Source organism: Quercus robur, chromosome 4, assembly GCF_932294415.1.
Source record: "Quercus robur chromosome 4, dhQueRobu3.1, whole genome shotgun sequence".
In the NCBI taxonomy this organism is placed as follows: Eukaryota; Viridiplantae; Streptophyta; class Magnoliopsida; order Fagales; family Fagaceae; genus Quercus; species Quercus robur.
The window spans coordinates 407910-462984 of NC_065537.1; the positions used below are offsets into that span (position 1 = coordinate 407910).

The window sequence follows — 55075 nt, forward strand, 5'->3', positions numbered from 1 at the left end:
ATTATTTATAAGGGATGAGTGTAATAGATCGGTGAAGAATCAAGCTTCAAAAGATGAATCAGTGCAGTTCATGAGTAGCTCGCAAGAAGCAACCCGCAAAAAGGCCACGTGTGAAGCACATAACTGGACGCCAGGCTGTTAAGTTCGCGAGTGTTTCGTGAGAAAGGTCATCCCGCAAAGTACCCACGAAAAATTCTATTTGGCAAAAAGTGAAGTTGCTTTACCAAATTCTTTACCTACACTATAAATACTCTCATTACCCACAAATTGTATAGAGTACTTTTTAGGAGAGAAAACCCTAGCAAATACACTTGAGAGTTAGAGATTGTTATACCCATAATCATCTACACATTTCCTTGTGGTTTTCCTCAACTCTTACCTCTCCATCTCTAGATCCTTGAGAGGTTGTCAGCCTAAATACTTACCGCAACCCATTCTAAGTCTTAAGTGAGATTTTGGTGTTATTGGGAAGTATTGGAAGAAGTCATTCGTTGGCAGATGCAATCCAGCTGAATTGTAGGATCTGGAAAGCAAGAGAAAATGACTCCGAGATGTCCGTTAGTAGTAGGAGCTTGGAGAGCTCAAGTACATGGGGTAGACTAAGCTTAAAGGGTCTTTTGTTATTCATGTACTCCAACTTTATTCTCTAGTAGATCAATTTCGACTTGGAGGGTCGCGGAGAGGTTTTTCACCGAGTTCTTTAGTTTACTCTTTGATAACACGTCTTGGTGTTATCTTGTGTTTACATCTCTTTTCCCTACTCTTTAAGCTTTCATTTTATTATTGATAATGGATAAATATGGCTTAGGATAGTGTTATTGGTTCATTGCACACATTCACTCTTGTTCTGCACTTTGTTTAAGTTAGAATAAAAGCAATCTAGATGTAATTTTTAATTGGGGGTCTAAACAAGATCTTGTATTTTAGCACAAATCTGAGCTTTCAATTGGTATCAGAGCGGGTACACTTGTCGGATTTCAATATCCTTGTGTGATCTTAGATCCCTTTTTGCTATGGATAATGGATATGGCAATGGAAAAGGCTAACATGAATTATGGTTCATGTGTTTATGATAACGACTCTATGAGCATCTTTGGAGATTGTCCTCGTAATGAGCTCTTAGAGTTATTAAAGTCTAAGAAACATGTTAGAATGTTCATACACATGTTGAAATGTCTAAAGCATAGAAATCATGAGCTTCATAATAGCTTGTATGAGTCTAATTCCTTAATTGCAAAGTATAAGAGGAGGAATAGACATTTGTGTAATAAGCTTGATAGTCTAAAAAGAAAGCTTCACTCATCCAAGAAAAATGTAAAGGAAGATGAGTCTTGCTTTGAAAAATAAGAATGTTTGTCACATGCTTGTCTTTTTGTTCATACTGCATTGAAAGTGTTTAATTTGTGTTTGTGGTATCTTGACAGTGGGTGCTTAAGGCATATGACCGGTGATAAATCTCTTTTTAAAAGCCTCAAAGAAAAGGATGATGGTTATGTGACATTTGGGGATGGTAGTCACTCACAAGTCCTTGGAAAGGGAACTATTGACATTCCGGGACTTTCATTGTTGACCGATGTTTTGCACATCAAAGAGCTAAAGGCAAACTTGTTAAGCATCACCCAAATCTGTGATGAAGATTTTTTGGTCCAAGTTTTCAAGAAAGGGTTTCTAATTCTCAGTGAAGAAGGTGTGCAAGTATTGAAGAGACTTAGGACCACCGACAATTGCTATGGCGTGGTTCCCAAGCCGAATGTATCATGCTAGAGTGCTCAAGTTAATTTGTTGGAGCTATGACACCAACGTTTTGGACATGCCAATTACAAACGAGTGGCCAAATTTTCAAAACTTGAAGCTGTGATTGGTTTGCCAAAATTTGGAAAGATCAAGAAAAATGTTTGTGGCCCATGTCAATTGGGAAAACAAACTAAATCAACCCATTCCAAAGTAAATGTTATTGCTACATCTCGACCATTGGAGTTGCTTCATGTTGATCTAATGGGTCCAACAAGAATAGAAAGCATGGGTGGAAAAAGGTACCTCATGGTTGTAGTTGATGATTTCTCAAGATACTCTTGAGTGGAATTCCTTGAAGAAAAGTCGGAAGCATGCAGAAAGATGGAAAAACTTTGCAAAAAGCTTCCAAATGAAAAGGGAGTTCCTATCGTCAAAATAAGAAGTGATCATGGGAAGAAATTTGAGAATGCAAAATTTGAAACATTTTGCAATTAGCATGGAATTAAAAAGGAATTCTCAGCCCCAAAGCTCCACAACAAAATGGGGTTGTTGAAAGGAAAAACCGTGTGATACAAGAGATAGCAAGAGTAAGGCTACTTAACAAGGATATTCCACAAAAAATTTGGGCTAAAGCAGTGAATACTTCATGCCACATTAGCAATAGAATCTTCTTCCGAGCAGGAACAAATAAAACGTCATATGAGATATGAAAGGAAAAGAAGCCAATACTTCCAGGTTTTTGGTAGTAAATGCTTCATTCTCAATGATAGGGAAAATCTTGGGAAGTTTGATGCCAAGAGTGACGAAGGGATTTTCCTAGGGTACTCCGTGAACAGCTGAGCTTATAGAGTTTACAACAAGCATACAAAGATGGTCATGGAGTCAATAAATGTGGTTATAGATGATACCATTCCAAAAAAGAGTGTTGATGAAGATGGAGAAGCTCCAAGCCTTAAGAAGAATGATGATGACGGTAACTTTTCACAAAGCAATGATGTTGGAAGACAATCACCAGAAAAGGAAACTAATCCTATCACATTAAGAAGGGAAACTAGATCAACCCGAGGGTCATCAAGCCTACTCACTCCTCCAGAAGTCCAGCCTCCAATCTCTCATGATGATGAGCCTTCCACTTCAAAGAAACCATCGTTAAGAGTGAGTCTAAATCATCCCAAAAGCAATATAATTAGAGTTTTGGATGAGAGCCTTTGTTTGAGAAGGGGACCTAGCTATAGTGTGAATCATGTGACGTATCATTGCTATCTTGCTCAATTTGAACCAAAAAAGGTGGAAGAAGTCTTGAAAGATGAAAATTGGGTAGAATCCATGCACCAAGAATTACATTAATTTGTTAGAAATGATGTATGGGAATTGGTTCTAAGACCAAAAGACACTCATGTAATTGGTACCAAGTGGATCTTCAAGAACAAGATCGATGAGGATGGTGAGGTTGTGCGAAACAAATCTAGATTGGTGGCTCAAGATTATACTCAAGTTAAAGGTGTAGACTTTGATGAGTCATTTGCTCCAGTAGCAAGACTTGAGTCAATCCAGATTCTTCTCTCCGTAGCATATATTATGAATTTCAAGCTTTATCAAATGGATGTGAAGAATGCATTTTTGAATGGGCTTCTACAAGAAGTATTTGTTGAGCAACCAATGGGATTTCAAGATCCACATTTTCCGGACCATGTTCTACGATTGAAGAAAGCATTATATGGGTTGAAGCAAGCACCAAGGGCATGGTATGATCATTTTACATAATATCTTTTGGATCATGGTTTCAAAAGAGGTCAAGTTGACTGAACACTTTTCGTCAAACAAGATGAGAAATCTCTCTTTGTAGCTCAAGTGTATGTGGATGACATTGTGTTTGGTTCATCAATTGATGCTCTTACTCAAGAATTTTCAGAAGAAATGAAGAAGGAATTCAAAATGAGCATGGTGGGGGAGCTAAACTACTTCCTTGGTCTTCAAGTGAAACAAAGAAAAGATGAGATCTTCATATCTCAAGAGAAGTATGCCAAAAATCTCGTGAAGAGATTTGGTTTAGACTCCAAGAAACATGCATCTACTCCAATGAGTTCCTTGATCAAACTGAGCTTCAATCCAGTCGGTATGGAAGTAGATCAAACCCTTTACAAGAGTATTATTGGCAGTCTCCTATATCTCACTGCAAGTAGGCCGGACATATCCTTCAGTGTTGGGATATGTGCTCGTTTTTAAGCAGCTCCCAAAGAGTCCCATATGACAACAATTAAAAGAATCATTTATCATGTCAATGGAACATCCGACTATGGGATTTGGTACTCAAGAGACTCAAATGAATGCCTAGCCGGATACTAGGACTCTAATTAGGTCGGGTGTGTTGATGATAGAAAGAGCACCTCAGGAGGATGTTTCTACCCCAGAAACAATTTGGTGTCATGAATGAGCAAGAAACAAAATTTAGTGTCTTTATCAACTACTGAAGCAGAATATATTGCAACGGGTAGTTGTGCTCAACTCTTATGAATGAAAAAACTTCTTCATGATTATAGGATCATTCAAGGCACCATGTGCATTTTCTTTAACAATACAAGTGTCATTAATCTATTCAAGAACCCTGTCCAACACTCAAAGTCAAAGCATATCGAAATTCGATATCATTTATTCGAGACTTGGTGGGAGAGAAAGTTGTATGTCTAGAATCTATCAACATCGACAATCAAAAGGTTGACATTTTCACTAAACCACTTGATGGTTCTTGGTTTGAATCCCTTCATAAGACCATCAGTGTCGGTATCATCCCTTGACTTATTTCTCTAGTGTGACCCTCATTTGATCATTGGTGCATTCATGTAGAAAGGGGCTCACATGTCATCATGTTTCTTTTATAGGTTTTTGTTGTGTTCACCTTGCTTTTGTTGATCTTACTTTATTGCTTTGCTTTTGAGTGTGTTGAAAATTTTAAAAACTCATAAAAGTAAAAAATCTCAAAAAGTTTAATCGCTTGTATTGTGTATATCACATCACATGTTGAGTTTGGCCTAGTACCTCCGTACTAATGGAATAGTGCATTTACGAGCTTAGCTTGTTATGTATGCACATTTTTTTGAGTGTGAACAACATCTAGAAATCTATGTTTAATTTTTGTAAATAGATCTTCAAGCTTGTCATGAATGATTAGTTAATAGTCTTATTTGATCTTGATACATGCATAGACTTGTGCCTATATATCTCCTCACATTTACTTGTCTAGTCAAAAAGCTCTAAAAACGTCATAATCTCTAAAAAGAGAAAGAGCTGAAAAAGTCTTGCTTCGAAAACTAGTTTGACTAGGAAAATGTGAGCAAATATGTATTTGAAATGTATGGTGCCAAAGATAAAGGCTATTCGTCAAAGAAATATCAAAACTTTCATGGCAGCACTTCTCAAAAATTGAGTTGTATTGATCAAAAGTATGAAAAATGGAAGCCAAATGAAAAGCTTTCAATCAAATGTAAACACTTTGATGAGGGGTCATATATGTTCATTTCTACTAGTGAGATAGGTCACTTGACTTCTTGCTAGTTGTGTATGACTTGATCATTGAAGTTTCATACTAGACTATGGACTAGTTCATACTTGATCCACACACACAACACACAAGTCTAATGTTCAATGAATGTCTATTTTATTTATGTGATTGTATATGTTCAAATGTGATGTATGTGTACTCAATTATATGTGGACTAAACCAAAAAGATTTTTTTTATCATTTTATATGTATTTAGAAGTGTTTTTTCATCACTCTTTGTTTTTAACTTTTGTACTTACTTTGTTTTTCAATGTTTCAAGCTAGTTTTTGTGTTGAAAAACAGGGGGTCAGAGTCTTTTCGCAAGTGGTTTGCAAGTAGTTCGCGACTTGGCTGCAAGTCGTAAAACTAAAAAATACATTTTCTGCATTTTTGGTCATTAGACAAAGACTTTCGCGAGTAGCTCGCGAGTTCGCAACTCGTAAAATTCCCAGATCAGCTATTACATGGGTATTTCGTGAGTTTTTGGTCCAAAACTCCTCACATGTCTCTATTATGACTATCCTCTCCAAACCCTATTTTTCAAAGCTTCAACATTAAAACCCAACTAATTTTAATTGTTTTACACTCTATAAACATCTCTAAGGTAATCTTTAACACTTTTAATTGATTTTGATCCTTAGATTATATTTTTTGGGGGTTTTATGTTCATAGTTGAGATTTTCTCAAATTAGGGTTGGAAAACTTAATTTTTATCAATCTTTTTTATTGGTTTTTGTTTTAAATGATGATTTGCTTTGGATGTTGGACCCTTGTGATAAAAATAACATGTATTTAAGTAAGATTTTTATATGTTCATGCATTGTTTAACATACATGTGTAGTGTGTACACTCTAAGTGTTTGATAAAATGTCTCTATGGTATTTTTTCACTCTTTTGGACTCTGATGAGTACCAATTTTGGGGAATTACTATGATTATGCATTTTTATCATGTTTTGATAATTGGTTGTGTGTTTTACACACTTTACCCCGTGAGCGTCTGCTCATGCATTGGTCATACATCTCACATGCACACTAGATGCATCATTGATGCACACATTCTATCACTTGACATGTTTTGCATTCACTCATGCTAGTTAAGTCTTTTTAGACCTTTCAGCACATATAACATGTTCTTGTGTCTATGTCATGCCTTGGTCTATATCTTGTTTCATCATCCTTAGCATGTCATGTTTTCTTTATGCTTTGTAACATTTTGTTTTTAAGATGTTTTATCTTTTGTTTGAGTTTTATTTTCCCATTCATCTTGTACCCCTCATACATCTTATCCTTGTTCATATCTTCTTTTCTTTCCTTCATTCCTCTTGATTCATTTGTCTATTCTTGACAAAAGGGGGGAGAGTATACTAAAGAGTATACTGGAGTGTATCGTCATTTCTATATGACTCTTGTGCACATTCTTAGGGAGAGAAATTCTATCTCGTGCACATTCGTAGGGGAAGAAATTCCATAGGGGAGATGCATATACCAAGGGGGTGAAGACATTTCTTTTCAAGAAAATCTTGTTTTTGTTTTGTTTTACTCTATGTTTGTTTTCTTGTTTTGCTATATGGTGCCTTGAGTTACATTTAGTGTCTATGCTTTGTGGCTCTTATCGCATTGTGTTTTTATGTTGGACATGCAATTCAATTTAGCATTGCTCTTACTTGCATTGCATGTCCGAATGATCATTTACTAGTTAAATGCTCATTGTGGTCATTTTCTAATAAATGTTCATGTTTGATCAAGTTATGCCTTATGTCTTATATCTCTATTGGTATCATAATCGTTTTTTACTGGTTCTTTATACATGCCTTGTGTTCTACTTGTCTCATGCTTAATGAAGTTTATTTGTTATGTGCAAGTGTTTCAGGATACAGGTGTATATGGTTCAAGTGCTTCACAGCTTTTAGATATAGGTGTGAGTGAGTTTTGCCTATGTTCCCAAACTCATGTTTAAGTCTAAAGCCTGTTTAGGGGTTTTGTCACGAAATAGCCAAAGGGGGAGATTGTAAAATTTACAACTAGCTTATGTTGGCTTTAATTCCATGTCAAATTTTATTGTAATTTCTTCAATTATTTTCCCTGTATATATGTGGGTTTATTTGTAAGGTATGAGTATGAGAGATCAGTGAAGAATCAAGCTTCAAAAGATGAATCAATGCAATTCGCGAGTAGCTTGTGAGAAGCAACCCGCAAAAAGGCCACGTGTGAAGCACATGACTGGAAGCTAAAGAGTCACGCTAGGCTGTCTAGTTCGCGAGTGTTTCGCGAGAAGGGCCATCCCGTGAAATACCCGCGAAACATTATGTTTGGCAAAAAGTGAAGTTGCTTTACGAAATCCTTTACCCACACTATAAATACCCTCATTACCCACGAATTGTAAGGAGTGCTTTTCAGAGAGAAAACCCTAGCAAATATACTTGAGAGTTAGAGATTGTTATACTCACAATCATCTACACATTTCCTTATGGTTTTCCTTAACTCCTATCTCTCCATCTCTAGATCCTTGAGAGGTTGTTAGCCCAAACACTTACCACACCCATTCTAAGTGTCAAGTGATATTTTGGTGCTATTGGGAAGTATTGGAAGGAACCGTTCATTGGTAGATGCAATCGGACTGAATTGTGGGATCCGAAAAGTTAGAGAAGACAAAACTCCGAGAAGTCCATTGATAGCAGAAGCTTGGAGGGCTCAAGTACATGGGATAGACTTGGCTTGGAGGGTCTTTTGTTATTCATGTACTCCAATTTTATTCTCTAGTGGATCGATTTCGACTTGGAGGGTCACAGATAGGTTTTTCACCGAGTTCTTCGGTATCCTCTTCGATAACATGCCTTGGTGTTATCTTGTGTTTGCATCTCTCTTCTCTACTCTTTAAGCTTTCATTTTATTGTTGATAATGGATGAATATGGCTTAGGGTAGTATTATCGATTCATTGCGCACATTTACTCTTATTTCACATTTTATTTAAGTTAGAGTAAAAGGAATTTAGATGTAATTTTTAATTAGAGGTTTGAACAAGCTCTTGTGTTTTAGTAAAAATCCGAGCTTTCAGCTATGATTTTCATGGTTAACACTTTGGGACAAATCAATCAGTTGGTTTTTAACTTCCAAGAGAGGACTAGACAAAAAAGAAAGAAATAAAATAGAAGAAGCGCTAAATTAATAGTGGGTAATGTGGAAACATTGGCCAATTGTGCTATTGGGCAGATGAGGAGTTAGAATCCAAATGCAAAACGTTTCAGCTTTCATGTAAAGCGGATTGAATAGACTAAAATTAACCGAAGTGGGCCCAACAGGCCAAACTTGTCGAAGGGGATTAAATTGGTTTAAATGGACCAAAATTGACTAAAATAGATTGAAGTTGACCAAAATATAATGCGGCCTAACATAAGCGTAACAATAATGTCTATTATACTTAAGCTTTTAGACGCTTCGGCTTAGATACTACAGCACATAAATATTATGTGACATTAAGGGGGTGTTTGATAGGGAAGTTTGAATAATGTTGTTTGAGTGTTTTTAATATACGTGTGGATGAAAAAGTACGTGAAAATATATATAACTGTATTTAAAATACTCAAAAAATTGCTCAAAATAGGCTACCAAATGGGTCCTAAGTTCCCTTCATCTTGTTTTTTTGCATTTAGGCAGTAGCAGCCGTGTATAACAGCAGTTATGGATAGGGCTTTTGTGTTGGGAATGTTCAAGTATGTAAAGGATAACAAACTCTACTGCCGTGTCTTGTTCTTTGTTGAGTGACTGTATCTCGAGTCGACACTCGACATCCTAATAACTCCTAGTAAATACACAAATCAATGTCAGGATATGTATTGGGTTTGAGGGGTTTTCAGCCTCTTCACCCAATCATCAATATCAGCCTCAGCCAAGGAAAGGGAAATGGGTCAAGCTTCTCTTTACTCACCAACTCCAACTATGTCTTTTCCAATTCCATTTCGAAACAACTAGTATTATCATTATGGAGCTCTACAACTATAACTACAACATCATCATCATGTACTCCAAAACTAAAGACCCAAGCAACAAAGTCCCAGGCTGGTTCTTCTTCTTCATGGCCCCAACAACAAAGTCAAAAACAAGAAGAAGAAGAAGAAGAAGAAGAAGAAGAGTTTCAATTAGTGACAGCAATAAGAAGCCAATTCAACGACATTTTAATTGTCGATTCTCCAAATTCTAGGATGCTGCTTCTCGACGCTACTCGTAAGCTCTCTCATAATAAAAGTCTAGTTATTAAAACAACTTCACTCACCCCTACTTTTTGAGTTCACTTCTGACCCAGTTGTCTTTCTGTGTTTTCTTTATGTTGATGCATGCAGATAATGTTCATAGCATTCTTTACAAGGACCAGAAATGGACTGGTTCCTATTGGGTATGTCAAGCTTTTCTCTTTCTTTATTGTTTCCTTTATTTGCTTGTATATGATAATTGAACCAGATAATTGCTACCAATTAAGCATATTAATTTAATGAATTATGCAAATTATTAGATTGTGTCCTACTTTTGGTTTTATTGTTGACAAAAATATTCATGATATTCCTTTTTCTGAGCTCGGTATTGAAGTGGTATTTAGTGGTCATAACTCATAAGCCTCTTACATATAGCAGGCAGTGTGAGAGTACTAATGTCAATAAGTTGGATATGCATATTTTTTCTTTCAATCAATTTCCTATGTACTCTTGGCATCTTAAGCAATGAGTATAATTGTTGTTTAGTAGTGTGCTGATGAGGTTATTGTTTATCCTTTTTTTTTTTCTTTTTTTTTTTTTTCTCATTTTGTAATAAAATATCTTCACCTTTTGTCTTTCAAATTTGATATATGGGCTTTGCCAATTGTTTCCCCAATGTTGTATCATAATCTCACAATTGAACAAAAATTCTAGTTTGAATAGTAGAGGGGAAAGTAGTTCTTAGTACCATCTGGTGAAGAGCACAATTGAACATTATAATTCTCTTGCACTAGAGTACCTTTTGTGGTAGATTTTGTCTTTTGTCTTATCTCTCATAACCTGTTTGGTCTCAATACTTTTATTTGAAATATATTTGTCTCAAGAGTGATGAGCTGGATCCTAAGGCTTTCACTGGATTTTCTTGAGGCTTCAGCAAGAGGGAGAGGATGAATAGGATTGAAATCTGCTTTAAGATAACTTTTGGCTTCATTGATGTAATTTTTCTTGAGCATGTCTACTACTAATCAGATCTCATGTCTCTTCTAGGCTTCTAGCAAATTGGTACTTGAGAAGGTGGAAGGGAGTGGACAATGTACTTGTTTCTGTTGTTTTTTGACTTTCCAACTAGAAATTCACCTAATTTTTTGCCAATAATGCTATTAAGCATGTTGGCATATTCACAAGTGAGTGATGTGGTTGTTAAAGTAGTAAAGTCTCATATTGGATAATAATGACAAGAGTGAGTAGTTAATAACATAATTGGGTCCATTGGCTATAGCTTTTGGGTCAAGCGGTGCCCCGATATATTATATTAACTCCTCTATTGGAATCTTCCCAAGGTGTTATCTGCCCAACAAAGTAGATAGGAGTGTACACTAAATAATAACCAGAAACTAGTCAACTACTGTCACCGGGCAACCATGCTTAGTTGTCTGCACAAAGATAGATCCCCTTTCAGTTGATACAATATCTCATGAAGGTCATGAAGAGTGGGTGAAAAGAGAATTGTGTAAATTTCATCCTTCAAACTTACTAATAAATAAAAAGGGGGAAAAAGAGTATAGGATGTGAGAGAGAGAATCCATAATGACTAATTAATTATCTTAAGTTATAGAGTTCCTACTACTTATGTTTCCTCTTGACACCACATGCTCTGATTCCTGCTTTCCATGTCCTGAAGTTTTCCTGTTATTGTATGATGTGGCAGAGTCTTAACTTTGCCATGTAGACGATAAGTGACTGGTTCATTTACATGGTTTTCTTCCTTAGCTGATGTGTTTTCCTTGGGAAGTTGAGGAAAAAAAAAAGCTTTTTTCTAGTGTTTGATGCCACTCCATGCATCCTTTGGAGTAGCCTCAAAATTTCAAGAAGAATATTGTATTTTATGATCTTTGTGATCTATTCATCTGATAAGACGCTAAGAATTCTCATAACAAAAAAAATGTACGATAAGCTTTTTACAAATTTTTAGAGGGCAATGGATTTTTATTTTTTTTTAATGACATGGAACCTCACCAAGGCGGCCCCATCCCTATGAGTAATTCACAGATACACGACTCCACCCACCAGAAAAAAAATATTATATTATGCTACCAGTCTCAGCTGTCCATTCGATGTTAAAAATCGTTCAAATGTTTAATTTTATGTTAAGGTTATCACTACCTGATTATTTTTCTCAAATTCTTTGTACTTGGAGAAATAAAGAATACAGCCATGAGGAAGTTACATCCTGCTCGTTTACCCTCACTCTCTGTGCAAACATTTATGTGTGCTTTTGTGTGTGTGCGCATGTCTTTTAATTGAAAAATAAAATTCCTTTCCATTGATGGGTTCTTTGAATGTGTTGCATTATTCAGGATGAGTTTGCTAGCTTGCCGGCTATTGTCCCAAAAGGTCCCATTGCTATCTTTGGTTTGGTAACTCTTTGGAATAATGTGGATATCTTCTTTGAGATTATTGTAATATATATATATATATATCTTTCTGAACCAAACTTGTTATTTCATGAATGAAATATTATTCTAATTGTGTCAGGGTGGGGGAACTACTGCTCGTCTAATGCTTGACTTGTGGCCATCATTGCAACTTGAAGGCTGGGAGATTGATGAAATTGTAGGGTACACTAAGTATCTTGTCCAATAGATTTATAAAAATATATATTTTTTAAAATAATGGTTTCCATCATAATTTGCTTTCTTCCTAGTAAATTATTTTTTTGTCTTTGATTGTGCTGTGGTAGTTATTGTTTTTGTAGTAATTTTCTGTAGGATGTAGAGATGTTGGATTTTTTAATTAACAAAGAAATATGGGACACTGTTGGTTTTGCAATTACTAACTATCAGTAATGCACTTCAAAATTTTGAGATCCCAAATACCAGTCAACTTAATAGTTTAAATTTCTTAAGGCTATATATATTATAAAGATCTGGGACCAACTTCAAGCTCAAAGATCCCAGAAATTACATTGATCAACTAATCTTTTAAAGGAATCCCACAAAAAACCTCTCACAATGTGCTAGTTATACCACCCAGAAATTCTGATTTGAGAAGCATTGGCCTGGATTCTCTTAAAATGTCAATATCTTAATAAAGTGCATCCACTGACATACACCATATATCTATGAACCTCTAAAACTTATTGGTCTCTTGATCTATTGTCATATGAAAAGCTCAAGAAGGTATTAGTACTAAGAGGGAATCACCTAGTTCTTCCTACTATGGTATTTCTTTAAAATAATGAAATGAACAATACATCATAGAACTTCTCTCACGAATATATGCAGTGTTGACTGTTTATGCACACTGTTTGAAGCTGCTTCTGTATTGTTAGAAGTATTAGGATTCCCAATAACTTAAACTTTTGGAACAATCAGTAATTTAAAATGGTATCAAAGCAAAAGGTTCTAAGTTCGATCATTGTCCTCTCTACTCTACCTCCCATTTAAATTCTCACGTGTTGGGCTTGACCTATTAAAAGGTATTTTGAGCCCGAACGTGAGGGAGACTGTTAAAAATATGTGGTTAAATGATTAAATTTACCATATCTCATAGCTTAAGCTTTTGGGACAATCAATAATTTAACATGTATTATTGCAACTTCACTATTTCATAGTCTATTGCAGTAATGTCTAAAAAGTAAGAAAAAAGATTAATGAGCCTATTTCAATTAGCAATCTTAATTTGAAAGTTATATTCCATGGGAATTTATTTATCATAGGATATGAAAACACATTGTGCAGCAACATTGAGATTTTATAGGGCCCTCTATTTATTGCTAAGCACTTAGTAAAGGTGCAAGTATAATATCAGCTATTATATTGCAATTATGAAGCACAGTAGTGGTGGAAGGAAAGTTATAATCATTTCAGAGGCTTATAATGGTTTTGATTTTCTAGTTTTCTATCAGCCTTGAAGAAACTTTTTTCTCCTAGCTACAGGATCAAATAGGAGCACTATATGCTGCTTTCCTACTAAGTAACATGGTTTAAAAAACATATTAGCAATAATACTTACATTGGATGTTATTACAGTGGTTTTAATCCAATTGTTTTCTTACACTGATAGCATATCTGCATTAGTTAAATGCTTGAAAGCTTTTGGTTCCCGGGTTGACTGCATCCATAGCTCATAATTTTTCTATTCTAGTTGATTGAGAAATCGAGAGAATATCTTGGGCTTTCAGATCTTGAGAAACACACTGTAGCTGGTGGCATTCTTAATGTTCATATTGGGGATGCCCTTTCACAGTCAGTTAATGCTTCTGGAGGGTTTGCTGGTGAGATTCCTTTCTGCATTGCTTTTGTATTACCTATTTCATCTCCTTCTGTTTCTTTTTAGGACTTTTTGGATGGTTTAAATTTCGGAACTAGATTTATGTTTTGGGGTACTTCTGGATGGGTTGTGGGTCTTGTTAGTCTCTTGGTGGACTTCTCTACTTATCTTTTAAAAAAAAAATTAAACAAAAAAGGTGAAGCATGATTATTGTTTCAATTCTTATAGTTTTTGTCATCTAATTTCATTGCACTTCAATCTCTAGGAAATGCCTCCTTTTACTAACTCATTTCTTCCTTTTCACAAGGATGGCTTTTAGTTGTACTTCGCTCCCCTTTGTCTCACTAAGTTGTGCTTGAAATGATATCAGGCATTGTCGTTGACTTGTTTTCTGGTGGAAAAGTATTGCCGCAGTTGCAAGAGGTTTGTGTCTCACTTTTTTATATGAAGGGTTGGGACTTGGCTTTTGACATAATGACATGGTGCCATGGTCTTTGATATTTCCTGTTCAAAAGTTCTCCAACACAGTACAAGTGCTGTTTTAAATTTAAATTTGTTAAAAGTTTCAATCATCTCTTCAATTGTTAATGCACTTCACTGTAATCATCTTGTCCTTTGAGCCAAGGTTCTACACACTCTCTGCTGTCATCCACAAACACTGCTTGACTATTTCTTTGTTGATTTTTCCTTGCTTTCTGATTTTTGGCAGGTTCAAACCTGGTTAGAATTGAATGATAGATTGATGCCAAATGGTCGTCTCATGGTGAACTGCGGTGGCATTGATGAAGCAGCTGATGTGATTGATGGAGTGGTTCATCCGAAAAATTCTTCAATTGATGGTACCTGGGTGCAAAATTTTACTATCAAGGCTCTATCCAAAGCATTTCCTGGAAAAGTAGGGATTCTTTCATGAAAATATTATGTTCATTTGTGAACCAACATGGCTGCATCATTTTCAAGAAATACATAGTAGTATTACAAAATAAATCCAAAAGGATGAGCGACTTTTACAGAGCATTGAAGAGAAAGTTCAGAAAGGAATTTAGGATATGTTTAGTTGTCCAGTGTTATTCAATTTCAATGGTTCCAATCATATTTTGCAAACACATAAAATGCCCCTGTTACAGATTTTTTTTTTTTTTTTCCAACTGTTGCACTTAGTGATGGTTGAAAGTTGAAACTCTTAAACCTTTCATAAAATTGTATGCAAAACACAATAAAACATTTTAATTTCAATGGACATTCAAACAGGCCCTTTGCTGCCTGGCCAATTTAGTGTTAAGAAATGGTAGAAAAGGTAATCTTTGAGGGTTGAAAATCTTAATCCTTTCATAAAATTGTATGCAAAACACAATAAAACATTTTAATTTTCTTTGGACACTCAAACAGGCCCTTTGCTTCGGGGCCAAGAAATAAAAGAAAAGGTGATCTTTGTTTTAGTGACCGTAGATATGACTCTTAGACTCTAATTGTGGACCATCTTATGCATTGTTTGATAATAGCATAATTTCACTTAAGAAGCTAATAATAGGTTGATACTTGATTAGAACAGTAGAGAATCTATAGAGAATGGAGAATCAATGGTTAGCTGATGGCTAGTAATTATCAAAACTGAACCTTTGGTGGTTTGCTTGATGACTGTTAAGGGTGGATCAGAGATGATACTCAGTATAATTTTTGTCTCATTAACGATGGTAATGGAGTGGATTTAGTGATAAAAATGATGCAGGACAGAAGAATAGGATTCTTGAAGACACCTTAAGTAATTTAGACTAATAGGACTCAGGACTTCTCAAACAAGAATATCAAGCTTCAATGGGCTAGGCATGTGGACAGGGACAGACATAATAAGATTTTTGTAGGATTCTTCATTACTCATAATTCTCATATCATATTGTTGAAGTTATGAATTTAATCCAATTGTGACAGAGGAGTAATGCTTGCAGCTTCTTGCTCAAGCTGGTGTCAGTGAGACATTCCTAGCTTGCATAGTCTGACTAATCATCCAATAGATTGTAAACATTGATTATAAAGGAGCATGTATTAAATTATGATGCGCTTTTCCTTTTCTGTAAGTTTTGAGTTTCTTGTTATTATTGTCCAGTGCCCCTAAGACAGAAGAAAACTAACAGTTTGAAATTTGAATGACAGTTAAGCTGGAAGAGAAAGCCAAACAGTGAAGGTGAAAATTATCTTGCACTCACAGGACCTTTGCCAGATTTGATTTCATGGTCTGCCATAGTCCCAGATCCACTGAGGACAGCAGTAAAGCAATGGAAGCCTTGTGGAACCTTTTCATGAAAGCCTGCATTGAAACCTCCTTGTGCTGTTTTTGGAGTCATTTCACTAAACCACAATGAATTATGTGCCATAAAAGAGAGTTGTGTGTTCTGAGGTTCTATCCAGTGGTTATACTGTTTTCTTTCTATACCCACCCTCTGCTTAAAAGTCCACTGTTCCAGTTATTAAGGAGATGAATTTTAAATGCAATAAGTAGTTGGTTGTAGCTCAATATGTTGCCAAAGTGCTATGTTGTAATTTACTTTTCTAATACAGAGGATCACAGCTAGGGTTATTAAACCCAGCTGGTCGGTTAGACTGGTAACCTTGTGACCTAGCACATTGACCGGTTTGGGTCATCAATTGGATAGGATGTGCACAAGACCCGGTCAAAACTTGTAAAACCTAGCGGGTTTTAAGCAAACTGTGTGACTTGGCTAGGTTTTAATAACCCAGTTGGGTTTGTGAATTATGTAAAATTACATTAATAGGTCTGCTCTATTGAATTTTTTCTATTTAATGTATGATATATGATAATTTAAATAAGAGAAAACCTTAAGAAATTAAAAAAAAAAATGCACTTTTCAATTTTACGTAGCCAATTACCATGTAGGAATAAGTATATGAGTATATGTTATATGTTATATAGTTTATTTTTTAAACTCTTCTCTTTTTTTTTTGTCTTTTTTGTTTACTTCTTTTTGTGCTTTATTTGTTTATTGCTTTAAGTTTAAGCCTTTAACCCCTTTTTTTTTTCTCTTCTTTTGTTTATGTAGTTTGAAATTTTCCTTTTTTTAATATACAAAATTTTAAGACATGTAACAAAATTTAATTTAGCAAAAACTTTGTCGCAATCTTATGACATTTGTTTATTTTGCTTGTGAATTATAGAATTTCTAATACTGTTGCTTGTGAAACCTTGATTTTGAATTATAATGGCAAGTTTAATTTAGGCATATACCTTCTTCTTCTTCTTTTTTAATTTACATATTTATGTTATGATTTTTCAAACTTATTTTTATATATATTTAATTTTTAAAATCTTTTTATTTGACCATGCGGTTTGACCATTAACCTACTGGTTGAACCAATGACCCATGACCCGGCTCATAGACTTGGTTAATGTTTGGTCTGGGTCTAATAACTATGCTTGTAACAAATTGGACTTTAATTAACTATTGTTGAAAACAATTTTTTCACATCATGGGTCTGTTTGGGATCCGCTTATTTTACTGAAACTGAAAACTTTTTATTAAAAGTACTGTAAATAAAGGTAAAAGTTAACTGAAATAGTATAGTAGGACCCATGAATAGTACCAAAAAGCACAGTGGGATTCATGAATAGTAGTAAAAATAAACTGAATAGTAAAATAAGTTGACAAAATTAATCATGCCAAACGTACACCATATGTTACTATTTTATTAACAACTCATGCTACAGCAATATCATGAATTTTGGATAAATTTCATTTAAAGTCGAAAAGAACCCATATTTTTACATGGATCCTATACTTGATCAATTAGGCTCATGACCCACAACATCACTATATGGATGGAGTATAAGCAAAGTTTCAAAGCTCACAGACTATATTCATGTAAAGTGACTTTTCCCATAAAGGCCTATATCTACCCGAGACAACATCAAAGCACATGATAAATCATCTCATATAAGTTATATTACTCTTTTGAATTTTCAACTAAATCCAACACATAGCCCAGCCCAGTTCCAACACATCAAAACCCAAACCAATGTACTCTTCTCCGTATCCAAACAAAGAAGAAAAAGAAAAAGAAGAAGAAGAAATGTGTCTCATGCGGTGTTCAAACTATCATCATAGAAGGTGGTGGTTGGTGGTCCCTACTTAAAGCCTTGTCTTCTTCTTCTTCTTTTTCCTCGTCGTTAGCGGTGGTGGAAGGAGACTCCTCCTCCGTCGACCCTGAGTTACTTCTTTCAACTTCTATTAGTGTTTTTGGTTGCTCAGAATTTTTTGAGAAGTTGCACACTTAGTCTATGTTTCAAACATAATTGAACTAAACTCCAAATGTTCAAGGACCCAATTATGTATGATGTGGACAATTTGAACTTTTCTCCAATTATGTACATTTCATTTTAGGGTCATTAATAAAAATGCGAACAACTTTTGGATTGGCTATGGGTCCTCACAGTCACAAATTAACCAAGGTCAGTCATTCATCAATTGGAGCTACCCTTGTCTTTCAACAAAATTTTTATATTTTGTAACCTATTTTTCCTTAAAGTTATATTCATCCATATTAACATTCTTATTTTAGTTTGACTCTTTTTGTGAATATGTTGCTTTATAATAGCCTAACATTTAGTACCATAGATCATAGTTGACCTTGTATCATTGTTATTACATCTTTTTTCTTTAGCTTAATAGGTTTTATAACTCTTATGTAGCCTTCTTATATAAATTGGACTTCTGGTTGTGTTAGAAACCGGTGAAATCAGTAGTTTTGATGCCATCTAAATTTTATAACTCCTAAATTATGTAGATATTATTTTAGGGGGAACCAACATATTTATAGATTTGATCTTTTATTTGTGACTTGAGTGCAGATCTAGGTCTAAGTACTCAGATTTCAAGTTTTGCATTCCTTTAACCAATTAACTGAAAGTTACTGCTTCAATTTGATTTAAACATATTGTGATGTGAATTGTTCATTGTCTTGGGCAACATGACTGATACTTTGAGGAGGTTGTAATTCTTGAATATGCTCTTTAGTAGATTAAATGTTTTTTCTGTGCTCTTTTTTTTTTTTTTTTTTAAGATGTCTGTGAGTGCTGTTAATATTAGTATGTTCTGATGCAATAATAATTTTGTGCCTTTTATCAGCTTTTTGGTCATAAATTCGTAGATGCAGTGTTAAATGAATGGCAGAGGATAATGATGGATTTTCCTGCTGGATTCCAAAAGCTTATGAAATGGTATGGTATTTCTCTAACTATGTGCTTTTTGCAAAGAATTATCTCACCATATACCAACTCAAATTTTGCCTCCAGGGTCTGGTTAGCTCTGTTCAAATGGTAAAATTCCTAGAACTCAATGCCCAGCCAACTACTACTAGATTTATCCCCCGAGCACTTCCTGAAGGAATGTCACAGGCATTTATTGGCTGGTGAATATGCTTCCCTTAATTTGACCTCATTGGCTATCAAAGTTGCAGAGTTCCATATCATACTATGCTACATTTACCAAAACAAAGAATCTAACTATAGATATACAAGTATAAATCCACCAGCTCCATTTTTTAGTAAAGCCACATTGCCTCAGCATATATATAAGGAAATTCCAATTGATGTAATCATGGGCCTCCTCTAATTCCAGCTTACATAATACTCCCGGTATGGCAGATTTCAAGGGAATCAGTGTGAGTTGTAGTCTAATTACATTGCAGGAAAAGAGTTAGGGGCCTTTTTATAAATATGAGAGCTCGAATTCAAACTAATCCTAATCCTTTTATTTAGTAAATTCTAACCCTACATGTAAGTTTGTAGTTATTGTAATAAAACTTGAACCAGTGAGTGCCAAATGACTAAGATGGACTCTCAACTAAAATTCCTTTTTCAATCCGAATGGGCCTTTTAATTGATGCAAGTCCTTAGGCATTAGTGGAGGTCTTCCAAAGAGGTCCTTTATTTGAAGCAATGCAACTATTGTGTCACAATCATTCTAATCTTCTGTTTCATAGTGCTTACTAAGATTTCATGAAATTTCATACATGATATCATATTTCGTGCAATATATAATATAAGTTGCATCCTACACGTGATTGTTCTGGCAGGATGAGTGGAGCGCGGGGACTGTCCCCTCAATGAGGCTTTTCCAGAGAACTTTACAACATTAGTTGGTCTAAAGAGAGCGAATGTCATGGGTTTCTCTGATTGTAGGCTTCACTAGGATGTTCAATTTTTTCGTTGAGTGCAAGATTGGGAATTAGAATCTTTGGCCTTATTTATGGACATGATTTATTCAACGTCTGTGTGGGGCAATGGTTTAGACAAAAGTTGTTGGAAGCCAGCTATCCCTTTCTAATGTCATGCCATTCTCTTGGAAAACAGTTTGGCAAGCGAAGGTCGATCCCTCCTAGGATGGCGTTCTTTTCATGGTCTGCTACTTTGGGTAAGAATTTAATTATATAGATAATCTTCGGAAATAAAGAATTATTGTGATAAACTATTGTTGTATGTGCAAATGGTTTGGGGAAGCAGTAGATTACCTTCTTCTTCAATGTCCTATAGCATATGAGTTGTGGACAATGGTGTTTAGATTGTTCGGTATTCATTGGGTTATGCCGCCAAGGGTCAGTGAGTTGTTTGCTTCTTGGCAGGGCAATTTCAGCTAGCATCACGATATAGCTTTCTGGAGGTTTGTGCTGCATTGAAGGAACAGAGCGCTAAATGTTTTGAGGGATGTGAACGTTCTAATGTCAAGTTTAAGACTTTCTTCATCCATTCTTTGCTCAAGTGGAGCTTAGCTTTACAAACTTCTTTTTCTTCTCTTCTTATTTTGTTTGACCATTGTTTTTTGGGATCTTAATTGTATTACACCCACAATAGATTTCCTGTGCTCTTGGGTCTGTTTTTTTATTGCAATAAATTTTTTATTACTTATAAAATAAAATTATTAATCTAATTATACTCTAGATAAAACTCTATTACGAAAATGTTAACAAGTTCAACTTACTATTTAAATTAAAATTCTATCACTAAGGTTTGAAAAATTAAACTTGTGTTGTGTACATTGTAGTTGCTCAAAGGGACTCTCTCTCTCTCTCTCTCTCTCTCTCTCTCTCTCTCTCTCTCTCTCTCTCTCTCTCTCTCTCATGCCGCATAACAATTCATAAAACAAAAGAGTCCTTACAGCACTATAAGCACATTTAAAAATTGGATTTGGCTTATTTACAGTACTTTTTTAACTAGATATCTCCTTTTATTTTAAATATACAATATCAAGTAGGAGTGGATTTTAATCTCTACCTTTTATTTAGTTAATGGGTGATGTAGCAATTTCTCATTAAAATAAAAGGAGATTACAGTTAAAAATGTAATAGAGATAAGTCAATCTCTTAAAAATTACTAAGCTAATTATATTCTAGGTAAAACTCTACTGCCAAAGTTCTGGAAATTTTTATTTTTATTTCAATTGAAAATCTATTACTAAAGGTTTGAATAAATTTTAGAAGAATCATCATCGGAGATTTTAAAATATTTTAATCATTGCCAATATTTTAAAATATTGCAATGATTGTAGTTGTGGTTTTTTTTTTTTTTTTTTTTTTTTTTTTTTTTTTTTTTTTTTTTTTTTTTTTTCTGCATTGTGTTGTGGTTGCCAGAGTAGAGTGGTGGAGGTGGCTGTGGTGTTTGTTTTTTATTATTTTATTGTATTGTTTATATTATTTTATTATGCTGAAAGTTAAAATAAAACTACTGATGTTGGATATTTTGTAAAGTAAAATGGTAAAATAGATAAAGTAGCTTTTAGTAGAGTCAAATTACTAAATTTATGGCTCCACCAATGAGGATGCTCTAACAAAGTAATGAGCTTCAGTACAATTGCTTAAATGTTTGCATATCTAAGTATTTTATTCTTTAGTATTATTTGGAGTGTTGTATATCTTTTGGACTGTCTTCTTAGGAGCTTCAACCAAATTATAAAATAAAAAAATAAAAATAGCAAAGAATTCAACTTATTTTGGCTATAAAATATACTATTTAAATGTCAATTTGATATTAAAAATATTGTAATTATTTTATTTTTCTTTGGGATGTATTAGACAGATGCAATCCATGCGGTTATAATGCAATATTGGAATATAAACCCTTTGTCAATAACAACCTACCATGTGTTTATTTGATTTTTCTTATAAAAAAAAGTTAAAAATAGAAAAAAAGAAACATGATATGTTGTGTTTGGTAGAATAAAAAAAAAAAAAAAAGTGAGACTAAGGATTTGTATCTATAATATTGATTATTTTTTTTTTTAAAGAAAGTTTCAACTTATGGCGTTTGCTCTTAATAATAACTTTTTATCATCAGACCATAATACTAATCGGTTTTTGGTGTAGACGAGGATTGAATTTCAAATCTCTTATTCAACCTTCAGTGCTAACTAAAACCCACTATAATATTGAATATAATTGCATGCATGAGACATGTGAATGAATGTATAAATGTAAAACTTGTACCATGCATCGCACAGGTTAACCACTAGTATTTCTAATACAAGTTGCCAAGTGTTGTGTTGTAATTTACTTTTCTAATACAAGTTGCCAAGTGTTCTACTTATGCTTCATGGGTTAGATTAGTAGAATTTTTCATTCCCAACAGGCAAGAGGATCACATCTTTTGTCCCGTGTATATGCAAATAGGACAAAACTTAGGTACGTGCTGTTTCTTAGGTTCCTCTCTTAAGATTCAGCTATGTACCTACTTAACTAAAAAATACATTTTAATTCCATGAGAAAAAATCTAAATGACAGAATCTTGAAAGGGGAATCTAAGGAAAAACACCTAAGTATTGTACCTAAGTCTTGCCCATACAAATATATATTAGGTTGTAATTATGTTACATTTGATGCAATTTTTTTAATAATAGTAATATTAACCCCTTCAAATTTTTTTATTACTTATTTATTTGCTAAAAATTAACACTTTCATCAATTTATTTTTTTATCAAGATGTAGGAAGTAGGGATGCGTGACTTGGTGGTTTAGCATAGATTAAGACAAATATATATATATATATATATATATATATATATATATTAAGATGTAAATGAATCAAAACTATTTATGAATAAGTTGAGCTCAGTCAAAAGCCTTGTAACTTAACTAATTGTCACATTTTGGTATTTCCAATGAAAACATTCAAATTAAGTTCAAATCCCTCTCTTTTTCATTGTAAGTTGTAAACTATTAAATTATCAAAAAGAATAAGTTGAGCTCAACTTGATTTTAAAAAAAAAAAGAAAAATTATTTATGTTCATTTATTTAGCAAATTAGTCAAATTGAAACTTAAGTTTAGGCTCAATTATTAAACAAATCAAGCTCAAACTGTCAAACATATCAAGTTCATGAGTATAATGCCCAATTATAGTATCTAAAATATTATATGTTTATATATTTACATATATAAACATATATTCATATAAACTTAGGATTTGTTTGGGATTCTCTTATGTTGTTGAAACTGAAAACTTTTTACTGAAAGTTCTGTAGACAAAGGTAAAAGTTAGTTGAAATAGTATAGTGGAACTCATGAATAGTACCAAAAAGTGCAGTGAGACCTATTAATAGTAGTAAAAATAAGTTGAGTAGTAAAATAAGTAGGCAAAAATAAGTGTTGCCAAACACACACTTAAAATTGAATAAGATATTAGATTATTATTTATAGTTTATTAATAAATAGTAATTTATATTGTACATACTAAAAATAATAATTCAAGATTGGTAAATCTAATTTCTATAAGTTTATATATGAAAATCATTATATCTAATTGACTTAAATGCCATAATTTTAGCTTAAAAAAATTAAATACAATTTAGTTATTAATTTTTAGCATAGATTTGTGAAAAGGTTAAAAAAAATTGTAATTTTTACTATATATATTGGAAAAGAATGAGTTAAGCTAATCAAATAACTCATAGACAAATTAAAACTTGGTTGATTAAAAAAAAAAAAAGAACCAAAATTAAACATATAGTGTAATTTAATAATGAAACCAAATTAAGCTCATATTCAAAATAAAATAAAATGAACAATTGTAAACTTTTAAATAATTTTGAGCTTAATTAATTAGGCTAATTTATAAGTAATAATATGATACATAGAAATTGAGGGTTTGCCGGTTAGAGCAGGTCAAAAGGCATTGTACTTGTGGTTGCGGCTATCCAACCGCGGGAAAAGGTTCATCAAATGGAAGAATGCATAGTAGTATTAGTATATATATATTAAGATTTAAGATGTGATCAGAGGGAGGTAGAGAGATTAAAGATGTTGTCAACGCACAGCACATGATCAATTGCAAATGACAATTGGATATGTGTTAATTAAGCATCAATATCATTCGTAAATCAATAGAAATAAATACCATATTATATATTATATATGTTCCATTTTGAAGCTCATATATCATGATGCATGAAGGATATGATAATTATGTAATGACTTAAGCCCTTGGATTCCCTTTCTCATTAAGCTACGAATTAATGTTATGTAGTATTCGTAAAGGCAACGGCGCCAGTTGTGTTTTTTTGGGTAAATAATGCAAATAATAACTGTACAATACAATACAATAGTAGTACGTGGAAGTAATAGTATTTGGCATATGCCATAGTAATGATAATGTGGCGTTTCAACCATCATCATCACCGTGTTTGACCAGGAATAGCCACCCAGCAGAGAGAGAGAGAGAGAGAGATATGAATATATATGAAAGGTTGCGTGGGAATCCCTTCGTTTGGTTTGGGTCTGAACTGAAACAAAAAAGCTTTAGCCTAGCTAGGTATATTCCTCTTCATCCGGCTTTTTTATTTGTTTATTTGGATTTGATTAAGCTAACCGAGACCTTGAATTGTGTACTTGTGTTTCATCACCACGTGTATATGCCACGGACTTTCAGGATTTTGCTTTCTCATCATCCTTCTCCCTCGATCTCCTCACGTGCAAAGCCCACCTATCTCATCAATTGTCAAGCACACCCTACCCCTTCTCCTTCCCTTTCTTATTGCTTGTCCCCACACTGCCTTTTCAAATAAGTTTAGTAACATCATTTTTTTTTGCCATATTCGTGCGGTAACTTGTCGTGATTATTACATAATGTTAACATATAGTGAATTCATATTACGATGTTACTTCAATTACAATATATCATAATAAGTAGTTAAAATAAAAAATTATAAATTATTTGTATCCTTTTTAATATTATTCTTTTAAATACTTTCTGGTTAATTGTTTGGAGTGGGTACCTTAAATTTCAATGTGTCCAAGTTTCTTGTGCCGTTAATTTAGTACATTATCTATCTGTGACTCTATACCAAAAGAAGAGAGAGGTATGTTTGTATGATAGGTCAATCCAACTCTAAGGCGTCATTTGGGTTTTTACTGACCCTCAAATTTTGGAGCTAAGATTTGATTATTATTAATTGTTATTGTTATTTTTTACCCTTAAAAAATTACGAATTGCCAGATGAACATTTAATGGGTTAAGATTTTGATCACCCATCAATTTTATGTGCGTGACAATCTTGTCTACTTTTTTTTTTTTTTTTTTTTTTGAGGGTGACAATCTTGTCTACTTGGATCACTAATGATTCACTATAGAAAAAAGTGGTTTCACAAAATCTCATTATCATGATTCATCAAATATTGATGAGGCCCCCATCGATCGAGACCATCTTTGTGGGCTTCATGGTCTTTTTCCCTCATATTTTAAGCTCCACCTAGGATCCGGAATCATGATTCATCATTTGCAGAATTCATAACCCATAAAATAAAATGATAATAATACAAAATAAATGTTAAAGAAATAAATAACAAATTTATGTTTTAAATATCTAAAAGAACCCGTGCTTCACACTTACACTGAATTTGATGCAATTTGCCACTTTTCATGAACATGATTCGGGGTAGCTCTTACTGTATCATCATCCTTTGACTTGACCGCATCTTCTGAGAATTACAAAACCAGAAGGGAGTTAATTTTGGTAACTAGTTTATAGGGATCCAGGTTTGGTGAAAATTTTAGGTTATTGCACCAAATAATACTAAATTAATGGGTAAGATTGCACCATCATATATTAATTACATGGATCAGCCCTTATTAGATCAAACAATTTTTTAACCTTTCAACTTTTTTTTTTTTTTTATATGTCAAATTTTTATATCTCAGAATATTACATGGTAACTGCACCATCAATTATTACATGGGATCCAAATCCAATTGGTAGAAACCTCTTTTCTTATGGTTAAAAAAAATCTTGAGTTTAAAAAAAAAAAAAAATTAACCAAGGGGATGTAATAACATGGCAGCTCGACACGTAATGACTAATGAACTAACATCTTGGCACAAAGAAATGAGGTCAGGTGACATCTTGGCCCTAACCATTGGAGCAAAGATTGAAAAAGAAAGCCAAATTGATGAGTCTAGGCCCCTAATCCGAATAGCTTCTGCATATCCCTTACTCCTAAATAGTTTTTGGCTTGAAATAAAGGTAGGTGACATGCCTTCCTCCCCTCTACGGATTTGGATCCAGTGCAAATAACTAGGGTTAATTGAACCATGTAATAACCATTTTATGTAAGACATAAAAGTTGATGGGTAAATTTTTTTACCTTGTTAACTTTTTAACTTTTTACTTTTTTGGCTTATTAACTTTTACATTTCACATAAGGTGGTAAACGCAAGATAAATATAATTTTTCTTTATTCTTCTTTCTTCCTAAGATGGTTCAAAGATCACTATTCTTTACATTCTGCAATTGCAAATTTTAGATGATCAAATTAGTACCATCTGACAAAACTTAAGCAAAATATTAAAGTATACTTTTGATCATTGAAGTTTAGAGTTTATTTTTCGTTTTAACCCTTTACGTTATAAAAGTTTTCATTTTAATCCTTCATAATTGATTTTGTTTTTGTATGAACCCTATCATCCAATTTGTTGGTAATTTGATTGTTTAAGTACTAGATAAGTGGTATATATTAAGTCACTTCACCAATATAATGTTAGATATCACCAGAATATTGATAGAAATTGGTGACAAGGACAATACGAAATAAAACATAAAGGGCTAAGATAAAATTTTTAAAACATAATTTTAGGGCTAAAAGTATATTTTAGTCTAAATTGATATATTAAGATATCTAGACTATAAGAAGAACAAACTCTCTTTTAAAAAAAGAAAAAGAGGGCTGAGACTATATACTATATATATCAGAAAAATAACATAAAAATAATAAGAGGGTGGAATAATGGAATAAAAGGGAATTGGGCTCATTCCTCTTTGACTCTGACCAATGACCATGCGTGTGTGCATAATTGAAGACAGATGGGTTACAATGGATAGAAAAAGACAGAAAATAAAAAAATAAAAACAAAGAGAAGAGATAGGAAAAATGGAGTTAAATTAGTAGTAATTGACAGTTAAGCAGATTTTCTTCATCGTAATATGGCGATTTTCGGGAATAAGGTCTCCCATTCAACGAACATTTACCAATACAATTCCCTCATCAAAATACCCTCTTCACAACAAGACACATACATGCATAGCTCATACCCCTCCTCATCAATTCTATATAACTACACCTTTCCTTAATTTACTTGTTTTCTTCTCTATCTTTATAATATATAAATATATATTTTTCCTTTATTTCTGTGCCCATCTTGGGTTTTTAGTCAGTCCCAAAGATTTGCACTAATCCACATACCTCTCTCTCTCTCTCTCTTTAAACTCAGGAACGTCGTGCCCTTGAAGCCAAGAAATTGGCAAACCTGAAACCACCGCTGTCTGCTTTTTTTCCTTCCTTCCTGCCTGCCCTGTTGTCTTTTTTCCTTTGTCTCAGAGGGAGCTGTACAGGTTTGCTTTTCTTCTTTATCACTCTTCTTTTTTTGCAGTTTATTATATCTTCTAACGGATACTTTTGGATTGGCTTCTCTCTACAATCTTGATTACTTACTACTACTTCATAAGATTTACACTTGTTTCTATGATCTACAGTAGTACTAGAAGAGATGAACTAAGAGCCTGCCTTTTTTTTCCTCCCACTCACACCCTACTCTCTCCTTCAACTTTGTTTTTTGGATGATATATCCATCTTATTTCAACTTCTTCTTTAGTTGGTTTCCTCAGCTGGAAACATAATAGATTTTTTGTTTTTTATTCAACTTAGTTTTGTTCTTCTTTATTTTCCCATCCTATGTATAAAGTGAGGATGGTGCAGGATCTGTATATGTCTTTCAAGAAATAAGTGCTCTTGGTTTCTGAAATTTAGGGTTCTTTCTTATTCTGTTACATAGTTCTAAAAGAGCATCTCTTAAGCTTTTAGGATATATATTAGCAGAGATCTTAACTCTAATTTATTTAATACTTATAGGTTTCCTTCTATTTGAATGTCAAAAAAACGTCATACACATGCATGAAAACTTTCAACTATATAGTTACTTCCATATGATATCATCATTTAAAATAAAAATAAAATAAAAAACTTGGCTTTATTCATGTTCGGCCTTTCATCACCTACCTTCCATTTCTATGTAAAAAAGAAGTCACTTTTATATATTTATTTATTTTTATTATTGTCCTTTCTTTGTACTTTCTGTTATATATCGGGTAGTACTAGCTAGGGAGATGACTGCCAAGCTCCTTTTGGTTTCCATGTAATTTTTATGGTTTGTCATGAACAAATATATGAACATGATGTTTTAGGGCTCAAAATTTTAATAAAAGATCTAGATGAAAAGATAAATCTTTGGCCCTGAACCATGCTAGCTCTTAATTTGTACATCATATACATATAGTAGAAGACACGTCTTTCCAAGCTTGTCGAGTCCTAGACTGTGCATGCATGTAATTTGTCTTCTTATTGTGTCATGATTTCCTTTGATTTTCAGGGATCAGATTAAAACTAGAGATATAGTAAAGGGGGAGAGAGAATGATGTCTGCTGCGGGAAATGGACAAGTGACAGTTCCGCCAGGGTTCAGATTCCACCCAACAGATGAAGAGCTTCTCTACTATTATCTAAGGAAGAAGGTCTCCTATGAAGCCATCGACCTTGATGTTATTAGAGAGGTGGATCTAAACAAACTCGAGCCTTGGGACCTTAAAGGTAATTACATTACATCACTTTTTTCCTCCTCCTCCTCCTCCTCCTCCTCCTCTGTTATAGCTAGCTAGTATATAATTAATATAGTTTCTTATATATACTATTTGGAGTTGAGTTTGGCAGGTACTTAATTTGTCAAAGTCAAACCGCATATCTGGGGTTGAATGAACTTCATTTTAACTTAATTTCAGACAAGCATCTTACTGCAAACTTTTTGTTAGGTTTAGGGTTGTCATGGGATAAGGAAGACAAGATGGATATATATGGTTAATTCAGAGACATATATCTGAGGGAGAATTTTCATTTTCTCTCTCTCTAGTATCAACAATGCATGATAAATAAACACTTGATCCTAAAAGTTTAAAAGGTTAAAAATTATTAATTTAATCATTATTCTAACTTTTTTTTTTTTTTAATTATTATTCTAACACCTAGATGTTATATAATATGTCAGTCAAAATGATAACATATATTTTATTGGTTAATTAAGCATAAAATGATGAATATTGGTTTATCAATTTGCAGAGAAATGTAGAATTGGATCAGGTCCTCAGAATGAGTGGTATTTCTTTAGCCACAAGGACAAGAAATATCCAACAGGAACTCGAACAAATCGGGCAACTACAGCTGGTTTTTGGAAGGCAACAGGGAGAGACAAGGCCATCCATCACAGCAACACTAAAAGGATTGGAATGAGGAAAACCCTTGTCTTCTACACTGGCCGTGCTCCTCATGGCCAAAAGACTGACTGGATCATGCATGAGTATCGCCTTGACGATGACAATTCCGAGATTCAGGTAATTGCAATTAGGAAAAACTTAAAAAGTCATTACTGCTGGACAATAATGATGATGATAATGACTAATACAACCGTAATAAATAAATAGAAAATGGCAATGCTAATATCAATCTTATTACAAAAAGCTTACAAACTTATGGCAACAATGTTCTTAATCGTCTTTTGTGTTGAATTTAAAAGTTAACATATCAATCAATTTGTAAATGTTATATAGTAAAAATTATAGTATATTTGTCATATATTTTTTTTTTTTTTATGATAATAATAGTCTTCACTTTTTGCAGGAAGACGGCTGGGTTGTCTGTAGGGTTTTCAAGAAGAAAAATCATAATCGAGGTTACCAATTACCAGAAGTAGCTGAAGAAGAACACCTGAGTAGTCATATGAAGGCAAGTGGTTCTGCACCACCACTACAGGAGCCAAAACAGAATAATATACAATCACTATATGATTATACGACCTTTGATGGCTCCATGCACCTCCCACAGTTGTTCAGTCCTGAGTCAGTAGTTGTTCCTCCATCCTTCATATCACCAATGTCTTTAAACACCACGGACATTGAGTGTTCTCAAAACTTGTTGAGGCTAACAACTGCAAGCGGTTGTGGACTTATGCAACATGAGAGGTACAATGGTGACTGGTCTTTCTTGGACAAGCTCCTTGCATCACATCAGACTCAGATGGATCATCATCATCAGCAGCATCATCAGCATCCCCAAACCAAATGCCACCCTTCATCTCTTCAACTTGCCGATCATGTGGGCACTTCAACTCATCATCATCAGAAATTCCCGTTTCAATACCTTGGCTGTGAGACTGACATTTTGAAATTTTCCAAGTGAATTGGTCCACAGTTTTCTATCCTAAGCTGTACGTTCGATGGACATCTTTTTATATTAGCCATAGTCCTACTTTATATTTGGTTGAGATTCTATCCCTTCTAATTTAATTAAGAGTTTTTATCAAAATGTATATACGCTAAGTTCGAATTGTTAAGAACTCAGTATTCATAATTATGCTTCTTTTTGTTTTCTCAGTTGCATTAATTAACTTGTTTATTTTCTATTTACTTTCTGAATTACAATCATGTTTAATACAAATAAAAATCTTTCATCTCACTCTTTAGATATTAGAATATGAGTTATAGCTAACATATCTTTTGCATGTTTTGAAACTCGAACTATTTAAAGAACCCAAAAAAAAAAAAAAGGATCTAAAGTTTTTAAAATCAGATCAAAATTTAGTGAGAAATTGAACTATAATGACATAATAATTATTTTAATAATAATTGCTATGAAAACAAATAAAATAAGAGTGAAAAAAATTAACAATTTGAACAAAAAAATAAGGGTATATAAAGATGTTAAAATATATCTTAATTTGAAGTTTAGATGATATTTCTTCTAATTTGTTGCAGAGATTAGATAATTTATACAAAATATTTTAGTGAATTTGTAATTTATTAATATAATTAGGCAAAAGTAATACATTTAAAGTTTATTTCATTAAAAAAAGAAAGAAAAAAAAAGCCTAACAGTAACAGGGGGCGGGGCAGTTGTTCAATAAGAAATATAAAAATAAAAAAGCTAAAGTCATGGGGATAAGAAACAAGTGTGCGGCCTGGAATTATTTGGTTTAAAAAAATAAAAAAAATATCTCAGTTTCCCATAACGGTCTTCCGTTCAAACGTACATCTTTTACAAACCAGTTATTTAGATGTATCATTACACGCGTTTTACGCGCGTGCGATTAGATTTTTTTTTAGAAAAAAAAAATTAGTGTTTTTATTTTATTTATATATATATATATATAATTTTTATTTTGAGAATCTAATTTATAAATTGATAAAATAATTTGAAAATTAACAGGTAAGTGATCTTATTTTTTAGGCAATATTTTAGTAGGTATTAGAATTGTATTTTTACCGGATTATTCTTTAATTTTGTCTCTACTTAAATATAAAGGTGTAGAGGCAATTTTAAACTAAAAAAAATGAGGAATCCAAATAGAAAAAGCTCATTAAATAACAATATAGATAATCCAGAATAGTTACTAATAATTTGGATTTTTAAAAAATAAAATAAAAAATCAATGATCCACTTAAGAAAAAATATTTCCCCACACACAGCAAGGATTAATTTATTTTTAACATTTAATTAAATCAGGTAATCTCTCAAATTAAGAAAAGAAGTTTGTTTCTTTTTTTTTTTTTTTCCTTTTTTTTTTTTTTTGTTCCTTTTCTTCTTACCCATCTTCTTAAATAAAATAAAATAAAATAAATGATCCTAATCATATACCTCATATTTTCATAGATTCCCTCAAACATTTTATTGTTGCCGTTTATATTTCTTTATATATTCTCAAAAACTTTGTAATGTGGGACAAATCTTAAATCACATACCAATATCCTTCTATATCACAGTTTACACAATAATTTTAACAATTAGGCCCTTTTTTCCACAAAACAATATAATGTTACAATTTGTTTAGAGAACCTCACCCTTTTAAGAAAAAATATTAAGCATTATTTTTCTCCTTCACTTCCCTCTTTTAAATCTCTAAGTCATCTCTCTATTTATATAGCCAGTGTCCTATTATAGCATTCTATTACAAGACATATTTTCTTCTCTTGAACATTAACTTACAAAAATTTTGGCTATGGAACAAAGATCCTTTTCTGAAGGAAAGAAATAAGAGGCTATGTTTGGTAACAAATTTTACATGTTTTTAATTTTCCTCATAAATTAAGTTTTGAGAACAGTTTTTATTTTCTATTCATTATGGATTGTCAAACAAGATTTTTAGTTTTAAAAATAAAAAATTATTTTTTAAAATATAAAATAATGAGAAAAAAACAGTTACGAAACATGTTTATCATGACAGTTACAAAAAATAGTAAGTATTTTACTCATTATTTTATCATGACAGTCATCTTTCAGGCTCACGCACTTCTTGCTATTTTAACGAAGTTTTGATGTAGAATATGATAACAAACTTTAAGACAATGCATATCATACACCTGGCTATGCCTTTAAGGCGATGCATTTCATAAAATGTTTCCATAAGAGATGCGTATGGACACATGGATATGTCTTTAATGCCATTCATTTCATAACTTAAAAAGCCTTTAAGGCAAACCAATTTCATAGGAAATGTTTTTAAAACACGTACATGAACACTTGGCTAAGTCTTTAAGGCAATACATTTCATAAAATGCTTCCATAAGATATGTGTATGGACACTTGGCTACCATGCATTTCATAGAAATTTTCATATAAAGCATGTATATGAACACTAGGCAAAGCCTTAGTTATGCATTTCAGAGGAAATGTTTCCATAGAAGACGTGGATGAACCACTTGGCTAATTAAGCCTTTAAAGCCATGCATTTCATACACTTGGCTAAGCCCTTTAAGCAAGCTCATACATTTGTCCAAGCCTTTTGCCATGCATTTCTTACACTTTAAAGTTTAAAGGGTAAGCATTTCATACACTTGGATAAGCCCTTTAAGCTCATACATTTGACCAAGCCTTTCAGCTCATGCATTTCATACACCTGGCTAAGCCTTTAAGGGGGCATGTATTTCATAAAATGTTTCCGTAAGAGATGTGTGTGGGCACTTGGCTAAGTCTGTAAGGCCATTCATTTCATACACTTTGCTACACCTTAAACACCAATAATATATTTCATAGGAAATTTTTTTTATAAAACTCATACATATATGAACACTTGGTCTCTTCATAAGGCCATGCATTTCATAAAATGTTTTCATAAGATATGTGCTATATAGACTCTTGGCTATATATGAAGCATTTCATAGGAAATGTTTCTATAAAACATGTATATATATATATATGAACACTTTTTCGTGTAGACCCACTTGTTTTGGAGGATGCCCCCACCTCTGGCTTTTTCCTGGTTTCCTATAACACTAACTACCATATTGATTGTAATAAAAGGTGCTTATGGATTGTTTGATATGAAAGCTGGGGATGTTAAGCACTTGTTTTCCCGAAAACATATTCATTTCTTGATTTCCAAACCTGTCAATTCCCAAACGTAAAAAAATCATGTTCCGAAGTATGTAAATATGACAATTGGAGTTTGCTAGTTAAATTGTTTTGGAGCCAAGTAAATAGAGGGAAATTGAAAAAGATCCAAGGAAAAAATGCCCGATAGAGATGTCTAGAATTCATGTGCCCAAGGGCAGTACCGGCCGGAGAACAATGATTGTGGTTTCCGGTCTAGAGCATCGAGAACAAGAGTAAACTCACCTCACTTCTTAGCTAAACACTCCCTAGTGGGTAACTCAATTATTATTTACATGATTGGTTTTTTAATTACTTTTTTCCTTTTTCCTTTTTCTTTCAAATTGCAATAAGAAATGAGTTTTGATGATTTAATTTAAAGAAAATCAACAACCAAAAAACGAATAAATGTCATTTTGAGGGTTATTCACTGCGCTTTTTTACGAACACTAACAAGAGAACTAAATTGAATAAAGTTGAAACTTGGAGGATTAAATTGAATAAAAATGAAGATAGAGGGCTGAATTGAATTTTAAGAAAGTTAGAGGATGCAATTTATAATTTAGCCTTAAGTAAATAAATTAAACGGTAAATTAGCAAATAAAGTGAGAAAAGTGTGAGAGTTAGACATATGGTTATTGAAGAGTTAATATTTTAGTCTAAATCTCACATTGAGAGAGAGAGAATCATTATTTATAAGTGTGGAGATTTATTGAGTTTGTGTAATGTAGGAGAAAATGGGTCTAACCCTCGCACATTGGGGAATGTGAAGAGGAGGTATGAAAATACCATTTAGGCACTATAGTTAAGGGAGTAAATGACCATTGACCCGCTAATTAAACTAGTCGTTGGGCCTCTTAACTCTTTTGAAACTCTTGATCACACTCATTAATTAAAACGTGACCGTTGACCCACTAATTGGACTAGCCATTAAACCTTTTTAACTCCTATGAAACTCCTCATCAGACTCATTAAAACAAATAACTCCAACATCTAATTAATTGGGTAATTAATCTTGGGAGGCCCATGATCTAAAAAAATAAACAACCATTGACCTAATAATTGGAGTAGTCATTGCGGGTTCCAGTTAACTCAACTGGTAAAGTCTCTGATGGTTGTATAAAAGATCTGGGGTTCAATCCCCGCTTACACCAAAAACTGATTGGTATCTTGGTCTGATGATAAAAAGCAATTATCAAAAGTGAACGCCATAGGTTAAAACTCTCTTAAAAAAATTGGAGTAGCCATTGGGTCTCTTAACTTCTTTAAAACTCCTCAAATCCATTATAACATGTAACTCCAACATCTAAATAATTACGCTATTAGTATCAAGAGACCTAATGAACCTATAAACAGACTACCTCAGACACATTTACACTAATTTTTGTGCCTCAGTTCAATATTTTTGAGATATTCAATAAAATATTATTGCAATTCATATTTCCACATTTAAACCCTCCCCCATATAAAAATGCAATATTTATATTGATACAATTTTAAAAGCTAAAGGTTCAATTTAGAACAAACCAAACTATAAGAAGTAATATGTAATAGTCTTTTTCACGGTTTAATTTGATACTTTTAAAATTATAGTTCTTATAATTTATAACCATCCTTAAAATATTGTTTAATTTTTTAGGTAGTTAACCTAAACCAAGTATCAAAAGAACATTTTAAAAAATCATACAATAATGATGAAAATCAAAGCTTCGTATCAATTGAATTTTTCAATAAGATTTGATTAATAAAATATTCAACATAGAACTTGATAATGGCACATTCACTATCTTAAACTAATGACTAATTTTGCAAATGCGCGTGGGTTTTTACTTTTTAGTTGATTAATAAAAGGTGAGATGAGATTTAGGATAGGTTTTTACATTAAAAATTGTCAATATATATTTTTTAAAAATATATTTTCTTTCAAGTAATAACTAAAGAAAAACTATTTGAAATTGAAGATAAGAAGTAAAAAACAGAAACAGGGAAGGCAAGGGCAATCCAAATAGTTGCAAGAAAGAGGCACAAAAAAAATAGTATATAATATAAGAATATGATGTAACCTAAGTAAGGGATAATGTTAAAAATGGTAGAGAAAATCATCGTTAAAAACTAATGTAAAATAAAAAGTAGGGCCTGGCAAAGCATGGGGTATGGCCTTTTTAGCTGATTGGGTTTTTTTTTTGGGTAGGCATCATGGATTAGATTAGATTAGATAGGCAACAAGCCAACAATATTATATACTATATACTATATAGTCTATACTTTTTTTTTTTTTTGAGCAAATAGTCTATAATAATATAAAAAGTCTCTAGAGGTAACACTAAGGCATGGAATGGACTTCATGTGTTTGCCTTTTGTCCCGTGTGAATCAATGACTAATTGGTCTATGTGACTAACATAACATCCTCTAATTGTCTTTCTATGCAAACACTTAACAATATCTGCTTCCTTTTGTTTTGATTCTTCCAACTTTGAAAAATCTTTTTAGGAAAAGACCAATTATAGAAAAGCTATGAAAATATAAAATAAAATGGATAATTACAGTAAACCCACCTGTGGTTAGGCTCATTTTCACTTTGCCTACCCGTGGTTTAAAACTTTATACTTTGCTCACCTGAACTTCAATCTGTTACCCATCCGTTACCCACCTTTCCCTTTGCCATTAGAAAAACATATTTTTAGGGAAAAACAAACATAACAAAGATCAAAAAATTAGGGTTTCTTATTGCTTAAGAACTTCTATGAGAACAAAGTGGGGTACTCTTAGTTGTTCCTGGTTCTATTGTGTACCCATAAGCGAATATCAGTGAAGGAAGTCAAAAGCGATTCAAATCCTCAACTGGGTCTTGTTCGCTGTTACCGTCTTCTTCATCTTTGTCCTCGTCGAATGTGTGTGAGCAGACCCAGCCAGTGGTTCTTGTGGATTCGCAAGAGACCGGTGTTCGACTCGTGCACACACTCATGGCTTGTGCCAAAGCAGTCCAAAATGAAAACTTGGAGCTCGCGGGTGCTCTCGTCAAGATCATCAATTTACTCACGGCATCTCAAGCTCGTGCTATGAGAAAAGTCGCTACTTATTTTGCCGAAGCTCTAGCTTTTCGAATTTACAGAATTTACCCACAAGATTGCCTCGATGCTTCCATGCTTGATATGTTGCAGATGCACTTTTATGAGACCTGTCCTCACCTCAAATTCGCTCGTTTCACAGCTAACCAAGCGATACTCCAGGCATTCACTACTACTAGCAGTGTACACGTTATCGATTTTGGGTTGAAGCAAGGGATGCAATGGCCAGCACTAATACAAGCGCTTGCATTAAGGCCTAGTGGGCCACCGATTTTTCGATTAACCAGAATTGGCCCATCTCAATCGGAAAACACTGATGCTTTACAGCAAGTGGGTTTGAAGTTGACGCAATTGGCCGAAACTATTGGCATCCAGCCGAGGTTGTTACTGTGAACTCAGTTTTTAAGCAATAAAAAACTCTAACTTTTTTATCTTTGTTATGTTTGTTTTTCCTTAAAAATATGTTTTTCTAACGACAAAGGGAGAGGTGGGTAACAAATGGGTAACGGATTGAAGTTCAAGTGGGCAAAGTGTAAAGTTTTAAACCACGGGTAGGCAAAGTGAAAACGGGCCTAAACACTGGTGGGTTTACTGTAATTATCCCTTAATAAAATAAAGCCAAGAAAGAGCGAATCTGGAAGAAACCCTAGTAAGTAAAAAAAATGACAAATAATAATAATAATAATGCCATACTAGGAATTTTAATAGGTTTTTATTGGTTCTTAATTTTTATTTAAGAAAGTTTCAACCTATAGCGTCCACTTCTGATGATAGTTCTTTTATCATCAGATCAAGACACCAATCAGTTTTTGGTGTAGGGAGGATTGAATAGCAAATCTTTTATACAACCATTAAAAATTTTACCAATTGAATTAACTGAAACCCACTTTATTAGTTCTTTTTTAGATCTATTATAGTATTATTTTGCCATTTATATTAATAATAATAATGTTATGTTGGGAATTTTAATAAATTTTTATTAGTTCTTATTTAGATCTATTATTGTAGTAATATTTTTCCATTTATATTAATAATTAGTCAATGAAATATTTTGTAGATATTTTTGTGGTTTTAGAGTTATTTAAGAAAAACAAAAAGGAGAAAAAAAAAATCAAGAGGTTGATATTGTTTTTTTTTTGTATTTATAAGAAAAAGAAAAAAGAAAAAAGAAAAAAGAAAAAAAAGAAAAGAGGAGGCATAAAAATAGAGCGAAGAGAGTTTAAGAGCTAGAGTTTGAGAGCCCGCCGCCTGAGAGAGATTGTGAACTCATCTCTGAACTCAAAAACTGAAAGACACAGAAACAAAGGTAACAAAGGTAGGTTTGGGTACTAATGACAAACTCTTTCTTGGTACAATACTAAGCTTTAACACACAAAAAACGCGGTTCCAAAATTACTTTCATTGAATCCAATTCTACTTTCTTGTCTCAATTCTTTCGTTTTTTGGTCTTTCTTTTTTATTAATCTTTATTCAAAAGCGGAATCTTTTTCTTTTTGAGAGAAAGAGAGAGAGAGACACGCTCCACAAATCCCCGCAAAGAAAAGAAAAAAAGTGTAGACTTTGTAAAAACCGCCATTGTGAACAAGGTTACATTTTTCTCTCCGTTCAGACTTTCTGTTTGATAATATTGTATATAAAATCCCAAAGGGAGAACTGGGTCTTTCTGGATTACTTAAACCACCGCTATTCTAAACCAGTTTTTTGTTTTTTGTTTTTTGGGTTGTGTGCTTTTAGAGTTTGTGTAATAATTAATTTTGTGTTATTGTGATTGTTGTTGTTGTTTGGTTTCGTTTGGAAGGAATTGGTATAAAAAGAGAGAGAGAAAATGAAGTATATATTGGTGACGGGTGGTGTAGTAAGCGGTCTTGGCAAAGGGGTCACTGCTAGTAGCATTGGACTTCTGCTTATAGCTTGTGGACTTCGTGTAACTTCAATTAAAATTGGTATACCACTCTTTCATTCTTCATTTTCTCATTTACAGTCATTGCTTTGCATTTGGATTTCAAACAAAAATGGGATTTTTTATATATATTAATTATAATGGAAATATGGTGATTTTTGCCCCTTTTCTTATTTAACTTTTGATTGCTAATGAAGTTTTTTAATTAGTGGATTGGCTTAACAACCATATTAAGCAGCTATAAGCTTATGCATACCAAGACCATCTATTTCCAGTAATCCTTTTCAGAGGTCTATGGTGCCATTTCCATCAAATAGATATTTTGCTTATAATATAAACCAATGTTTCTATTGTAAGGAATCAAATTCTTAATTTTTCATAGAAATGGCAATCCTTTGAGTGCCATTATCTTGTTAAAAGTGTTGATGCTTAATTTAAATTTACCATCTTGAATGCCAAATTCTTGAAAAAAAAGGTTATGCAGGTCAAGCATGCTTAATGCACTCTCTCTTTTACATGTCACTAAAAGGGTCATTTCTCATTGCTGGTCCAAACCTTAGTGAGGTATTGGGAGGGAGGTGGCTTGAAAAGGTTCAAACTATATATTTGCATTATTCTTATTATGTTCTAAATTGGTTCCATACATGCAGATCCTTACCTGAACACCGATGCGGGGACCATGTCTCCTTTTGAGCATGGGGAGGTATTTGTCTTAGACGATGGCGGTGAGGTAAGTTAAATTCTGGATTATTTTCTGTTCATCTATTATCATACAGGGTGGGAAAGAACAAATGCATACCAAATATCAGCTTTTCCTAAATAGAATTATAAATGCAAGCCAAAGAGTGTTCTGATTCTACTTTGAACCATACTTTCACTGGTTTTATGGGTTATCTGTGTTCATCTCCTATTGTTGAAAGCACATGCATTGATGTTCTGATTACTATGCTTTCTCTAAGGAGGGTGTGTGTGTTTCATGTTTTCATTTTATAGAAAGAATATGACTGATTTTTTGTTTTGTTTTGAAGGTGGACCTTGACCTTGGAAACTATGAACGGTTTTTAGACGTTAAGTTAACCCGTGACAACAATATTACAACTGGAAAAATATATCAGGTATACTGAAATGAATTCTCCCACTGTTTGTAGTGAAGTCTACCAATTTGAGTTAGTATGAAAAATCATGTGAGCTCAGTATCCCAGAGAATTATTGCTGTCTTTAATTCTTTGTCTTGATGTTTAACAGTCTGTTCTTGAGAAGGAGAGAAAAGGAGACTACCTTGGAAAGACTGTCCAGGTCTTTTTGACATTCAACTTCTTTCCTTGTACTAAGCTTTCCATTTATTATATGGATTCTGAATTTTGTTTTTCCCTTTGCTTTACTCTAGGTTGTTCCACACATTACAGATGCCATTCAAGAGTGGATAGAGCGTGTTGCAAAAATACCAGTGGATGGACAAGAAGGTCCAGCCGATGTTTGTGTCATTGAATTGGGTGGAACTATAGGTATGTTAAAATATTTTATGTGTATTAAGATGAGCCCTTCCCTTGTTATTATAAATATTAAAATAAATTTGTCTTGATGCAGGTGACATTGAATCTATGCCATTCATTGAGGCGCTTGGCCAATTTTCCTACCGTGTAGGTAAGATCAATGAGAGCATCATCTAATTTTGCAGGTTCTTGTAAGTAAAATTGTTTTGAGTTTATTTGAGCTGGTTTTACCCAAGTGTTTCTGGTATTAGGCCCTGGTAATTTCTGCTTAATTCACGTCAGCCTCGTCCCTGTTCTCAATGTTGTTGGTGAGCAGGTATATAATACATCATTTTTTATTTGTGGGGCATACTAGTTCTAAGTTTTGTAAATGTGAATTGCACTTGAGTATAGAATCATTGATTTTGCTGTCTTATATTTTCCAAAAACAGCATGGCTTTAATTAATAGAGTGCTCAAAATTTTCAATTTATAGAAAACAAAACCTACCCAGCATAGTGTTCGGGGACTTAGAGGAATGGGGTTGACACCAAATATTCTTGCTTGTCGTAGTACAAAGGTTTCCTTCTTTCCCTCACTTTATTTTTCTTTCAGCAACTTAATTTGACTGCAGTAGTCTCAAAGATCCTTTCTTTCTTTCTTTTTTCTGTTGTTATGGTTTTGACAGGCACTTGATGAGAATGTTAAGGGGAAACTTGCTCAATTTTGCCATGTGCCGGTAAAATCACCTAGATACTTGCACATATGCATATGCGCGTGTGCTGGATGTTCTTTCCTTTGCATTTCTCTAAACCATTAGTTACAATATTATTCTAAGAAGAACTGACTTATTTACAGGCAGAAAATATTGTCACTCTCTATGATGTTCCAAACATATGGCACATTCCCTTGCTATTAAGAGTAAGTAATTTCTTTTATCAATTCTGAAACTGGTTGTGGTTATAATTGTTGCACGGCAAGAAATTGAAAATCTCTCTCACTCTCTGTCTCTCTCTCTCTCTAAAATAGGATCAGAAGGCACATGAAGCAATCCTGAAAGAGCTGAACCTTCTAGGGTTTGTCTTTCTAACTCACTCTATTTTTGCTGTGTAATCTGTTTCTTGCTTCTTTCACTGCATCTCTTTTATGGGATTAAAATTTTGTCAACAATGTTTAAGAGTCTATCTTGTGGCCCATTAACGTTTCTATAATTTCCAGTGTTGCTAGAGAGCCTGCTTTAAAGGAATGGACTGTGAGGACAAAAGTTTCTGACACGTTACACAAGCCTGTGGGTCTCAAGCGTCTCATATATGCTTTGGATTGATTTATTGAATAATGTGAAGAATAATGCTCTAACTTCCATCTATGTTACAGGTTAGAATTGCCATGGTTGGAAAATACACTGGCCTTTCAGATGCATACCTCTCTGTTTTAAAGGTAAGTTGCTTTATTGTTCGATGATTTGGAAATCCAGTTTCCATTAATTATCATAATTATCTTTTTCAATGTCATATTTATGTGTTACTTATTTGTTTACCTCTCCTCTCCCATCTCCCTCCGTTCCAAACATACTCTTACATTTATCATAGTTCTGCATCCAATCTAATTAATTTAGAGCAATAGTATTTGCATTTCTACAACTTGCATTAACTACTTGTACAATTTGAAATAACATATTGTGTATCTGCCCCGGTGTGTATGCATGTGCAAATTTGCCTTTTGATACATGACTATATATTTGTCTTATTTTCTATTTAGTGCTTGTTAATGTTGAGGGTATTTTTTTTTTCTTCTAATGAAGTTGCTCAATAATGGGTCACACATAATTATACTTTTAGAAAAGCTTGTAAACATTAAAGGATAGATTATCATTTGAAGTTAATTGTTTCACATTTTGTATGGTCATATATTTATATTTAATATTTCAATATAGATACTTTCAACAGTTTAGTAACTATTATATGCAACTCAAACTGTCTCATTGCAGCAGATGCGTGTTTAGGGATTATATGACTGTAGCTTTGTGGAACAATTATCCATGTAACACCATTTTGAAACAGCCTACTTGGTCCATATTTCAGATGTGTGTTTACGGTTTATATGCTCCCCACCTCCTGGTGCAGGATAGCAACCTTCTTAATTTTAACTGGACAGATTTGTCCTTCAATTTACACTTGAAATAAGGCTACTGGGCATATTTGTGCACGCACACAAGGGTTAAAGATATGTATAAACAATTTGCCTTAGTTATCTGGCTGCAAGGGTTAAAGATAAACCTTTACAATATACCATTCTTTCATGCTACATGGATGTCATGCATACATTTTGTATGTATTAAGTGTTCTTTATTTATTTTTTGTACTCATCATGCCAATGAACGGAGCTATAGCTCATAATAATGGGATGGAGGGTGAAATCGTGGGTTCAAGAACCACTAGGTCTGTGCGTGACCAATAAAAAAACCATACATTTCATGCTTCTAAAGTTGTGACACTTCAGGTCATAATATATAGCTTCTTCTTCCAGGCTCTTTTGCATGCCTCTGTTGCTTGCCGCAGGAAGCTTGTTGTAGATTGGGTTGCAGCAGGAGAACTTGAAAACATTACTGCAAAAGAGGTGGGTACTGAATTGTACTTATCTTATGCTTGTTTATTGTAAATGATTTACAAATTGACTATTATTTCCTAATACTTGCAGGCCCCTGATGTTTATAAGGCAGCATGGGATCTTTTGAAGGTGATTCTACTTGAAGAATTGATTGCCTTATAATAATCTTCTGTTTCTATGTACATTACATTGAATTTATAAATTAATGTAGATTTATTTTGCCCATTACCCTTCTAAACAGTCTTCCATTGCAGGGTGCTGATGGTGTTCTTGTTCCAGGAGGGTTTGGTGATAGAGGAGTGCAAGGGAAAATTCTTGCAGCAAAATATGCTCGAGAGAATAATGTTCCGTACCTAGGTATCTGTCTTGGGATGCAAATTGCTGTCATTGAGTTTGCACAATCTGTTCTTGGTTTGCACGATGCCGACAGTACTGAGTTTAATACTGAAACAACAAATCCTTGTGTAATATTTATGCCAGAGGTAAGTAATTGTAAAAGAGTTTAAGTTAAGTGTGTGTGTTTGTGTGTGTATAAATCTTTGTATGGTAATCAATGTTCAATCTAGTTAAGCTAGTGTCTGTACTACTTACTAGGGTTCAAAAACTCATATGGGAGGTACTATGCGCCTGGGATCAAGGAGGACTTACTTCAATGTTCCTGATTGCATATCTGCAAAGTTGTAAGGACTTCAGACTGACTTAAGATTGCATGAATTCATATGCCACTCACACTTCACAACTTGCTTGGGGTATCCTTTAATAATGATAAATGTGCTTTGTATTCAATAATTTTTCTCCATATAGGAACTTATGATAACACCATATCACATGATTATATAAATGGATCCTCATCAAACATTCTCAGCTCTAACCTGGCAATATGATTTGGAATTATGTTTAGGTATGGGAATGTAGATTTTGTTGATGAGCGACATCGGCATAGATATGAGGTAAATTTCTCCACTGTCTTACATGGTCAAGGCTTACACTCTTTATCAAAAAGATGCAGTATATACTACACTCCTGATTGAGTAGTCACTAGAAATTATTGATGGTGTACAGGTCAATCCAAATATGATATCACAACTTGAAAATGCTGGTCTATCATTTGTTGGCAAAGATGAAACTAGTCAGCGCATGGAGGTAAGTATTGTAGCAGGAGATGTCATACTGTATTCTATATAAATTAACTTTATGGGGTTGAACCAGATACTAGAATCTTCAGTTCTTCAACTTCATATTTATTTTTATTTATAGTAAGTATGAGCATTTTATTGGTATAATGAATGCAGATTATTGAGTTGCCCAGTCATCCGTACTTTGTTGGTGTTCAGTTCCATCCTGAATTTAAGTCAAGACCTGGGAAACCGTCTGCACTGTTCTTAGGTACTTCTAAATCCCAATTGTTGATTTCATTAGCATCTCTCTCCCTTTTAACCAAGTGCTGATGCAAGGCAAGTACTAATAAAATTATTTGATAAGTTGGTGATTGTTACTAAAAGGTTGAGCCAGTACTTTATGTCAACAATGCATTGATTTATAGATTATTTCCAACCTTCATCATCTACATAGTAAATATGCACCTTTGTGAACACTTGGCATATAAAATATGCACCTTTGTGCCTGGTCCCCAAAAATGGGACTATACTTGTTCATTTTTTCTCATGTAGCATCTGCAAATAGAAATATTTCCTCGTTATGTACTGTTAGTCATCATTTATGTTTGCTATAAAAGTATAAATATGCCCTATTCACTAAATGGCTAGAATTCAATGGCTTTACTTCATGAATGTGCATCTGTAATAATGGGCTGATATAAATTCTATGTCATGTTTACAGGACTAATTGCAGCAGCATGTAAGAACTTGGAGAATTTTCTACATGATAATGGGCACATAAGAAAGTCAGTGACCAATGGGATGAGTAATGGACACTCAATGGTGAAAACCCACATAAATGGAGGCACAATTAAGTCTTCCAATGGTCCTGTACATGGTGTGTATAGCAATGGTAATGGTCATGGTCATGGTCATGGTCATAGCAATGGTAATGGTCATGGTCATAGCAATGGTCATGGCAATGGTAATGGCGTGCACTTGGAAGGAAGTTACTGATTCTCTTATAGCAGTTTCTTCCGCACGCGTCCTTCTCTCAAAAGGGCTTTTTGGTAGCCATCGGTTTTGTCTGTACAGCTGTTGAGGATGGGTAGAAGTTTTAGCTTGGGAGATGTCTTTTGGATGAGGGGGGTGGTGGTGGTGGTGGTGGTGGTTAAGTCTTTTGAATGACGGCTTATGTTTCCAAGAAGTATATGCTGAAGTTGTAAAATTAATTTTGTTGGACTGAGTTTCCTATTTTCGCGAGGACAAAACTTGCTGGCTATGGAAAAGAAAAAGAGATGTATGGACTAGTTTCTAATACATGAGAGCAAATCGTTTTTTTTTTTTTTTTTATATATATTTTGTTATGCATCGACTATACGTTTTTGCCATGATTGAAAATCACTAGGAAGTGTACGTGCAAATGTGCAATAGTAACATTACTTGATTTTTAAGTCGCATGGCATAGAACAGTTTTTGCAACTTGAAGTTTTGTAAGAGAAACAAAAATTGGATATGGTTGTTAAAAGGGACCCCTTTTTTTTTCTTCTATAGAAACTAGTTCCTAGGCCCTCTTTAAGGGCCAGTACCGCCAGTTTTGAAAGAGAAACATGAAGTGGATATATGGTTTGTTAAAGGGACATTTTTTCTAATAGAGTCCTTGTAAGGGCCACTAGTGTCAATTTTAAAACAGAAACATGAGGTGGATATATGGTTGTTAAAGGGACAGATTTTCTATAGAAAAAAGCTCCTAGGCCCCTCTAAGGGCCACCCTTTCATATTAAATTAGGACTAGTTATTGTTTCAGAGGCCGAGGAGCCATTAGGCCCCCCCTGCCCTCTATCCGTCAGGTAACCCCCCATACACATGGCGCTTGCAAGTTCGATACCATTTGTCTCGATATGAGAGAGCATCATATCCAAAAATGATTTTTCCTTCAAGAATTCATCTTAATCACATATATATAAGCTTAAATGACCTATTGCTTGTCCGCCGCACGTGTTGCATTTATCCCACACTCACTCATTTCCAATTAGACAACCTAGTGCTTGTCCGATGTGGGATCTAGCACATGACCACACAACTCATCCAATTAGACACTCACAATCTGGATATCATAATTAATGACCTGATTCATTGAAATTTTAACCTACAACAGTACATGAAAAGACAGGATGGAAGAATTTGGGACCCCAAGTCAAGCCATCTCCCTTGAACTCGATGATACAGAATTTGCAATACCAAAAACTTGGCATTAGAATCTTGGACCAACCGTCCAAGAAAGGAATACGAAATCCTCACCCCACTTTTAAAAAGAACAAAGAAATAATGATAAAGGTGGGACTCCATCTAGGTCTCTGTTAAGCCACTAGAGACGTTAAGGTGGAAAATAGAGAATTCATTGAAAGTGGAAGAGGAAAATTTGAATAACTGCTTGAAAACATAGTGGCTATAAGTATATACAGGCATGGACGTATATGACCAGGTAATTCAACTGCCATTTTCAAGTACAAATCTCAATTTAGAATTCTCCTTCCCATTTTGGAGCATTGAAGCCACCTTACAAAAGACAGCAAACAACACTGAATAATTTCCAGGAAGCCCACAATTATAGCTTCAATTTATTATACACTGTGTCACGATTAATCAATTCAATGTGCCAGTTGTGCTGCGTACCCACAATTATAGCTTCAATTTATTATACACAGTGTCACGATTAATCAATTCAATGTGCCAGTTGTGCTGCATATTATTGGGGTCTGTTGTGGATATACGTAAGTTCCTGTTGTGGTAGTCATAAAGAGTTCGCCGATGGCCAATGCTAATATATGTGATGCCTGCTGCTCCAATCTGCTGGTATAAATGAGCCTGCAAACAGAAGCACAACCATTAAAATCTCAAGTTGAATTGAAGAGGGATCATGCCATCTTAACTCAACTCAACAACCTCTTGGCTGCCTGAAATATTAGCAGCCTAGTAGTCTTGACTTCAAATGTACACACAAGTTTGATTTGCATGTGTGGAGTACAAGCAAACAGCAATTCCGCCACCATAATTTCTTCCATACTTCCAGTGGATCCATATCTCCTTGTCTAGTATTTACACATATAGTAAAAAACTTGGAATCTCCTAAAAAATCACTTAACTAGTAGTCCACAGGATCCATATTTACTGGACAGGAAAGGTATATTACTTTAAACAAAGACATCTTTCAATTCCCACATAGGGAGAATAAAGCAATGTGGTGCATTCCTTAATCTAAAAATAAAACTTGCATTGTAAAATAGAAGATTAAAAATCCATGATACCTCATTGGCTTCATCTAAAGCACTGGTAGATTCATCCAATAGAACCAATTTTGGTTTTGAAAGCAAAAGACGTGCAAAAGCAAGTCGTTGCTGCTCTCCAAGTGAAAGAACACTAGACCATTCACATGTTGAATCCAGACTACCAAAACGAGGCAATATATAGCCAAGACGAACATCCTCTAAGGCCTGTATTAGATCATCGTTTGTGGGCTTAATAGGTTTCTCAATTTCATTTCCTGAGATTTGTGCACGCATCAAGAAAGGCAGTAAACCTGAAACAAATTTGATTACACTCAAAACATCAAACTTGAGAATGCTTAAACAAAAAGGACTTGATACATGGCAAAGATGAGTAGCCAAAGGATATAAAATCACTCAATATAATAATTAGATAAATCAACATGGCATGTTTTTTGTCAATTAGTGTATAAGCTAATATAGAAAGCATAGAGGTATCTGAACTCTTAAGGTCTTTGTTAGTACATCAATGTATGATGTGTTTGATATACATTGTTGGTCCACTTTCTAATAGCTTAAGCTTTTAGGACAAGCGGTTTAAAACAGAGCATCGGAGCCTTGGCTATCAACGAAGTCTTCAGATTGAATCCTAATAATCGAAGTAACCGCTGTTTGTTCTAATTATTTTTCAGTGTTTATGACTCTGTGGAGGGCCCACATTTAGTTCATGGTGTTGGATGTGCTTGCACATTTAGGAGATGAATTATAATGTATAAGCTTAAAATGCATTGTTGAACACATTTCTTATCAAGGTAAGCTTTTTGTACAATCATTGTCTAACACTCTTTGATCATAATCCAATATCCTATAGCAAAGATCCATCAATTACCATTTACCATATATATTTAACTAAGAATTTTTTATTTCCACTTTCTTGTTCAAATGTCCTTCAAATTACAAACGAATTGAGCAGAAAATGCTAGAGATATTATCTACTATAGTTTTTAACATTTGAAATTAAAAAATAAAAAAATAATTACATACCAGTTGGTTTAGCACTATCTGAGTTGGCAACTGCATCTTCAGCCCACATAGGATAAAGCAATTGCTGACGAAGTGTTCCCAAAACCATATACGGTCTTTGAGGAAGGAAAAATATGCCTCTAGAATTTCTATTTATGTGTCTTTTAAGTTCCCCATGTGTATCATGTATTGTATTTGCTTCAGGAAGATCCCCATCTGAAGAAATTGATGACTGAGGATATTGCCCATCATCTACATAGAATGTGACTCTTCCTCTTCCAGTACTCCAAAGACCAGCCAAAGCTCTTAACAAGGAAGTCTTACCACTCCCGCTAGGCCCTGTTACCTGTTAGCACAGGTACATACCAGTATATGTCTTCAACACCCATAAGCTTGCAGAGGTTAGTCCCATCCCCCGCCCCCAACCCCCCCCCCCCCCCCCCCCCCCCAAAAATAAAAAAATAAAATAAAACAAACCACTCACCAGCAAATGATCCTTCTCATTGATCACCAATGATAAGTCTCTAACCAGTGTAGCTTTGCTTGGAGTCCGTAGGGTCAAATTCTCTATATCCAGTAACTTGTCTTTGGGCATTGATCCATTAGACTCCAGTACAGGTGAACTTCTAACACTATTGTATACAAGACATATCTCTTCTGAGGGGTCAGAAAGACTTTTAGAGCTGCTGCTATCTAAAATGTCATCAAATTCACCTGCATATGTGGAGGGCCAAGTCTGTTATCATTAGGTAAATAAGCATTCAAATTCAAAGATCTACGGCTACCCCATAGAGGATTCCCAATTTCACCAAGTCATGCGAAATGGATCGCACATTTGAGAATACCTTGAATCATTGATAAATTTATGAATGTGTGACTTTTTTTTTTTCAGATAATAGCTGAAAAAAAAAAGTGTATAGGAAAAAAAAAATCTCACACGGTGACATTGACATGCTTTTATCCCATTACACTAGATATCCATGGTGAACTCCAGGAACCCAAAGGGATAAGAATAAGCACAGCAAGCTTTCCAGACATGGTATATCTATAGCAGAGTAAAAAATGCACCCATGTTTCCCCAAATCTTGTATCTTATCCCTTTTTCATTGAGATTTCCAAGCACTATGGGCCACATGGGTAGCTCACTTAACAGTGTTGTAATTGCTCAAAGATGTAATGGAGCCTAATTATAAAAGGAAAAAAAAGGACCAAAGTACAGCACCTAGTCGATCAATGACAGCTGAAAATGCGCTGATAGACTGAAACTGGTAAACAATGAGAGAGAAGTCTCCAAGGATATGATTGAAAGCAGATACTGACTGATTAATGACACCAAACTCAATTTTTCCTGAAAAGTACATGGGCGCAACAACAGCAGCAGGAAGAATTTGAATGAGGTAACGATAGCCATTGGTGAAGAAATCTAGATTTCTAGAAGATATCAACAATTGCTGCAAAGAAAAACAATAAAAGTATTCCATCCTTTAGAGTGGACCACAGGTATCATTTAAATAATAGGACTTCAACATGATAATAAAAACTTGAATTAGTTGATAATCAATGAGAAGCTAGATGAGAACCAATAAAAAGGAAAGTAGGGAGAGTAAAATGTTTTGGCCCTGATTAGTGTCCATTTGGAAAAAAAGCAAAATGCTTTTTGCTTTTTGTCTATGTTTTAAAAAAAAAAAAAAAATTGAAATTAAGCCAACTTTTATCTTTTTGTCTCACATTTAGCAATAAGCTACCGAAAACCACAGGATACCAAATGGACACTTAATGTTAAAGGTATTAATATCAAAGGAAATATCAATATCAATTTGATAATCTATGAAAATTAATAGCAAAAATCATAGATGCAAATATGGAAAACTTTATAAATAAAATGCATATGTGGTTAGTATATGAGTAGGGTACTTAACAGTACACATTGTCAAATAAATTATATCCAGCAATAAAGTTATGTGAAATGAGTTCACAAATATTCAAAGTATCACAACATGATAACACACTACAAGTTTAATATTAGCTGCCTACAACCAGATAAGAGTTTTTGATCTCATTGAGTGAGGGTCACGAAAGTGTAACATGGTTTCTAACAATACTTATACTCTGTCACTAAATGTTCATAAAAGAAGAGAAATTCTCATCAAGAAATTCAATAAATAATGTTGTTTTTATGGCAATATTGGGCATATAGTCACATTATGTATATACAAACATAGGGGAGTTGTGTGTGTATGGGCTGGAAAAGTCTATAGTTGTCGCTTCAAAGAGAAGCACAAATATGAGTTCTGTCTGCAAAGAGCTTTGCCGGCTGTAAACACTACCTAGTAAGATTGAGATCAAGTTCTCCAAAAATTAAGTTTCCCTCCGTGGGGAAGAAAGGCAATCAATACCAACTTAACAGTTCCATAAGATTAAGGCCAAAATTTGACCACAAAAAATTAACCAAAAGCTAGGTCACTTGAATAAAGCTGACCGTACCACTTGTATAGATGTTGAAGTCAACCAAAATGACCCTAACCTCAGTGGCGTTTTCTGTTATAAGAACTATCCTTTTTCTTTCTTTTTTTGGATAGGTAATCAAAGAAATATTATTAATGAAAATAGAAAGTAAAAATACAAGTTGTTCATGATGATGAACAACAAGAAAAGGATAAAACAAACAACAAAAAAGAGGGAAATCAAGAAACTAATCTCAGAGAAAACAAAAACTCAAAGAGAGAAGAACAATCAATAAAACCCCAACAACAAGACCACTCAAAAAGACTACACTGGCACAAAACCTTTAACTTTTCCAAAGTCTTCCCAGTGTCCTCAAAGGAATGACATTTTCGTTCCAGCCAAGCAATCCACATCAAGCAACCTAGAATCAAATTCCAAATATTTGAAGTATGATTCACAAGCCATTGATGCCAACAAAATAAAAGTCTCACTACCAATCTTGGTATAACCCAATGAATACTGAAAGCCTGAAGCATAAAAGTCTAAAAGGTATATGTAACAGGACAATGAAGAAGAAGGTGGTCCACCAACTCCCCATCACAACGACACATACAACACCGATTTGCCAAAGAGCGACCCCTAAGCATGAGATTATCCAAAGTAAAAATTTAACCATGACCAGCTGTCCACAAAAAGAAAGCCACTCGCTTAGGAACCTTTGGTTTCCCAACACCCTTCAAAGGAAACAAAGAATCCTGAGTTCCTCGAATCGCATGGTAGAAAGACCTAGTGTCAAACTATCCTTGATGTTGAAGTTAACATCAATGATATCTTCAATCATGGAACTTCCTAGAGAATAATAGCATTCCCCCTCCCACAACCTCATGCAAGAATATATGATGTAAATCATGTAAGCATATATTCAAGGTGTGAGACAAGCAGTTGTCAAATCAAAAGCATATGACTGCAATATAGCAAAACTTGGTTTGGAATTTGGGGCTAGTGGAAGTACATTCACATGAACAATAAATAAAATCATCCGCATAAGACAATGAAATTTAACGTCATTTGGCAAACTCCATGTTTACATATACAACAACGCCAACCAAACTCCACTATCAAAAATATATATTACAACCACACTCAACCAAATCTCACAAACACAAACTAACTCAAAACCCCACATAAACCCAAACTAATTCAAATCTCAATATCTCACTCACCCAAAAATAACTCTCAATACCAGCAAACTCACAAAAGACCCTCACAATTATAAAGCCCCAATACATTCAATTGGGCTCTCCCACTCAAACAATAGACAAACTCTAAACTCACACATGCATTCATCTTTCAACCCCAAAAGAACTACCAAACTACTCTTCAAAGAAACCCACTCATGCTCTTTTAAGAAAAATCTCCTATTCCTATATGAGAGAACCATATGAGCCAAAGCCACCAAAACCCTCAATATTAATGCTTATATCTAAGGCTCTAACTCCAATTCGTTGGTGAATGAGGAATACAAAATTACTTTTTTTGACTGGTAACACAAATTACTTTTGCTATGGAATAAACTTTCCTTCCACTAAAAAGAAAACCCAAATAGGTAACCAGGCCAAAATAGGAATTTGAGGCCATTTTTAATTATAGGAAAATGGAAACAGCATAAGGAAAAGAGTGAAAACATCCATACAGTCAAATTTTCAAAAGCACTTCTGAAGCGCTGCAGCAGAAGTTGCATTTCGTTATCTTCGCCACCATAAAAAGCAATTGATTCAGCATTTTCTCTAACGCGTACAAGTCCATAACGAAAATCTGCTTCTTTCTTCTCTTGCAAGAAATTTAGAGTCACCAAACCCTGAAATTAGTAGTGAAACAGTCTCCAGTCAGTCAAACTGGTATCTTCTTTATGGGAAAAATTCTACTGTATGTCGAAAACATAGGGTACTCACCTTTCCAAGAAAAACACTTAAAGCTGTTCCACCAATCGAATACACAAGAAGAATGATAAACAGTGGAGGATAGATGCCATACAAGATGTTACTAAATGATATCAAGTCTACAGCAGAATTGAATAGTATCAAAGAGAAAGAAAGGGCTGTCCCAGTGAAGGAACTTAGATCATCAACAATCCGCTGATCTGGGTTGTCAATAATTGATTGTGATTGAATTTTGTAAAATGTCTGATTCTTCAGATAGCGTTCCATGTAATATCTAGTCATCCAAGACCTCCATCTCAAAGCTAGAGTGTCTCTTGCATAATCTCTCAATACAAAAAACTGTAAAACAACAACATATAATGGGACAATTATATAAATATGATTAGATCAATGGTAAGGAAGGCAACGGCATTAACATAGCAAGATACTGCACACGAATTCTATGGTGGCAAAGAAAATGGATAGAAGTGGCTGCTCATATATAGGAAAACCCCAAGGACCAATCGGTTCATTAATATTTTCAAACCGGTACTTCTATGAATATGTTTGATATATCCATTTATGTGTCATTCTCATCTCCTTTTCTAATAAAAAATTTTTACTTACCAAAAAAATATGTTTGATATATGTGGAATTGGATACTTATCTCTAATATGCAGCCAAACAAAAACTGCAAAATAAACAAATCCCATGTTTCCATGATCTAATGGCAATTTCAAGTTCTATGTCTGTACTTGAATAATTTATGCAGATGGGTGTTAGAATTCATAAAGAGATCACTTAGAAAAAATAAGACTTTACTTTAAAATAATTGAGGAAGGAAGAGTAGATCACAAATTTGTTCAAAACAAGTAGTTATGATCAAAGCTCTATTTTTTCTTTTGTGTGGGGTGTTTGTAATGCATTCAAATAGCTAGAACAGAGGGCTGAATTGATGGGGTTTCCTAAGTAATGAAAAATGTCAAGTTAATTGAACTGTGTTTGACATTAAAAGTTAGGGGGAGTGTTTTTCCTTCTCACTCACATAACATTAAGTAATAGGCCAATAGGGTTTTGTTGACAAGTTAAGGTAAAACCAATCTCATGTTAAATTATGAACTATACTAAACAACATTGCAGGAAATCGTTTTTCAAAAGAAGACAGGTAGGTATTAGCAGAGGAAATGGAAATGGAAATGGAATACCTAAGAAAGTGGAGCAAAATTGTGCTCACCGGAATTCCACCAGCAAAGGCACCCAGGTAATACAGAAGTTGCTTCGTGAATTGTTCTTGGTCCTTGTCTAAAAAAGTTAACAAAAAACAGTTATAGTAATAATAGAGAAGAGAAGAAATGGTAGTTAAGTTAGAAAGTAGTAGTGAAAGTACTGGCAAGAGCATTGTAGAAGTCACGGCCGAGGAAGTTGAAGCCGACACTGATGCCTGTGGTTGCTAGAGTGAGAGCAAACACAGCCGCCAACTGCCATCTGGCTTGGACTTTGTCTTCTTCACAATACCAATATGGGGCTGCCACCTTCCAGAATCTCCTCACAAGCGTTTTGAGATCAGGGCCCTTTCTATTATTGTTGTTATCCACTTCTTCTTTTTCATTTGACTCTGGGGTTGAGGTTGAAGAAGAGTCATTGGATGATGATGATCTGGTGGCAAAACTGGTCCTCCTCCTACTTCTGGGTCGACTCCTAACATTGGTAACACTGGACATAATTGTTGATGAATGTCTAGAGAAACAGAAACCAACTTTTACTACTTTACTTTGCTTTTGGTTTTGGTATCGGTTTGTGCAACTGCAACACATGGTTGACAGACTGTGTGCCTGTTGTGTCTGTACAACTCCAACTCCAACTCCCATCATTTTTCTTTTCTTTTTTCTTTTTCTTTTCTGGGTAAAACCTACAAAATTATAAGCAACTCATTTTAGCCATTCTTTGTTCTTCAACCAATACATTGTAAGATTGTCCCCTAGGCTAGGCTAGAAAGTACAAACTCTCTCTCTCTCCTTCTTCCGGTTGCTTTCTCTGAGTTCTAGTTTGACTTTTTAAACTTTTTCTCTTCTGTTTATCTATCAACCAATTATCTTTATCTGCTACTACATGGGGGAAGTCTTGTCTTAACTCTTTGCGATCCTAGATATGCCACGCCACCCTCACATCTTCTCTACATTTTCAGCCTCTCTTTTTTTCCATCTATACAAATTTTCCCTACTTTGATTTGCTGGCCTGTCATTATTAAAATACATAAGATAACCTTTTAATTCTTGAAGGCCAAAAAAATGTATGATATTAGCTTAAAAAACCATCTTTTTATTATTATTATTATTTAATTTATTTTTATTACTATTTATAGATCTTATTACACTTTTTGTACTACTTATGGGCTCATTATATTATTTCAGCTACTTTTTAACCTTATCTATAATACTTTTAGCAAAAAAAATTCAATTTCAATTAAATAAATTGTTCCTAAACATATTCTAAGAGAAGAAGAAAAAAAAAAGGATTACTACTGAGTGCAAGTAAAATGGAAAGATTACTGTAAAATAGTCTAAATAACTTTTGGAGACCTCACATT

At 33.9% G+C, this 55075-nt stretch overlaps 5 protein-coding genes and 1 long non-coding RNA gene across 11 annotated transcripts; 5 read left to right on the top strand and 1 right to left on the bottom strand.

Annotated features, from left to right (window-relative positions):
• The first annotated feature begins 8941 nt into the window (after positions 1-8941).
• On the top strand, positions 8942-16530 carry LOC126720258 (uncharacterized). 3 transcript variants are annotated; one of them, XM_050422574.1, is made up of 8 exons: positions 8942-9496; positions 9613-9665; positions 11820-11921; positions 11998-12075; positions 13609-13738; positions 14105-14157; positions 14444-14629; positions 15886-16530. In XM_050422574.1, the coding sequence occupies exons 1-8, from the start codon at positions 9094-9096 to the stop codon at positions 16033-16035; spliced, it is 1155 nt and encodes a 384-aa protein (XP_050278531.1). In that variant the 5' UTR covers positions 8942-9093; the 3' UTR covers positions 16036-16530. The 3 variants fall into 3 exon arrangements, with proteins under 3 accessions (XP_050278531.1, XP_050278534.1, XP_050278533.1); XM_050422576.1 differs by having other exon boundaries at positions 8943-9496; positions 11820-11879; XM_050422577.1 differs by lacking the exon at positions 11820-11921.
• Positions 16531-17700: 1170 nt separating this feature from the next.
• On the top strand, positions 17701-20603 carry LOC126720259 (uncharacterized). Of its 2 annotated transcripts, XR_007653323.1 has the most exons (4): positions 17701-18196; positions 18873-18964; positions 19822-20159; positions 20368-20603. It is a non-coding gene; the product is annotated as an uncharacterized LOC126720259 (long non-coding RNA). The 2 variants fall into 2 exon arrangements; XR_007653322.1 differs by having other exon boundaries at positions 19822-20603.
• A 6629-nt stretch (positions 20604-27232) lies between these two features.
• Positions 27233-30699, top strand: LOC126720260 (protein SOMBRERO). Its single transcript, XM_050422578.1, has 4 exons — positions 27233-27616; positions 28651-28867; positions 29390-29661; positions 29948-30699. Exons 2-4 carry the CDS (start codon positions 28693-28695, stop codon positions 30503-30505), a joined length of 1005 nt encoding a protein of 334 aa, XP_050278535.1. The 5' UTR covers positions 27233-27616; positions 28651-28692; the 3' UTR covers positions 30506-30699.
• Positions 30700-33844: 3145 nt separating this feature from the next.
• Positions 33845-37153, top strand: LOC126724488 (DELLA protein GAI-like). The gene is made up of 2 exons (XM_050429001.1): positions 33845-33905; positions 36492-37153. Exons 1-2 carry the CDS (start codon positions 33845-33847, stop codon positions 37151-37153), a joined length of 723 nt encoding a protein of 240 aa, XP_050284958.1.
• Positions 37154-37921: 768 nt separating this feature from the next.
• On the top strand, positions 37922-45179 carry LOC126720261 (uncharacterized). 3 transcript variants are annotated; one of them, XM_050422580.1, is made up of 22 exons: positions 37922-38075; positions 38559-38703; positions 39311-39390; positions 39689-39775; positions 39906-39956; positions 40048-40165; positions 40248-40304; positions 40405-40469; positions 40628-40711; positions 40820-40870; positions 40990-41052; positions 41161-41207; positions 41350-41419; positions 41506-41568; positions 42658-42747; positions 42829-42867; positions 42993-43220; positions 43333-43418; positions 43640-43688; positions 43801-43881; positions 44031-44124; positions 44578-45179. In XM_050422580.1, exons 2-22 carry the CDS (start codon positions 38586-38588, stop codon positions 44850-44852), a joined length of 1896 nt encoding a protein of 631 aa, XP_050278537.1. In that variant the 5' UTR covers positions 37922-38075; positions 38559-38585; the 3' UTR covers positions 44853-45179. The 3 variants fall into 3 exon arrangements, with proteins under 3 accessions (XP_050278537.1, XP_050278538.1, XP_050278539.1); XM_050422581.1 differs by having other exon boundaries at positions 37952-38066; XM_050422582.1 differs by lacking the exon at positions 37922-38075 and adding an exon at positions 38118-38346.
• Positions 45180-46236: 1057 nt separating this feature from the next.
• LOC126720262 (ABC transporter D family member 2, chloroplastic) lies at positions 46237-54559 on the bottom strand. Its single transcript, XM_050422583.1, has 9 exons — positions 53876-54559; positions 53723-53790; positions 52522-52848; positions 52263-52427; positions 49347-49575; positions 48609-48838; positions 48146-48470; positions 47144-47415; positions 46237-46703 (listed from the first exon to the last, which is right to left on the bottom strand). The coding sequence occupies exons 1-9, from the start codon at positions 54357-54359 to the stop codon at positions 46518-46520; spliced, it is 2286 nt and encodes a 761-aa protein (XP_050278540.1). The 5' UTR covers positions 54360-54559; the 3' UTR covers positions 46237-46517.
• Between the last annotated feature and the right edge of the window lie 516 nt (positions 54560-55075).

What these genes read in the sequence shown, in the direction of transcription:
- LOC126720258 (XM_050422574.1), top strand. Translation starts at nt 9,094, where the DNA reads ATGTCAGGATATGTATTGGGTTTGAGGGGTTTTCAGCCTCTTCACCCA. An exon ending in AATGGACTGGTTCCTATTGG is followed by an intron (nt 9,666 to 11,819) that starts GTATGTCAAGCT and finishes TGCATTATTCAG; the next exon opens with GATGAGTTTGCTAGCTTGCC. An exon ending in TATTGCCGCAGTTGCAAGAG is followed by an intron (nt 14,158 to 14,443) that starts GTTTGTGTCTCA and finishes GATTTTTGGCAG; the next exon opens with GTTCAAACCTGGTTAGAATT.
- LOC126720260 (XM_050422578.1), top strand. Translation starts at nt 28,693, where the DNA reads ATGATGTCTGCTGCGGGAAATGGACAAGTGACAGTTCCGCCAGGGTTC. An exon ending in CGAGCCTTGGGACCTTAAAG is followed by an intron (nt 28,868 to 29,389) that starts GTAATTACATTA and finishes ATCAATTTGCAG; the next exon opens with AGAAATGTAGAATTGGATCA. An exon ending in ATGACAATTCCGAGATTCAG is followed by an intron (nt 29,662 to 29,947) that starts GTAATTGCAATT and finishes CACTTTTTGCAG; the next exon opens with GAAGACGGCTGGGTTGTCTG.
- LOC126724488 (XM_050429001.1), top strand. Translation starts at nt 33,845, where the DNA reads ATGTCTAGAATTCATGTGCCCAAGGGCAGTACCGGCCGGAGAACAATG. An exon ending in AACAATGATTGTGGTTTCCG is followed by an intron (nt 33,906 to 36,491) that starts GTCTAGAGCATC and finishes TGTACCCATAAG; the next exon opens with CGAATATCAGTGAAGGAAGT.
- LOC126720261 (XM_050422580.1), top strand. Translation starts at nt 38,586, where the DNA reads ATGAAGTATATATTGGTGACGGGTGGTGTAGTAAGCGGTCTTGGCAAA. An exon ending in TCTTAGACGATGGCGGTGAG is followed by an intron (nt 39,391 to 39,688) that starts GTAAGTTAAATT and finishes TTTGTTTTGAAG; the next exon opens with GTGGACCTTGACCTTGGAAA. An exon ending in GATTGCATATCTGCAAAGTT is followed by an intron (nt 43,419 to 43,639) that starts GTAAGGACTTCA and finishes AATTATGTTTAG; the next exon opens with GTATGGGAATGTAGATTTTG.
- LOC126720262 (XM_050422583.1), bottom strand. Translation starts at nt 54,359, where the DNA reads ATGATGGGAGTTGGAGTTGGAGTTGTACAGACACAACAGGCACACAGT. An exon ending in TAAGTGTTTTTCTTGGAAAG is followed by an intron (nt 52,428 to 52,521) that starts GTGAGTACCCTA and finishes TACTAATTTCAG; the next exon opens with GGTTTGGTGACTCTAAATTT. An exon ending in CTTTAGATGAAGCCAATGAG is followed by an intron (nt 46,704 to 47,143) that starts GTATCATGGATT and finishes TTCTGTTTGCAG; the next exon opens with GCTCATTTATACCAGCAGAT.